Source organism: Gossypium hirsutum, chromosome A11, assembly GCF_007990345.1.
Source record: "Gossypium hirsutum isolate 1008001.06 chromosome A11, Gossypium_hirsutum_v2.1, whole genome shotgun sequence".
Taxonomy (NCBI): domain Eukaryota; kingdom Viridiplantae; phylum Streptophyta; class Magnoliopsida; order Malvales; family Malvaceae; genus Gossypium; species Gossypium hirsutum.
Genome location: NC_053434.1, coordinates 16,173,803 through 16,245,891, shown reverse-complemented (window position 1 = coordinate 16,245,891; position 72,089 = coordinate 16,173,803). Strand labels below are relative to the sequence as shown.

Below are 72,089 nucleotides of genomic sequence, written 5' to 3'. Positions count from 1 at the left end.
GTCTTCCCATATTGGTGGCAAAGTAGATCGCAGAAAGTAGATCTTCTCTTCATGTATTGGTGTGAAGTAGATCGAAGATATAAGATCCTATCTTCCTATATCGGTAGGAAGTGGATCGAAGATGCAGATCTTGTCTTCCCATATTGGTGGCGAAGTAGATCGAAGAAAGCAGATCTTGTCTTCATGTATTGGCGTGAAGTAGATCGAAGATATCAGATCCTATCTTCCTATATTGGTAGGAAGTGGATCGAAGATGCAGATCTTGTCTTCCCATATTGGTGGCAAAGTAGATCGCAGAAAGCAGATCTTATCTTCATGTATTGGCGTGAAGTAGATCGAAGATAGCAGGTCCTGTCTTCCTATATTGGTAGGAAGTGGATCGACGATGCAGATCTTGTCTTCCCATACTGGTGGTGAAGTAGATCGAAGAAAGCCGATCGACGATGGCAGATTTTACCTCCCTGACTACAGTAGAGTACATTGAAGCCAATAACTCTATCTCCCTACATTCAACAGTGGAATAGAGTGAAGAGCACAAATCTTGTCTCCCTAAGCAGTAGGGAGCAGACTAAAAACACAAATCTCATCCCCATGGAGTCGTAGCAGAGTAGATTGAAGCTACAAGGCGTATCTGAAGTTGCCGTGAATTGAATCTAAAGCTACAAGACGCAACGGACTGGAAGAAGATTATCTGAACTAGAAGAGCACCAATGAAGTCAAGACCTAGCAAGGCCAGGCAAAATTGGCCTTTCATTATGTCTTTGCTCCATTCCCGTTACACGACAATGAGCAAAGAGGGGCAGCTGTACAGGCCAATTTTGGGCCATCCCCAAAACCCAATAACTAACCTACCCTAATCCAAAAAAACCCCTAAAGCCCATTAAACAAAACAAGCCCAAACCAATACCAAAACCCTAGCCCGACTATTCCAAAATTTTTTTCAGCCGTCAACCCTCAGCCGCAACTCAGCCCCCAGTGTGCTACCGAACCTCTAGGCCAACCACTGGCCACCTTGTGCACTACCACCATCGCACGCCCCACGCATGCCCCTCTCCTCCACGCGTCTGACACCCCCATCACCAACACCGGCCATACCCTGCAAACACAAACAACAAAAAGGCAGCCACAACAGAGGAATAGGGCATTTTTTATTTGTTATTAGAATCGATTATAAAACGGGGGGGGGGTTTTGAAAAGGGACTTCTTCCTTTTTTTGAAAAAAAGGATTTTGTAACACAGATATTAGAGATCGGAAACAAACATAAACAAAGGGTAGCAAGAAATCAAAAAAGGTTGATTTTCACTTTCGTTCTAAGATCTGAGTTCATTTATTTTTTTATTTTTCTTTTTATATACGAAAATAGACAAAAAGTAAAAGAAAAGAAATAAGTAAACCTCACCTGAAACCACGGACGCGTCGCCGGAGAACCTTCTCCATCGTGGCGATCGGGTTCGAAGGAGAGGGCCACGGGTTTCTCTCTTGGCTCCCAAAGGACGTCGAGGTGCTTGGCCTTCGAAGGGCTCCCAAGCGGGGTTTAAATACCCACGGCCGCGCGTCGTCGGGCACCGAAAATAGCGGCGATACGGTGGGCGGTGAGATAGCCTGATCGGCTGAAGCAAAGAGAGAGAGGGAGAGAAGGCAAAAGGCCTCAGTTTCTTTTAATGAGAAACTTGAAATGAAGAAAAGAAACTAACCTAAGGGCTAGAGGCAAACGGCACCGTTTGGGAGTGGGGGTCCAGATGCCAAAACGACACAGTTTTGGACCTCCCACACGCGACCCGCCCTACGCCCACGGAGGATCCGCGCATTTTGACCGAATGGTCTATTTGCGCATGGGATCCCTCTACTTTCTTGGCGCATTTCAATGTGTCCTCCCTTCCTTTTATTTTGAATTCGCCCCAAATTTGTTTTCCAAAATTCAATATAGTCCTTTTTTAATTAATCAACTTTATTTTTATTATTAATTCTATTATTGCTACTTATTATTATTGCCATTATTCTATTATTTCTTATATTTTATCATTATTGATGTTACTATTTATATCACTGTTTTACATAATAGTTATAATCATTATTATTCTTTATTTGTTATTGTTGTTATTCTATTATTGTCATTGTTGTTGATATTGGAGCTATTTTTGTCCTTATTATTTTATTGATATCATTGTTTTCTATGTCATTATTATTGTGTTATCATTAGTATCACCACTATGTCATCAAATCAATCAATTTTATATTAAATTTGTCATATTATATTATTTTATTTTCTTGTTTCTTATCTACATTATTATTACTATTATTATTGGCATTATTTTGAATATATCACATATTCTAAATCATTACCAATTTTAAAAAAATTTTGCATATACGTTATTTCTTCTGAATCATCATACGTAATATTCATTTTAAATTTTTATATGTATCTTTATACTCTAAATTATTATATATATATATACGTACTTATACATACTTAAATATATTTTTCACATTTCATGATTCTTATATACTTACATATATTTATGCATATTTTACATCATATACATACTTATATATATTCTTTATATTCTTAAAAATGCTTTTTGTATATTTCACATATTTTATGATTCACATACATATACTTTATGTTATCACAATTTGTAAATATATATAAACACATATTCACATTTTTATTTTTATAATACTTACCGATTTTTTTTATATATGTATATGTTTACCTATGTCTTCATATTCTATAATTTATACGCATTTCTTATTTTATGGCTTAAAATTATACATGCATATACATTTATACATAATTGTATTCATTGTCATCATTGTTATTTGGTGTTTGTTTATTTATTCATGTACACTTGTGCTTTTTCTAAAATGTTAGTTCTATTTATTTGTATGCTTTGTTTATGTAATCGTCTCGTCATTCCATTTTGCCTATTGTATTGTTGTTGCTCACTTTACTTTGCTCACCTTGTTGTATTCGTTGTTGTTTTGTCAAGCATTGACACTCAACACCAAAAAGAATTTTTCTAAATAAGGCAATATTTCGCGTTTGGAAACTCGAGAAAACGTGCCCTAACGTGCTGGGTTTCGATTTCTCGTTTGACTAAATAGCCAAATATCCTCTCAAAGCTCCAAAGTAGGGTTTCATTAAACTATAAGGTGATCTTGGTTTCGATGGTTTAGAGTATCGTGTCCTAACGTGCTGGATGTGATATTCCTTCGGAACAAGAGAATCTTATGTTTCAATTCACGATATCAGATTTTCTTTTAAGGATCGTATTTTTTTAAAACTCTTCAAATTTTCAATTTTCGACACTAAGACACTAATTAATCAACTAGGTACCAATTTTGGGCGTGTCGAGGGTGCTAATCCTTCCTCGTGCGTAACCGGCTCCCGAACTCATTTTTCTGAATTTCGTAGACCAAAATCGTTGTTTTAATAAAATTAAATCATTTATTAAAAACAACCACTTTTTGAGGTGACCCGATCACACCTCGTCAAAAAAGGATTGGTGGCGACTCCCGTTTTCATTCTTTTTTAAATCCAAGTCGACCCCCCGTTTCCATCAAAAAAATGGTGTCAACATCTGTAATAGTCGATAAGCACTACGAACAGTGAACTTACCCTAGGGCTCTCCACGCCAATGACCATATCTGCATGCTCGTCTAACCCCAGCGGGATCCGCAGAACTCTATCCGCATCAGTTGCCTCGAAGGTATTACGAATTAGTTCTTCCTTCCATTCCCTACTATTATCAGCAATTAATGTTGCAACAGTAGTAATAGCATCATTAGAAGTAGGATAACGAATTCTGTTGTTAACTGCCCCTGGCAGCCATGCATCCTCATTAATTAAAATACTCGCCCCATTTCCAACTCTCCACCCCAAACCTTCTTTGATAAGCCCTTTTGCTGCCCAAATACTTTTCCACGTATATGAAGGTCTGTGTCCCAGTCCTACTTGTAGGAAACTCGCGTTCAGGTAATACTTCGCTTTTAAAACTTGTGCTACTAATGAATCTGGATACTCAAATAATCGCCAACCCTGCTTAGCAAGTAGAGCCACATTAAACTTTGCCATATCCCGAAAGCCCAACCCACCGTTAGACTTCAGCTTACAGATGGTTTTCCAACTACACCAGTGAATCCCTTTTCGACCTCTATCATTCTACCACCAGTAACTTGCAATAATTGATTCCATTTCCTCGCATAGAGTTTTTGGAAAAAGAAAGCACATCATTGAGTAAGTTGGAATTACTTGCAAAACTGATTTAATAAAAACCTATTTTCCTTACAGTGACAACAACCTAGAACTCCATCTGTCAATTCTCTTCTTTATCTTGTCCTTTATCTTTTGGAAAGAAGTTTTCTTTTTCCTCCTAATCAAATTAGGCAGACCTAGATATGTTTCGATATCTGTTGATCTTCTCATTCCTAATAACCTCGTAACTAGTAACTTATTTTCTTCCGTAGTATTCGTACTGAAAATTATTGTAGACTTTGCAAAATTCACGCACTGACCTAACCAACCTTCATATTCTACCAAAATATCCTTGATCTTTCGACCACATACATCTGTTGCCTCGCCAAAAATGATACAATCATCCGCAAATAGAAGGTGTGAAATCCTAGGTCCTTGTTTACTAGCTTTTAAACCGGTGATTTTCTTACTCATTAGAGTTGAGCATAGGATTGAGGAAAGGCCTTCATTGCAAATGAGAAATAAGTAGGGACTGATGGGGTCCCCTTGACGAAGTCCTCTCATCGGTTTGAAAATTTCTCTCTTTTCCCTATTTATAAGAACTGAGTAGGAAACTGTTGGAATACATTTCATTATAAAAGCCACCCAAGATTGTACAAAACCCATCCTCTCCATCATAATCCTAAGAAATTCTCATTCAACCCTATCATAGGCTTTGCTCATATCCAGTTTAAGATCCATATGTCCTATTTTCCCTCTTCTTTTATTTTTCATCGTATGCAGGATCTCATAGGCCACAAGCATATTATCCGTGATCAATCTGCCTGGAACAAATACACTTTGAGTTTTATCAATACAAACCTCTAAAACACTTTGAAATCTATTAGCCACTACTTTACCTATTATCTTATAAAGGACATTACATAGACTGATAGGTCTGAAATTCCTCATATCTGTGGGCTGTGAGGTTTTAGGAATTAAAACAATATTCGTCCTATTAATACACTCTAACTCCTTCCCCTGATTTAAAATCTCCAAGCAAAAAGAGGTTACTTCCGGCCCAACTATGTGCCAACATTTTTTAAAGAACAATGCTGGAAGTCCATCATCTTCGGGGGCCTTTATAGGACCCATTGCATTTAATGCAACCCATATTTCGTCGGTCGTATATTTTGCAATAAGTTTTGCATTCATATCTTCAATTGTGCATCTCTGTACTCCCTGTAGACTCATCTCCGCATTATTTGTTCCTAACGTCACAAACAGATCCTGGAAATAGTTCTTCGCAATCTTGGCCATCCCATCTTCATCATTCACAAACCGCCCATTATGATTTTGCAAACTGCTTATCTCATTAATTTTATGCCGTTGCATTGCCCATTTGTGAAAAAAATACTGTGTTCGTATCACCTAACCTCAACCAATTAACACGTGCCCGTTGCTCCCAGTAGGCTTTGTAACACCCCTAACCCGTATCCGTCGCCGAAACAAGGTTTCAGAGCATTACTCGGATTTACATATCATTTGGCAAAAATTTCTGTTAAATACTTACCGATTCAATGCATCATATAGATAAATATATTATCATTCAATCAATAGCTTGGCACTTGTCTTAGCATAAATCAACATTGTTAGTATACTTACGCATATTTTATATAAATTCAACATTGATATACTTATTTTCTCAACACGTCACACTTGAGTTTAATAATTGTCTCCACCTACATAATTTCCTCGTATCAATAAATCAAAGATAATCATATATGTGCATGTCATGAAATATATCATTCTCTTACCATTTAAAATCATTTATTTCATTATATTAAAATTTCATGTACCATAATTTCCATATATTTCACGTATATTTATTCCGATAATAATTCATATCAAACTTAACATAAATCAAATTCTATATGCACATACTTTCCACACCATGTGTCCATATAACATGTACAAATCATTATATATATACTTCAAGCATATATGGTAATAATTCATTTCGTATTCATATTGTTTCATATTATACGAATGTACTAATATTTCACATTCAACCCAATATAACATACAATTTAACATATTTTCATGCTCAATTATGATACACAAATTTACCTGACAAAATTGCAAAAATACCCAGTTTTAGGAGCATTTTGGTAATTTTTTATTTTCCCCGATTTTCATCCGATCTTGATCTAAATTGATAATTCCATTCAATTTATTAATTTAGACAATAAGTCAATTCATTTCCTTCAAATTGGTCATTTTTTATATCCTTACAAAATTGCCCCTAAAATTTTACTTTTATTCAATTTAGTCTTTGAGCCTAAAACATACAAATTAGCCATGCTAGCTGAATATTCATACATATTCTCCACCTTCTCCTCTCCATTCCTCATCCTTAATTTATATAACATGCTACAAGTAACATTATCAATACTTTCATTATTCACTTATATGTATATTCAAAACTGTCCATTTGCGTTATAGTCACTAAACTATTTATATCTTGAGCTACAGACCTCAAAATTAAGATCGGATAATTTTCCCTAAAACTAGACTTACATATCTTCTTACCATAAAATTTTCAGAATTTTTGGCTTAGCCAATAAGTACAGTTTATTCTTTAAAGTCATTTCTATTCTGCTGTCTAACAGTTCTGACCCTTCTTTACTGAAAATTAATTATCTCCTAGTACAAAATTCAAATGATGTTATCGTTTGTTTATTTTGAAAATAGACTCATTTATGATTCTAAAAATATAAATTTAAGCCCCTAATTATTTTTCTTCAATTTTTGATGATTTTCTAAAGTTAGAACAGGAGAACCCGAAATCATTCTGACCTTATCTCACAAAATTTATCATATTTCATGATTTACAATTCCATTGCTTACACCGTTTCTTCTATAAAAAACTAGACTTAATAATATTTAATTTCATGTTTATTCAACCTCTAATTCAACTTCCACAATTTTTTGTGATTTTTCAAAGTTAGCCTACTGCTACTGTCCAAAACTATTTTAGTGCAAGATATTATTTACCATGTTTATAACACCCTTATTCCCTTTCTCTACAATATTTTCCATCACTTTCTCCTATTACCCTTCACTAACTATTCAAGATCATAGAACCTCATATAAGAAGACTCTACTATAACATTATTTCCATGTTTTCTCAATAATAACAAACTTAAAAATATATTGAAATATTGATGTACTTACCTTGTTCTATTGATTCCAATCTTTAATTTGATTTTCTCTCTACTCCAGCTTCTATTCCTTGAATCCAATTTGATATTCTAACTCCCATAGTCTCCTTAACATTTTTCTCCCTTGGTAGCTATGGAAATTCTTTTGATTTTTAGGTGAAAATAGTGAATTCTTGGTAGAAGGACTTAATTGTAAAGAATAAAAAGTTTCTTTCTTCTCTTCTCTTCTTCCTAACGTGAATGCATGGAAATGGATGATAATTTCCTCATCTTTCTTTCTTTATATATACTAATAAAATAATAATAAAATAATAAAATATTATATAAAAAAATCAAATTAAAATATTAATAACTAATATTTAATTAATTAATTAATCTAAAATATCTCCAACATCATCAGTACTTTATAGATTTCTCTCTCTTCCAATTGACCATTTTGCCCGTTGTGATCTTTTAAAATTTCATTATTGACTCATCACTTAATTTTGGTAAAATTGAAATTTAGTCCATCATAATTCTTCACCTATTCAATTTGGTCCTAATTCGTCAATTTTTCCTTGGTTTCTAGATCCTTCCACCCTTAAAATATTTTCACTATTATCCCTTCAACTTTTTCATATTTACACTTTAATCCCTCAAATTTTGAGTATTTACTCTTGGGCCACAAAACTTTTCTCACTTCTATAATTTAGTCATTTCTTGAATCAATATGTCAGAATATACTTCCCAGTGACATAACTCAATTTTCATTTTTTTGTCACTTTATTTCCTTATTTTACTATATTAAGAGTAATATCTTACTGTATAAATTTTCGGGGTGTTACAGGCTTCATCTTTGTCGATTTCTAGATTGAGAGAGAGTTTCGTATCAATGAGATTAGTCAAGTTTTCTTCACTTCTATATTCCTCCAACAAATGTTCCAATTGTTTGTTTAGTTTCTGCTTGGTACCCCTTCTTGCATTATTAATTGGGAGTGCCCATTGAAAAATCCTCCCTTTTAATCCCTCCAGCTTATCCGTTAACTTCCCTGTTATATTCTTCCAATATTTCATAATCATCTTCTCAAAAGATTCTTCTAATAGCCATCATGCTTCAAACCGAAATGAAGATCTGTGAGTCAGTTTGTTTTCCAAATCCAAAGATAAAAAGAGAGGGCAATGATCTGAGTGTGAATACGCAAGATGTTGAATATGCACCCGTAGGAAAGTCGAAAACCATTCAGCATTTGCTACCTCTCTTTCGAGCCTTTCCCGTATATTGGTTTCAACAAAGTTGCCTCGCTTCCATGTAAATCATGATCCCGAAAAACCTACATCCATCAATTGACATTTAGCAAGAACACTACGAAAAGCCGCCATTTATTTTTCCTCTCTAGGTGCCCCTCCTCTTTTTTCACAAGAATAAAGAATTTCATTAAAATCTCCGCAAACTATCCAAGGATAAGATCTGATCCTACTCAACTGTCTTACCAAGTTCCAAGTAATATACCTTTCGTTAGGAAAAGGATTCCCATAAAAACCTGTGAAACGCCATTCATTACAACCCTGATTTTCCTTGATCAGCCCATCAATGTGGTTTTTAGAGCTACTAAAAATCGTCACCTGAATATCTTGTTTCCAGGCTAATAATAAACCACCTCTAGTTCCATCTGCTTCCATATCAAACTCATTCATATATCCACATCTCCTTCTTATTTTTTCCATCCGAGTAGCACTCACTTTCGTCTCCATAAGGAAGACCAATTGGAGAGTGTATTGCTTCAGCAAAAACTGAAGCCGTCTAATTGCTATAAGACTCCCCAATCCTCGAGCATTCCAACTTATCGTTTTCATTGGTCCCGGTCAGCTTACCTATTGGCAACTGCCGATCCTAAGTATGGAGACACCATCACCTGATCTCCTATTGTCTCTAGGATAGGAGAATTTTTCTCATTAGACTTCCTTCTAGCCCTTTTGTAACTGCTGACGCCATCATTCCAGATTTCTAAGCTATCGTCACCACTTATATAACTTTTCCGTTTGCAAGGCATACCATCCATCTGTACATCATTACTTTATCCCAATCATCCCTTTCGTGTCCATCTTGCTTTTTGGTGATTCCTTGATTACTATTATCAGCTACAAAGGCTTCCGTGTTAGATTCTCCCCCGACCGCCATTTGATCATCACTTAATGCAATTTTATTTTCTCCGCCTTCAAATTTGCTAGGATCCACCTCCGCATTTACTCTTTCATTGTCAGACTGATTAGACGTTTTTAAAAATCCACCATTTAGCACCCCTTTTCCTGTATTAAGAATATTAACATCTATCATTGTGTCTGTACACTTGCCCCTTTCATCCTCATCCCTAGTATACAAATATTGTGGCATGAATTTTTTCCTTGAATTATCCAATTGCAAACTCTCTCTTCCTACCATATTGGATTCAGCTTTCAACGCTATGGAGTAAGGGAACATATCATCTCCCAAAACTCCCTCTTTCGTAAAAAACTCCGTGCAATCTTTAACATTATGCCCCATTATTCCACACCCAAAACAGAAGTTTGGTAGAGATTCATATTTAAAGGGCAGCCAGACTCGTTTTGAATCCCCAACTGCAACAAAAATTCCTCGTCGAAGAGGTTTCCTAGCACCCACCATTACTTTCATTCTACATATTTCGTTCTGTATTTTCGACCTTAGAATTCCCCCAAAAGTAGAGCCGATTGCATGCATGAGATCCTTCTTCTCACATTCTGGAGGGCATGAACCCACCCTTAGCCGAAACGGAGAGAAGACCAATTTTATCTTACTTCTTTTTACCCCCTCTTTCAGCCTGTCAAATATAATTAATTGTTTTCTAAAATACCACAGCCTGCCGTCTAGGATCATCTCTAAATCGTCTTCGTCTTCAAAATATATCTGAAACAAATTCTGTCCCTCTGCATTAATTCCAAATTTTCTTCTTGTTTTCCATATGCTTCTTAGTTGCGTACACAAACTATCTGAATTATAATTCTTCTTTTTCCACACCGAACATAACAACGAAATTTGGCTCTTTGGTGTTACCAATGAACTCTTAATTGTTAATTGAATTAATTCATCCGCGAGAAGAGAGATCTCTTCTCCTGCCATAGATCACCACCCCACTCCACCCCAACCACAGCTGCACCTATTTTTTCGGAGAACTAAAAGAGAGCACTATTGACCTAATTAATTTATAGGATTGATATTTTTATACTACTTGTCACAGTACATATACTTGCATTTGCAATATTCTACCAACAAAAAATAAGTTAACATATGAGTTAATATTTACATTATAGTATTATATATTATTATTTACAACATTTAATATAAACTTTATGTTTTACTTTTATTTTTTATTGTATGCAGCCTCTTTTTTTTCTTTCATGATATTGTAAAAACATCACTCCGATTATTCTCAATTTTGATATTTAGTAAATTGATTTCTCAAAAAAAAATTAAAACAATTTAATCCCTATTAATTCCAAAAATAGATATCTAAAAGGATTAACCATGATCAATTTTAAATAATTTTAATTAATATAATAATAAATTTATTCCTCAATTATATATAACCAAAGTTATAAAAACCCATACCACCTCCTACCTTAGATACACTTAAAACAGCTCCATAAAGCCCAACTCATATTGCCTCACTCACCCCGCAAAAATCAACTCGTCATCGAATTTAATTCATCACAAAGACATCAAGGTAAGAGGAATACTTGTTAGTAGTTTGCAAAGTTAGTAATTTTAGATTGCAAAGAGATATATAATATAAAAAAAAATTAAATAACAATTTTTTTTATGATTTGTATAATTGAGTTACCGACAATATTATCTCATAACTTCCTTAAAAATTTTCAAATGTAATGATATTATCACGCAACTTTCTTATTTTGTTCAAATGAAGAAACATAATTCCATTTTCTACCTTAGTTTATATCTTATTTCCTTCCATTTTCCTGCCTTAAGGACTTCTTTCCCGTCACGAGAAAGAAGGCTACCTTACCAAAAGTATTAGACTTAAGACCTACCCAGCGGCAACCTCAAGTAGGCATTCATCTGATTATTAAGAGAGCCAATTAAACTCGCCAACTCCTATCGATGGGATAATATATTATTAATTATCAACAGCATACAGAATATAGTTTACCATTAGGTCACCTCTTTCACTTACATTTACTCTGTAAATATGTTGTGGTTTGGTTTTGTACTTGCTTCCACCATGAATGTCTTGATTCTTGGTTGAGAACTTAAGACAAGAGTGGAGGTAGTACCACTTGAAAAGAATCGTTGATATAGGCTCCATTTGTATGTACAATATGGTGATACTCATAACACTGTTCTTTTCCACTTTGCTATACTTCACTAGATTTCCATTCATTATTGCATATTAATGGAAGATTTTACATCTTGTATTTTGCAAATGTTAATAGTTCAAGGTCAAACTCCACTTGTGAATTTAGAAAAAACCCAATTTAACATATTACTAAACTTGGGATGGGCTGCTCTCCTGGCCTGGTTTATTCCCTTTTCCCCTATTTGCAGGTTGACTTTTGGACTTTATTTTTGTGTAAAATTATTAGGGAAAAAAAGAAAATATAAAACAAATGTCAGGCATATGGGCGGAGCAATCATGTAGTAGAAGCAATGAAATATAAATAGTAGACGTGTCTGCATATAAGCCGCTTGGTTACTCAAGTAGCTGGTGCCACTTCGTAGCAATGATATAATAGGAAGAGAGGCCTGGCTTTTAATGTGCTCCATCGACTTACAATAGAGTTGTAAAACATCTGCACATGCCACATTATCCCCATCTGCATATATTATGTTATCTATTGTTATTTCATCCAATTAAAAACCTCAATTATACATGTTTGCAGGCATAATTACAGATCAGCCATGAAACAACCAAGGGCTGTTTAACACATATACCATACAATATATGGAAGAGTTACTAAATTACTAGAACTTAGCTGCTCATCGACAGCCTACCAAAAAAAAATTTAAAATATGCCATGAGTTTTTCCATTTGAATATTTAAGATTTAGTGATTAAATTTTTATTTTCAAGAATTTAATTTTTTATTTTTAAAATTTTGAGATTTAAATTCAGCTGTTAATACTATTTTATTATTAAATTTATTAGTGAGAAATTTTGAAAGAAAAAATAAAAAGATTCACTTGATAGTAGAGTTGATCATGGGCTGGGTTCGGGTCAGGTCAGTGCAAAAATTAATACTGAGTCCGAAAAATTAGCCTAAAGTTTTGCATAAGCCCGGCATGGTCTGCCCGTATTATTTTTTTAGATTATTTTTTATATAAAAATAAATTTTAAAAATATAATACATCAAATAGATTAAAAATATTAATATTTCTTAACAAATTGAAAATACATATAAAAAGAAGTTTTTATACTTAATAATACTAATATAGTTGCAACTTAACAAGTAAATGCCTTTAAAATAGTAACAAAATTAACAATAAAACAGGAGTTATACAATATCCAAATAATAACAACAAAATAATGTCAATATAATAGCGATATGGTAACAAAACAACATAACAACAACAAACAATAGCAAAAAAAATTTTGTTAAATTCGGACCAGGTTGGGCTAGGTTCGGGCTCGAGACTCAACTCGTTTTCTAAATGAGTTTTTTTTTTGTCTAAACCCATTTTCTGGGCATATATTTTTCTCCCAAATCCTCCACTTATAAGGCAGACCTTTAGGCTTAGGCGAGTGGCCTTACCTATAATCAAGTCTACTTAATAGTCATATAATTAATAGAAATAACATTATAATGAACTTTGTTTTTAAAAAAAATTGTATTAATAATTAAACAACTTTAAAAGTTAAAAAATATAGGAATTAAATTTTAAATTTTTTAAAAATATAAAAATTAATGACATATGTGCTACGTAAAAGAAATCATCTAGTATTATAGTCCATAAATGAGAACAATAAAAGAATTTAATTTAAGTACCATTTTGATAGTAAGGGTTATATATATATATATATGATGCAATGCAAGATGAGGTATGACTTGTATTTTGGCCGATCCAAATCTTTTAAGCAGCAAATTAAGCAATCCAAATAATGCAATATTATTCATATGCTTAGATACCTCATTAGACCCTCTGCTAACTACTGGCCTACGTGCTGGGATGAAATGTAATCTGCCAAATACCTTGCATTTGGATAATATTGCAGTATTTTTGTTTGTTTATTTATTTATTTTCTGTATCTTATAATAGAAAGATACCCAACTGTCACACCCTACGGTGTCAGTCCATGCTTTCATTCATATTATTCTTATATTTATATAGTTTAGAGAACATATAATTCTTCTTTTAACTTCACCTCTATCTCTCTTTTTTCTTTTATGAAAATCTATCGAATACAAAATGTCAAAGCTCTTGATTTCTCATTTATCCACCAAAAAAAAATAAAACAAATGGAAAAATTTCAAGACTTAGATTATCAAAGTTTTTTTAACGTTAATCTTATTATAAATTCTTACCATTAGAAGTGTTCATATTTCGGTTAAAATCGAATTAACCGACTGAACTGATCTAATTCGGTTAATCAGTCAATAGTTGAATTTAGTTTGGCCGGAGGTCAATTAATGATCTTTTGAAATTTTAGTTATTGGTTAATTCGGTTTGAAATCAGATAATAATTAACTCAATTAACCAATTAATTAAAATATTTGTTGTTTTCAAGACTTATGTAGTGTTTGGTTGTTAACTTTCAAGACTTATATAGTGTTTCTAATGCCTTATTTGTTGTTTTCACCTCCATTTAAAGTTTTTTGAACTATTAAATAAAAGAAAATGAACATTAGTAATGTATTTTTTATATGTTTTATACTTGTTTTAACCAAAAGATAAAAATATATAACTTTCAGTTAAGCTAGTTAATCGACCGAATTAATCAAAATATTTTGATTCGGTTAATGTATTTAAAAAAAAGTTTCGGTTTGATTAACAATTAAAGATTTTTATATTTCGAGTAATTCAGTTAATAGTAACTTAGTTCAGGTATTAAACAAATTGACCGTTTGAACACCTCTACTTATCATATCTGCTCTTTTTGATATAATGTCTAGAACTGCTAATAGCCCCTACTCAACCCTTAAATAAGAGAATAATACGCTTTGACACACTCGAACTCACGTCCTCCTGTATTGATAACAATATCAGTATTAATCGAAGTAAAACACAATCCACAATGTTAAAATTGTTAAATACGTGTAGACAACTAACATATTTTGTACTAAGAAAAAAAAACCCATAATTAGGGAAAATGATAATTAAGTGTTGTTCTCGAAGTCCAATATCTGTTCATATCTTTCTGCTGAATGTTTTTGTTTCTTCTTTATTTTTTTAAAATCAAGTTTCCCTCATCATGCCTCAATCATGAGTTTTAATTCCCAATTTTCCAGGAAAAAAATGTAAATAAACTTAGCAAATTTATTAATGTGGAAATTTTATTTTCTTTAGCATCAAATTATTGTATGAAGTATATTATATAAAAATATATCCATTGCAGGCTGCAAAAGCTTATTTATTGAATGGAATAATTAACCATGTTAAAAACCAAGTATTGGCTTATTCATTTTTGCATAATTTGAGCTAAAAACAGAAACTATCACATGGGTGGATGCATTACATCTAACTTCTTCTCTGTTTCTTTTTTTCCCCCAGCTTTTTGTTTAAACACATTATTATCATCTTATTATTGAAGGAATGATTGGGTATTTCATCTAGTTGTAATGCCTATGTATTTTTTTCAATAGAAAAAAAAAATTTCCAACTCATATATCAACAATGGAGGGTCTATACTAGACCTGATTATAAGTCGGGTTATCTTTCCATACATAAAGGTTTGTCTGAAAAGTAAGAGGATTTCGAAAAAAATATATATATATAGATCCAAAAAATGGACTTGGACAAAAATAAGGCCTGTTTTCTAAATCGGTCGAGCCTCGAGTAGGATTTTTTGGCCCGGACCCTGGGTCAGCTTGAATAAGCCTAAACTTTTTTCCCTACTATTTTGTTACAATTTTGCTATTATATTGCTACTATTTTGTTGTTATTGTTTGGATATTGTATTACTCTTGTTTTATTGTTAATTTTGCTATTATTTTAGAGATATTTAATTGTTAAGTTGCAACTATCTTAGTGTTATTTAAGTGTAAAAACTTTTTTAAAATATATTTTCAATTTGTTAGAAAATATTTATTTTAATGTTTGTAGTGTATTTAATATATTATATTTTTTAAAATTTGTCTTTATATAAAAAATATTCTAAAATATTTCTCGAGTTTAGAATTTTTAATCTGAGCTGAACTTGGATAGAATTTTAAGCTCATTTTAACCTAAAACATAAACTTAAAATTTTACTTTGACTCGACCCATGATTAGATATAATTTACACCACAAAATTTCACCATCAAATATCCGCCATTGAAATTGGCAAAACATCACCTTCCTCCTTTTTTGGCTATCAACAACTATAATTTTGAAGAAAAAAAAATCTTAAACCCATTTAACATTGCTCCAAATTCAATTTCCAAAAAGATTATGATTGTTGGTAATGAATAATACAATTATCAAACATAATGGTTTTCACCATAGGCTTGATTTCATTGAACAAACAAAACATGGAGAAAGTGGAACCATTTGGTTGGGAGATTATGAACCACTTTGGTAAATCCCTTCCTAATTGCTTCATGAAAACAACATGTCACTTATAAAATATCTTCTTTCCAAATTTAGTTCAACTATTTATTTCCTTCATGTTCAATTCACTTTCTTCCTTACCAAACACATTAACTTATGTTTGTTTATTTAATGTGGTAATGTCAAAAACAAGAGTTGTGAAAGCAACATTTGTTGTGGAGAACAAAACATGTTTTGATAAGTGGGTTTTAAATTCTTTGATATGAAGTGTGAACTTGTTTATTTAAAGGTGTGGCAAAATAAATGAGAGAACATGATGGCATGCTTCCCACCATTTGTTTAAAGAACAAATTAGCAGAAAAAAGTCAAAACAAGGTTAGGCTTCCTTTTATTCAACATTATAATCCATATATAATGAGCACTAACTCAAATAAATAAACCTTTTTTATTCATTCTTGCAACTTCATTTATATCTATATTTTTTTCTACAAATTTATGTATGTTCAATTAAAGCAATAGGTTTCATTTATTAGGCAGGCTTTAATTAGAATATGGGTACAAACTTTTCACTAGCTAAAGTTTTGTAGTAGTCAACATTTGTCACACTTTTTTTTTGTTATTGATTTGGCATAATCGAGATAAATATCAAATTTATATATTGTGATTTGGAGCAGTTAATATTTTGTGAAAATTAAATAAAGTTAAATTTTAATATATAAAATAGCATAAAATCAAAATTTATGTATAATTTTAATATTTATCTCTAAATAATTTAATTGTATGCGAACTGGAACGGTTAACTTTTATTGCTGGCTCTCTAAGGATTAAGATTCAAGCATTTCTAAAATTGTCTAGTAATCATCAAATATATTAAAATAATATGGTAAAAGTTCTAAAAAGGTTTTTTAGTAAAAAATCAAAAAATTAATTGAACCGTTAAAGAAAAAATTGCATCCAAATGAGTTTTTTGATGATAAAAAAAATCAATTAAACTTTTTTATTATCGAAAGTCATTGTTGATTGACTTAAGTGTTAATTAATACTAATGTAACTGGCGAAAGTAATGAAAAGTGACATATTATATAAATAAGCATATTGACTTACTTGATAGAAACTAAAAGTTATAAAATAAAATTACTAAAAAATACACATTACAATTTAAACCAAATCTTTGCTTTTCACATAATTTTTTAATAAATACAATTTTTACATCAATTTTTTCATCTATCATATATAATCTAGTATTTAATATTTAAAAATTTATTTTATGAATTCTCCTTATCACATATCTTATTTAATTATGTACAATTTTAATCATGCAAACCTCTTCCCATGGCTGAAATTATGCAAACATTTTAGCCTATAATTTTGATTCTCATACTGGATATACATATATATATACAATTATAGCTAACCATTCTTTAAAGAGAAATTCATTATTATAGCACATTTGTAAAATTAAAAAATGAGTCCTAACTAATAGTCTATAAATAAAAGTTTAAAATTTTTTATTTGCACCAACTTATTTATTAGTGAATTAGAAACTAAAATTTTAATGATAAATTGAAAACAATTATGATACGTGCATGAAGGGCTGTCCATGCAAGTTCTTGACTGACTCCCACTCACTTTCTGCTTTATCCTAGTTTTTATATACTCCTTTGTACGTTAAATTACTTCTATAATCTTTTGGATAATTAAATATTTTATTTCAAAACCCAAAAAAGAAATAAACGTCTACTACGTAAAATAAGGCTTTTTATACGAATAACCTAAAAAGTTAATTAATTAAGATAATGATTTAGACCAAAATTTATTTAAAAAAATATCTTTATTTTTCGGTGCCATCTGAATAACCGGCAGCACCACTCACTTTCCCCCTCAATCATCAGCTTTTAAAAAAAATTTTAGTGTTGCCATTGTATCAAGTGGCACCCATATATATTTTTCGAAATACTTGTGAAAAAAAAAGAGTAATCATGGTGGAGAAAGAAACGAAAATTTTTAAATATCCATATTTTCAGATGTAGATCGGAAGAGAAAATACAAAAAAAAATATTTTTATGTGTGTCGTTGGTGTATCAAGCTACACCAGTGAGAATTTAAAAAAAAATAAAGTGAGACAGAAAAAACAATTGAAATAGAAAAAAACCGGAAAAAAAAATAAAAGGGGAGCCTGTGACCGATATACTTGCTTTATAGGTTGGTATTGTTTTTTTGGCTTATCATTGACACTATTAGTGGATGAAATATTATTTAAAAAATAATAATCTTAGATGAGAAGAGAGTGGGAAACAAAGATATGAGAGAAAGATAGAAGGAAAACACTCGCCCCCAAAAATATGGCGTTAGGTTTATAAATAAAAATTATTGTGAATATTTTTTTAGAGTTAATTGTATTAAACATTCTCAAACTATGGCCCTAATTTTAAATTAGTCTCTGAGTTTGAAATTATTTTAATAGCATTATCAAACTATCGAGATTATATCAATTAAGTCATTTTGTTACTAAAATCATTAACTTACCTATTAAATAACACGCTGGATCCTATGTGACATAATTTAAAATGAAAATTTTATGAAAAAAGAATATTGTAAAAATAGACGTTTTAAAAACATTAGTTTTGAGGTTTTCAAAGCTTTTACAGAAATTTTTTACCGTTCACTCTTTCTCTTTCTTTTTTCAATTTTACTTTACTTTTAACTTTTTTCTTTTAAAAGTCATGTGACAGCGTTCTATTGTTCTTTAAATTTTTTATTTTAAATTTAGCTGCATAATATTTAACGTGTTATTTAATGGTTAAATTTACAGTTTTAATAACGAAAGGACCTAATTGATATAACATCAATAATTGAGGGTTGTAATAGAATAATTTGAGACAGTCAGTGCTCAATATATACCAAATTTAATAAAATGGCATACATATTTTTGTTATATTTATGTTTATTTCAATTTATAATGACATAGAATTGCATTGTTTCCTTCTTCTTCTTTTTCCCATTAATTTACATGTTTTTTTTATCACCCAAAATTTGCAATATCAATCAGTTTCATTTTCATCCTAAAATAAAATGAAAAGAGTATAATAAATTGGTTTGACTTGATTCATTTTACAAGGCGTGTTGTGAGTTCAATGGCATGTTCTCTTTTCAATTTTACAACTAGGATAACATGTACACTTCTTTACACCATGTGCTATTGTGCTTGTTTTTATTCCTAAGAATTGTGCTTATGTTTTCTAGAAAAAGAAGAGTGCTTCTGTGAAAATCTGAATATTAAAACAATTATTTTTTAAAAAATTTACTTGAAGAGATGCGATCTTGGCATTTTTGGCTCTTTGAGTCTCTTAACCAATAATATATATCCTTATAACATATTTTAATTTTTTTAAATAATAAAAAATTATATATATGTCAGTGTCTCTATTTATTTTTTAAAATTTATCCAAGTATTAAAACAATTCTTTAAATTTAAAACGACTATTATCAATTATTTAAATCTATTAATATGCAAATCAATCAAGTGGTATTTTGTTTTTAAAAATAGAATTTCTTATATCAATTGATCTCATAATTTTGGCTTTTATGGTAGCGTTAAACATTTTGAGTATCTAATCACAGAATTAGATGAGATGGCAATGATCTTTTAACCTTAACCAATAATTGAGGGTTCGATCTTCGGTTTGAGTATGGAGCAACTTTAAAACTCATGACCAGCATCTACTTCTTAATGGGCTTACAAAATGCAGAAGATTAGATAATGGACTAGCTCCAGTAAATACCTTAAGAAATAAAAAAAATAAAAATAAAATAAAAACATCTTGAGCATGCCTTCTGTACCTCAAGTTGCTTGAGATAAAAATATTGCGCTTAATATGTTATGTATTTGAGGGATTTGAAATATTCTGGTCATATTTGTTCTTTTTGACATAATGTCTAAAATTACCCATAGCCCATTTTCAACCTATAAATAGAAGGATACTCAAATTCATGTCCTCCTTCATTGGCAACCATGCTCATGCCAGTCAAGCTAAGACTTAATCAACATACACAATTAATAATTTTATATTTTTTCATAACTCTCTTTTTTAGCAGCAATAACTTTTTTTTAAAAAAAATTAACTCTTTAACTTTTAGAATATTCTTAATTTTTTTTTTGCTTAGCAATTATTTAAGCTTCAGTAAAATTTCTAAAACAATTATCATTGTAATGAAAGCATATTAAATGGAACAAGAATTATATATTTAATAATTTTTACAATACATAATGAAAAAAGGGTTAAAATTAAATTATTTAATTTAGTGCATATAATGTAATAAAATTTGATTGAAATTTACATATAAATGGATGATTTATTTTCATATATTATATTATATTTTAATTTTTATTCACAAACAAAAATCATTAGCGAAATTAATAGTAGCACGTCAACACGGAAAACAATAATAAGGGAAAAAACACCAGGGTTTTGTACGGTAATACAGTCTTTCAATTTAAAGCGTACCCCGTACGGTATTTAAGGAAGGACATCTCTGTCCATTGACGCTTTTCTATTATTCCTACGCTTACCTATTATATTTTAGTTATCCTTCCACGTCGACCATGTGGCCACCTGGCTTCCGCCCTAAAGCGAGTATAATACTCCACCGTCAACTGCGAGTACGTAATGTATCATCCAATGATAATTCAAGAAAATGACGTGGAAAAATTGGACCCTAGGGGGACCAGCTGAAGTGTCAGTGGGTGAAAAGGCAGTGGCACGTGAGCGACCGACACATCGACACGTGGTGGCGTTAAATTTCTTTTCAGTTAGTGGCGGTTAGGGAGGTTAAAAATATTTAAACGTGGTTAATGAATTGAAAAATTTTGGGTTAATTTGACTTAACCAAGATTTAACGGCGTTTTACGAATCAACGTTATTATTATTTTTTCTTTTCGGTCTCTCTCTCTTTCCCTATAAAAGAGATTGCGCCACTCCAGTTTTTTTCAATTGACTCCAAATTTCATTTTCTTTCCTTTTCTGTTTTTCCATTTCTTCCAAACAGAAAATTTTTGAAAACATTCAGTACTGTTTCATAGGGAGGAAGAGAGATTCAGCAATGGAGATTTCTCGGAGATTCTTCTTCTCTTCGTTTACGTTGCTACTTGTTATGTTGTACGTTTGTGTCAATGGCTCAGCAGAGAAAACAGAGCTGAACTCAAGGTACATTTTCCACTTTCTCGGGAAACAATCAGCTAACTTCGAGTTCTCTCTGTTTCCAGTCCAAGGGAAAAGCACTTTCAAATGCAAATTTAGCTAGCCAAGCTATATATACACATACATGGCGCAACTGGTTTTTGAATTTTCATCGTGTTTGTAATTGCAGGCTTGCTGAAGGAAACAAATTGCAGGGCTTGAAAAACTCATCAACGGCAGACGGGTAAGCAAAATTATTTGGGAAGTTTACAAGCCATTGAGATTGGATCTTATAGATCATATCTAGAATCAGATGATCAACCAACTTACATATCTAACCTAAAAATAAAAATAAAAAAAACTAAACAAAACAAAACACCCTTTGAATTAATTGCATTTGCAGTTTTAAACTTTGTTCTATATTTATTTTCAGGTTGGATGATGATAAATGGAAAAATGAGCACGCAGTCGACAATCCTGAAGAAATTGCTTCAATGGTTGATATGTGAGTCTCTTTATCTGATCTACAACAGATTGGATCAGCTCAACTTTGTAACTCAGTACTTCTGCATAATTATCAAATTCAGTCTTTTATAGTTTCAGTTTCACATGATAATTTAATCGATTTCTAAATATAATTAAAAATTTAGGATTTCATTAATGCTTGTCGTTTAATTTCAGTCCCTTAATTGGTTCCCCCCAACCACCACTTGCCAAAACCTGTAGTTTCAGACAAGTCCTTTCACTTGTCTGTCTTCCCCGGCCTTGTTTTTCTTACTTGGCTAGTCAAAAATGTCCTTTCATCTAACATGATCCAGTCAAACAACAAAGGGTCGTTCTTTTTCCTTTTTCAGTTTCTCCCCATGTTCAGTTTACTTAGGAAAACAATTAAATCAGGATTATATGTAGAGTCCAACTTGAACTTACTTTTTGTTCATGCAATCACGTAGTGTTTAATAATTATTCTTCCTATGGAATTGATTCTACTTGGGGAATCCATTGCCATGTTCTTCACTGTTAAAAAATTTACTCTCTGTCACACTGGGCCTACTTTTATTTTGTTTATCTAGTTAGCCAGGTGAAGCACATGCCCATGTCCCGAGATCTGCGCATCTCGTTCTTAATTTATTATTTTGCTGTCATGTTATTCCTTCCTTATCGAAGTATAATTCCAAGAACATCAAGCTTTTATATTAAATTTGCCTACTCACACCAAGTTCGGCCATTGTTCTTTACGACTTTCATATATTGCCTTTATGCCAATATCTTTGTCCTTCATCCCCTATCTCTTTTGAACAATGGCAGACGATTAGATTTAAACTCAGCTGAGTTGAACTATTTGTTCCCCTTTTGCCAGCCTGTCAAAGGAGGCATGGAATGAGATTGATTGAGCCCACAAATCAGAGATCTGCTTCCTGCCCTTCTTATTTCAATGCATGCAGAAGAAAAAAATGGCTAAATTCTTCATTGATCTACCACAGCTATATAGCTGACAAAAAAAACTAGCTGTATTTACTGACACTGTGATCCCTACGTATTCAATGTTTTCATTTGCTTTTGCCCCCTCCCACCGACCCACTCTGGGCTCTAACATTTTTAGTTCCCACCTTATCATTTTACAACTAGGACAATATGGTCCATCAATCCGATATTATACACAGATTTGTTCACTGAAAATATATGTGTCCAGCTTAAATCTTTAGTGTTTCTCTATGTGCAGCGAAAAGTCATATGATCAACTCATTTAATTTTGTCACAATAAATTTCCATCATTAAATGATGATGATAATAATGATGATGATGGTGTTTTTTTTGGGATGTTTTCAGGACCATAAAAAATAGTACAGCAAGGAGAAACTTGGGATATTTCTCGTGTGGAACAGGGAATCCAATCGATGACTGTTGGAGATGTGACCGACGATGGTATCGTAGGAGAAGACGCCTTGCAAGCTGCGGCATTGGGTTTGGACGCAATGCTATTGGTGGTCGTGATGGAAGGTACTATGTTGTGACTGACCCTGGCGATGATAACCCTGTGAACCCCAAACCAGGAACCCTCCGCCATGCTGTTATCCAAGACAGGCCTCTTTGGATCGTGTTCAAGCGTGACATGGTGATCACGTTGAAGCAGGAGCTGATAATGAACAGTTTTAAGACGATTGACGCTCGGGGCGTCAACGTGCATATTGCTTACGGGGCCTGTATCACCATCCAGTATGTCACCAACATTATCATCCATGGACTCCACATTCATGATTGCAAGCCCACAGGCAACGCCATGGTCCGTAGCTCCCCTTCTCATTACGGATGGAGAACCATGGCTGACGGTGATGGCATTTCAATTTTCGGGTCGAGTTACATCTGGATCGACCACAACTCGCTGTCTAATTGTGCCGATGGACTTATCGATGCTGTAATGGGATCCACTGCGATCACAATCTCAAACAACTACTTCACCCATCACAATGAGGTCGGAATTCAGAATAAGATAGATTCCCTCGTACATCTTTAGGGAAATTCATGCTATAGAAAGGACTTAAATTAATTCATTGAATCTAACTTTGATGACAGGTTATGCTGTTGGGACATAGTGACTCTTATGTAAGAGACAAGCAGATGCAAGTCACCATTGCTTATAATCATTTCGGTGAGGGCCTTATCCAGAGAATGCCAAGGTAAAAAACCTTTCATAGTGCTATGTAATTTTAAATATCTTATTTCCATTTCGTAAAATTGACTTGGCTATCTTTACCAAATGTTGCAGGTGTAGACACGGATATTTCCATGTCGTAAACAATGACTACACGCACTGGGAAATGTATGCAATTGGTGGAAGTGCAAATCCCACCATTAACAGCCAAGGCAACCGTTACCTTGCCCCTGTTAATCCCTTTGCTAAGGAGGTGACAAAGAGAGTGGACACATATAGTGATGAATGGAAACATTGGAATTGGAGGTCGGAGGGAGACCTGTTGTTGAATGGAGCTTATTTCACTCCATCAGGTGCTGGAAGAGCTGCCAACTATGCCAGGGCCTCGAGCTTGAGCGCCAAATCGTCTTTCTTGGTCGGCACCCTTACTTCGAATGCAGGTGCCCTTGCCTGCCGCCCAGGCCGCATGTGCTAATGCTCATCAATCCCCAACCAAAAATCCAAGCGAAACAACATGAAAAACAACTCATTTTTCTTCCCACATAAATATAATATTATATATCGTTTAATATAGTACGTAGCATTCCCTGAGTTTTTTCTGCTTAATCAATCCTTTTGACAAGTGTACAAAAAAAGTCCATAGAAATTGTCATGTACCTCTGCCTCATACACAACAATTTCACTTGTCATAAAACGCCATTGATCGACCTCGGCCTCTTTAAGGTGCCGTAGTGTTGTTCATTTCTTTGTTGCTTCTCTTTGTAATTATGTACTTCGCTTTAACAGTTTCCCCCTGCTTTCCCTCTTTGGCCCCTTGTATTCTTGTCTCTTTGATGAATTTAGCCAGCAAGTAAATTGCGTAAGTATAAAGTTTCACATACGTTTCGAATTTGTGATTAAAAGAAGAATCCTCACTAGGCCTTTTAGGTGATCAGTTGTAATGAATTACATAAACCCTAGTAAAATTTTTTGAATTTCCACCCAAGAAAAATATAACCTTTTTCTCAAGAAACATTAAGTCATTAATCAAGCACTACCACTTCTTTCCTACTTGACAAGCAGATATTAATAGCAGTAAGGCAAATGAAAGGTGATAATTTGATGAAAAATAAAAAACTTTGACAAACAAAAGCTCAAAATGGGGTGCCAACTTCGCTCCTTGTTTCTGAAGGGCTATATAAAGCGGATCTGTTCCTTGGTCTATTGTCTTCCAGCTGCTTCACAACTTCATCCATGGTGGGTCTCACTGAAGCTACTGGAGCACAGCATCCCATTGCAAGCTTTAGTGCTTGAACTAACCCGTCTTCCATCGGACTTCGAATACCTTTCAACACTTCTACGTCGAAAACCTCCATTGTTGTCTCTTCCAAAACTGCTGCTTTCACAATCGAAGGCAAATCCCCAACATCGTTGCTTCTTGCATTTTTCCCAGGCTTCTTGCCTATCAAAATCTCTAATAACAATATCCCAAATGCATAAACGTCAGTTCTGGTGTTGCATTTCTTCATGCTTTGAAGTTCCGGTGCCTTGTAACCTTCGGTCTTTGCGAGGGCAACCATTTCATCAGCCACAGCCGGGATCATTAGCTTGTCGAGTCCATATTCGGTGAGCCTGGCTACAAAGAAGTCATCTACAAGCACATTTTTGGACCTAACATTCCCATGGGTGATCGGCATCTCGAGACCTGTATGAAGATGTGCTAATCCTTTGGCTATCCCCAATGCGATTTTGTGCCGTCGAGCCCAATTTAGAACTGGCTTTCCTGCTCTTGATTCTGCATTTAGACACAAACATAAGATAAGAATTCGATGAATTCACAATCAAAGACCACTATACACCAAAGATTCACAAAACAAATTACTTCAACATTTTACAGATAAAGTTTAAATCAATATGAAGTGACATATTACTATTGCTGCAGATTTTGAAAGCTCGAAATATGCATACCATGTAAAAAGTCATGTAGGCTTCTATTTGGAAGATAGTCATAAATTAGAAGCTTTTCCCCTCTTTTCCCCTGATAGAATGCTCTCAGTGGAACCAAATTCTCATGTCTAACCTTCCCCAGCTGCTTTATGACAGGCAGACATGAACTCCCGTCCTTACAACTGCCTTCCCTCAACAACCTCAATGCTATATTTCCACCATCAGCAAGCTTTGCCTTATAAACAGTCCCATAATTTGTCTTCTCCATGACTTGACCAGTTGCATTCAGTACATCCTCTAATGTCAAATGCTCCCCGCCTTGAAACAAAATAAGCTTGCTCTCGCTGACAACTCCCCCGACCCCGTTTTCATCCCCCTCTCCTTCTTCCAGTTCCTCCTCACTATCTCCATTGCTGCTCCTCTTCCTGTTTTGCATATAGCCAACGAACAATGATGCCAAAACTACCACTCCAGTCATTAGACCAATCACAATGCCAGCAATTGCACCTGGACTCAGCTGTGACCTGCCACTACAACTATTCAAAGGCAACCCACATAGCCCTGGATTGTTCCCTTCGAAAGCCTCCGGGCCAAACTTTCTTTCACCAAAAACAGGCAACATTCCAGTGAAGTTATTGTGGGAAAGGTTTAATTTTTCCACGTTTAAAGTGGCCAAACTCTGTGGAATTTGACCTGAAAGCATGTTACTCGAAAGATCAAGCTCTCTAAGAGCTTGAAACCTAGTTACAAACTCTGGGAAATCCCCTAAAAACTTGTTGTTACCTAAATCAAGGGACTGCAAATTCTTACAAGTGGAGTTTGGTAATGCAGGTTCAGGGAGAGACCCAGATAGTGAATTACCATGAAGCTTAAGAGATACAAGTCTCTCACACAAGTTCCAGATGGAAGGAGCTAAAACCCCAGTGAGCAAGTTGTCACTCAAGTCAATATCGGATAGTGAAGAGCTGTAACCAATTTCAAGAGGAATAGTCCCACTCAGTGAGTTAATGTTAAGGTAAAGACTTTGAAGCATAGAGAACTCCCCAAGCTCTCTAGGTAAAGAACCAGTAAGGTTAGCAGAGGGGAGCTGAAGTGAAACAAGGTGTAAAGATGGCTCCTTGGAAAGAGAGACGTTAGTCCATTGTGGTGAAGAAAGGTCAGTGCAAGAAAGAGGAGTCCCATTGGAGAAGACCCATTTAAGTCCTCTCCACTGGCAAAGAGGAACCGAAGAGTTCCATGAAGATAAAAGCAAGTTCTCAGTGTTACCTTGCAATGAAGCTTTAATCTTTCCCAACAGAAGCTCAATATCTGGTGAAGAAGAAGATGAAGATAGGCCTTTGGCCAACACAAAGAAGAAGGAAATGCAAACACAGTAGAGTTTGAACACCTCCATGAAAGTACCAGAGAGGGGGAGAGAGAGAGAGAGAGGAAAAAATAAAAGGAAAAAGAAGGTGCAAGGATCAATGTTGTTTTGTGGAGCTTTTCAATGAGAGAAAGAGAGGTTTTCTTTTTGGGAAAGCTGACAGGGTGTTGAGTATTTTGACTATTAATAAACGGTCATGATTCCACCACCCGAGCTCTATAGAATTTCAAACTCGTATAGTATAGTATAGTCATCACCATTAATCAAAAGATTGATCATAGCATAGTGAAGGAGAGATACACCTGAACTCAGAAACAATACCCATAGTAAAAATCTACATTTGTATATTTGTACTTTAGTTTTTATTAATTCCCAATGTATATACATATTTTAATCTTCATTTTGCATTCTTTAAGAAGGAAGGTTTCTATGCAGAAAACACTGGACACCACCGCCAAGCCATGTCCTTTATTCCATATATAAGTTTCCATGGCAGGTCCAAATTGTTGTTTCTCTTTTCATTAGTCCAAGGACATGGAAAAGAGGCAAATTGTTGAAAGTGCATTGCTATTGATGCAAGTGGAAATGTAGTTTATCTTTTTTTTTTTTGAGCCCAAGATGATTGCTTGTGGGTCACATAGCAAAAGCATGACTAAGTATGAGTTTAATAGTGGTAGTTTTGTTGCATTGGACTCAGGTTTTTTGTCCTAATCCATTAGGATTTACAATGAATCTCCAAAAAAAAAAAGATATATTTAAACAATCTTAGTAATAATGATCGCCATCCATTTTTTAATAATGCAGCTTAAATAAATGCATGCTAACTTTGCAGAATTTTACTCTTTTAAAAAATGACTAAGGTGTAAATGGTAGACATTCTATATATATATATTTATAACGGTGGTGAAAGTATAATTTCAAAAAGTTATAAAATGTTTTTATTTAAGTTATTGAAATATTAAAATTGTGTATTTTATTTATACCGTTGATATTAATAAAAAGTTTTTATTTAAATGTTACGAATATACAAATTAAAATCAGAATAGTTTTTCCTTTGTTCCATGACACTAACTATTGATTAACTTAGATCTAAGATATATTTTTTTATATATCAATAGGTATTATTCTATTATACCGTTTATCAAATTGTTGCTTAAAACTCATCGATCGAACTTTTAATAAAAAAGACTTAACAGTCTAATAACTTAAATAAAAACTTTTAAATAATTCAAAGAAATCTTATGATAGAAATAATGGAAAACAAATATTATTGAAGGTTTTTCTTTTTAGCATTAAATGGGGCCTCCAATTATGTCCTTTTAGAAATAAATTCCTACTATAGAAAAGAAGAAGAAAAAAAGGGTAGGGTTTTTTATGCAAAAAAGAAAAAAAAGGGGGGTTGGTTTATTTGAAAGTTTGAAGAGAAAAAAGAAATAAGGAATTAGCAACATTTCACTATTCAAATTCACGCTGCCCTTTAAACAATCATTGATTTTCATAATCATGAAATTTCATCTACCATCACTCTTTCTTCTATTATTCTTTTTTCTTTCTTTTTATATAAATAATCTTTCACCTTTTTTTTTCACTCTCCATAGCAAAGTATTTTTCTTTTGGCAAAAAAAAAGGGTATTTTTGGAAATTAGTGGCCCTTTGTTTTGTTGAAGTTAGGTTTCTAATTTCTTAAAACATTAGTCAGGTTTTGAGAGAGTGAAGCCAATTGTAAGGAAATTGAAATTTAAGGTTGAAAACACATGACACCTTTGTTGAGCATGATGGAGACATAGTAATGGCCATTTATTCATGCCCAATGACCTTGTCCTCAAAATACCCTTTTTAAGTCGGTTGGTTAAAGCCTTTCAAGGGGGCCATACCAAGTATTATTATTTTAGATTTTCAGTAATATTAGAACACCTCCCTCAAATTTAATTTTGTGTTTTGGAGTACCGTAATTAATATCTTACTTTGCAATCGCATTTTTTAAACATGCGCACTAATGATGTTCTTCACTATTTACGTTAGAGGTGAGGGTTGGATTAGTGGAATCTAATAAAATTATTACGAGTTAAATTAAAAAATTAAATGTTAAATTAAAACATTTTTAAAGTAATAATTAATTTCATATTACAATATATAAATTTGAAATTTATATATTTTTTAAAAAGTTTTCAAAACAAAATAAAAATATTTTAGTATTATAATTTTTTTAAAATTTATAAATTTTGAATTTTCAAAAATTAGTTTAAACTTTTTTTTAGGAAGATTAATTTGTTCATTTTCAAAATTAATAAAGACCAAAAGATTTTTACATTAATTTGTTATTCGAACTTGACTTGATTAAATCGAAATTTAAATTTTTATTTTTATTTTTTCGAATCGAACCAAATTTTACTCCCCTCTAATTTAGGGGTTAGGTTATTGTAAAACTTGGAATCCTCTTTTTAACTCCATCAAATTCAACATTTTAGACATTTGAGCAATTGCCAATATGGTGAAGCACATATTTAGTCCTTGAAATGAACATGTTGGTAACAAGAAAACGAGATTTGCAGTTAAACACATCGTTCATCCAATCAGAATGTTGTCGGGTTTTTACTTTGGTATTCATGTTTCTTCAAAAAAATTTGATTCAACACAGAGATAACTAATTATTTAATGCTACCACTAAAGAAGTTATTAATATATAAATAAAACCACATAAATGGGAATGGAGGAGGGGTGTCACCAGTAGTCCTTGCAAGAACATAAACCATTCTCAAAATGGTGAAAACGCCTCCGATCCCTAACAATTATTTCGCGTTTGTAAATCTTCGAGATTAGTTTTATCCAAAAGTGACAATCCTCGCATACACGGAGGTTCTTCACTATCCGAAGCGGTGTTCCAGGGTTTGTGCTGATTAAGCCAAATGCAATGGCAATCCTTTCACTGTGATAGTATAGTGTGCTTTCTTTTTCTTCCTCATCGTCGATGTTGAGCAAAACTTGCGAGGTATCAGGCTTATATCCTACCAACCTCATTTGCTCGGCAATTTCGAGTAGCATTGAATGAATCTCTTTAGCTCTGGGGTGGGAATCATCTTCCACAAGAAACTGATGAACAATTCCATCTAGCTCAATCCAACTGCATCCAGGGTCTTTCCTTACATTCATCTCATTCATTTTTAACCTCACCCTTGCAACTGATTCCCAATCTCTAGAAGCAGCATATATATTTGACAATGCCACGTAAGCTCCGCTATCACGAGGAGCCATATTCATCAAAATCTGAGCAACACGGTCTCCCATCTCTATATTCCCATGCATCTTACAGGCACCTAACAGGGCCTTCCATGTCACATCATCGGGTTTTATTGGCATGTTCAATATAAACTCTTCAGCTTCTTTAAGTAGCCCAGCACGGCCTAATAGATCGACCATACATCCATAATGTTCAAGCCTAGGTTCAAAGTCAACCTCATTGACAATATGATTGAAACATAAACGCCCCTCTTCTACTAACCCTGCATGGCTACAAGCAGTCAAGATACCTATGTAGACAACACCACTAGGAGTTACCCCCTCACGTTCCATCCTTGAAAAATAATCAAGAGCATCCTTCGCTCTACCATGGATTGCCAGACCCCCGATTATCGCACTCCACGTAATTGTATTCGGTTTACTTATCCTGTTAAAGACCTGAACTGCTTTCTCAATGCTCCCGCACTTGGCATACATATCAATCAATGCAGAGCCAAGCACATCATCGATCACAATGTCATTCCTCTCAGCATACAAATGCACCCATTTCCCCAACTCAAGTGCCCCAATTCTTGAAATTGCAGGAAGAACGCTCACCAAAGTCACGTAATTAGGCCTCACTTTCCCCATTTGCATCAAACGAAACGTCTCAATTGCTTCCATAAAGTATCCATTTTGGGCGTATCCGGAAATCATCACATTCCATGAAATTACACTTCTTTGAGACATTTTATCAAACAATTCCCTAGCAGCCGTTAAATCCCCAATTCTGATATACCCATCGATCATCACATTCCATAAAACAATATTACCCTCTATTCTCCTCTTATCATTTACTAATTTGCCATCATTTTCAAATTCAACCATCATTTTGTTAAGCAGAAACTGAGCTTTCTCCATGGCTCCACACATAACATACATTCTTACAAGATTGCTCGCAACAAACTCATCTTTTTCAAACCCAAATTTCACAGCTAAACCATGAACCTGTTCCCCTTCTAGAAGCTTCCCAGTTCTAGCACAGGCCTTAAAAACCGAAGGAAAAGTAAATCTATTAGGCAAAACGGTCCCGTCGGTGAGCATTTCAGTGAATAAAAGCAATGCTTCTAGCGGTTCATTCGTTTCATCGTTTTCAGCAGATTCCGTTAGAGCTCGGATGACTGTGTTCCAAGAAAAACAGTTAGGTTCGCTCATTTGGCGGAAAACCTTGCAGGCGTAGTCGATGTCACGGTGAGCGGAAAGGGAGCAGAATTTGAGAATTTCGGCTGCGGCTAAAGGGTCGTGGATTTGGCCTGTTTTGAGGAAGAGGGCGTGGACTTGGTGAAGTTCTCTCATGGTTTTGCATCTTGTGATTTGTGGGAAGAGCGATGAAGGGTGGGTAGATGATCCGGCGGTGGCGGCGATTGTTGTTGGGTTCATCCAGGCGGTTCACATGTGGAGGCTTCTGAAGCTGTGGATGGGATTTATTTTGGGTGGTGGAGGAGGGGAGGTTTCTTCCAAGGATATGGCGGGTTTGGGAGAATACAGTTGTAACAGTAACCAAAGGAAGTGTGCCATGTCATTTTTCGTCTTCTACTTATACTAATTTGGCTGTAAAAAATTTAGAACATTATATTTTAACAAATCATATATTATTACCATAAATATAAATATTCTTTATCTTGATATTATTAATTATTTAAATAAAATGTTTAAAATAAATTCCATTTTCCTTAATTACATTCAAAATTAATTAAAATGTTAGAAACATTAAAAGGATGATAGTTGTAAAACTATTTAATAAGATAACTAAACCACAAGATGAGCATGCAAAATTAGGTATATATGTCGGTTTAAAAATAAATTAGTGTTCTTAAGTCGTTTTATTTAAAAATTAGATAAATAGATAATTTTATTTAAAAGTATACTTTTTGGGTCAAGTATAGATAATTTTTAAAATATCGATACCTATTCTAAAATTAATATCAAATTAACATTATGTTTTTAATTTACACAAAAAGTATTGATATCTTTTACCAAGTTTCGATAATTTATCTATGGTATAGTTGTAAACTAATTTCAACATTCACTAAATCAGGCATTAAATGTTAATAGTATCGACTCGTAAAAAAAATATCAATACCTTTTATTGCAGGTGAATTTAATGATCTGGTATTTTCATATCCATCAACTCTATTAACTTTCACAACCACCCCAACGGTTGGAAATGTATTAAAGGGTAAAAATATCATATTCCAAAGGTCCTACAACAATGAGAGAGATCATCAAGCTTAAAGATTAATCAAAACAACCTTAATGCTCAATTCTTTCATATTCTTCTTGTATTCATTTAGCTCAAGTGTTATTCTTTGTATTTGTGTTTCATTGGCAAACACTTCAATCTTGTAAGGATTACTTCTTTGTTTGCTATTTGTTGTTCTCTTTGAGAATGTTGAGTCTTAAGTACAAACCTTAAGGGAGTTGCAATCTTAAGATTTTGGGTAGAAATCTTAAGAGGGATTGTAAGGTTAAACCTTGTCGTTGTTAAATTAGTGAATTTGGGAAAATCCTTAGTTATGGAAAGTTTAGGTAGTGGAGTAGGCAATTGGGGCCAAACCACTATAAATTGTTGTGTTCTTTGTTGCACATTATTTCGTTGCTTTCACAAATTTTCATAAGGCCAATTCACCCCCCTCTTGGTGATTTCGAGTTGATATTTCGAGCTAACATTATCTTTAAAAACCTTTTAGAAAAACACTTCTTGTTAGATTTCTACCCAACGTTTCAAAAAATGTTTCATATTTGGTGGTAAAGTTTCCTATAAAATGAAGATTGATATAGAGAATTTTTCATAATTAAATTTCAAGCTGAAGATTTGCATAAGGACAAGATTGTTGATGTTAAAAATATGAAGTTCAAAAATCAACCCAACAAAGTAAATTAGTTCAAGTAAGTGTGGTTGTTTAAATTTGGTTAATAAGTATTTATTTTTCTGTATAACATTTTAAGCATGTGAAACAGGTGTTTTTGGTGAAGATGGGTAGATGAATTAGAGTCGTTATTTATTACGATAGTCAAATTTGTGACACCAAAATTGGGGTTGTTTTTGTATCAGCCCAATCTACATAATGGGCTTTCAACCGGAGCATCAAATTGAACGAGTTTCTATCAATAATTATAAGGAAAGTCTCGACTTCAAGCTAGAGGAGCGTTTTGAGCTTGAAATATATTTAACGTTAAAAAATTATATATGATATATTTGAGCTTAAATGCGACATGGATGTTGAGTTAATGCTTGATATACATTGCTCTACTGGAAATGTTATACTAGAGTTATATGTCCAGTTTGTCAATGTCGGGGAAGGTGGTTCGAGTTTGACAACAGTTCCAGTTAATTTGCTTCGAGAACAGAAAGTAGAAAGTTCAACGACACAATTGTGTGGTGATTTCATGGCGTTGTTACAAAGCTCATATCAAGGGATTCTAGAATCATCAATGGGAAGGCATTCCTAGATTTAAATTTTGGAGTACAGTTGAGGTTTGTTAGTAACAAGAAGATGGATACCCCGACACAACATTCTATGAGTGTTTTTTTATCTAAACTTTAAAACGTAGATATTTTATGTTAAAAACACTTATGCGAACATCCCATCAAGTTACATAGGTGGGCAATCCATAAGTAATATTGGTTTTAACGTAGGGTTGGCGAGAATGGATGATGTTTTCCCTACAACCTGCACCAGTGAAGGGACATCCAACCCTAGACATGAAATTGCAACTAAGGTTGACAAAGAGGAAGTTGAAACCAATGATGATCTAATATGGTAGCCCGAATTAGATGGTTTAGAAATTGTATTATTTTCTGAACTAGAGGTTATTCATATTAAACCAAAAGGGAGTGATTCTGGCAGTGAAGGTCCAGACAATGCTAAAGGAATCTAACCAGATTTTATGGCATATGTGTAACAGCCCGATTTTTCAGTGGTGTCGGAAACAGTGGTTTCGAGGCCACCAAATTTAGCGAATAAGTGGTAAATATTATTATTTAATATTTATAAGTCAAATATGGTTTTAAAAAGGTTTTTGATTTGGTAATTTATGTTTTATAATGATTTATTAAGTTCAAGTAGTAAGACCCTAAGGTCAAGTGGTTTTAGAAAGTGAGGTATCGGACCTCATTTCTATAAATCGAGCCATAAATATTTTTATAAATATTTAAGGAGTGTCATTAAAGTGGTATTAAAGTTTCGTTGAAAAATTTTAATGTTTCGATAGTTAATTAATTAAAAAGGACTAAATCGTAAAAGATGTAAAATTTAGTCACTATTTGATTTGAGTGATTAAATGGTTTATTGAATAAGGAAAAGGGACTTAAATGGTAATTAGACCATTCAAGGGTTGGTGGACATTAGTGGGCTTTTAAATTGTTAAAGTTTGATTATATTTATAAGGGTAAAATAGTAAATTATTACATATGTATAATATAACAAAAACATGATAAAAATTCATTATCATCTTCTTCATTTTAAAAGCCAATGTCAAAACCTTAAAGGAGAAGAAAACATTCGGCCAACTTTGGTTTGGTAATTTGGTAAGCAAACTTTTCTCGTTTTTAATAATTTTTATGTCTTTGAGATCGTTGCAACTAGGTCTTGTAACACCCCGAACACGAGACCGTCACCGGAGTCGAACACGAGGTGTTAACAGACTTTAAAAATTTTCCAGACACTGCCAATCTGCGTAATAGTCGCTTTAAAAATCATATCTTGAGTTCATAAACTCGGAATCCAGTTCCGTAAATTTTCCCTGAAACTAGACTCATATGCCCATCTACATATTTTTTTCTAGAATTTTTTGTTTGGCCAATTAGTACATTTTATTAGTCAAAGTCTCCCATGTTACAGGGATTGACTACACTGACCTTTGCACATTACGACTTAGATATCTCCCTGTACAGGGCTTCAACACTGATGCCGTTTGTTTCTATAGAAACTAGACTCAAATAGGAATCTATAAATATATGGCTTGACTCATAATTGTTTCTGGTTAATTTGTAATGAATTTCCAAAGTCAGAACAGGAAATCCAGAAACCGTTCTGGCCCTGTCTCACGAGAACCTGAATATCTCTTAACATACTGTCCGTATGATTGTTTCGTTACTTTCATATGAAAATAGATTCATCAAGGTTCGTTTACATAATTTATTCACTATTTAATTCCATTCCTACTATTTTTAGTGATTTTCCAAATCTACATCACTGCTGCTGTCAGCATCTGCCTTTAAGGTAGACTTTACCTATTTCATAGTTTCCATGATTCAACTAGCCCTTTTTGCATAAGTAGCACAATTTATGATAGTGATTAACCATTCCCATGGCCAATCCTTGTCAAGCCTATCCACACCTCTCAATAACCATATCCATACCAAATGATTATAACATTACACTCAAACATATATAAGCCATTTTCGCATGGCTATCCAAAATTATACAAGTCCAAAGGGTCCATGACCCACAACAAACGGGTAGTCCTATACATGCCATTTCGAAGTTCAACCAAAATTGTACCAAAAGGGGGGGGCTTTGATAGTGTGGGCAACTTCGACTTCAAAATCCCGAGTCCGATAGCTGGAGAACCAAAATCTATAAAATAGAGGATCAAAGAAACGGAGTAAGCAATTTATGCTTAGTAAGTTTTGAGCAAGGAATTCCAGCACAACAAAAGTATAGCATTCATGTAGCTAAACGGATAATTTCATATGCACAATTTTTCAATATCATTCTTGCTTCACATTACCAACCCTTATGTACATACACGAAAGATCAACTTAGCCAAAGGCCGGTAGCTCGTTTATCAACTGAGCGAATACTTATTTGTAAGGGCTCAACTAAATTCAAGCACATACGAAACATACCTCAATGTTGGGATGTTTCTAGAGTATTTACTGAAATTTTTACAGCAAGATCATTCATTCCCAAATCACGTACCTTCGGAATTTAACCGGATATAGCTACTCGTTCAAATGCCTTCGGGACATAGCCCGGTTATAGTAACTCGCACAATTGCCTTCGGGACTTAACCCGGATTTAGTAACTCGCACAAATGCCTTCGGGCTTAGCCCGGAATTAGTATCTCGCACAAATGCCTTCGGATCTTAGTCCGGATATGGTCACTTAGCACAAAGCCTTCGGGACTTAGCCCGGACATCATTCAAATAACCATGCACATTTAACAATAAATCATGGCACATTCGTATTTCGTTTTCGTTAGCAAAACTCAAACACAAGACATTTATCATTCTTGCAAATTCGGCTCAATAGCCACACAAAGAGCATGATTTTAATTTGCTTAAAACATGATCTAATCACATCATAATTTAAGCTCTTTTACTCAAGAACTTACCTCGGATGTTGTCGAACGATTCCGATAGCTATTCGACCACTTTTTCCTTCCCTTTATCGGATTTAGTTCCCCTTTGCTCTTGAGCTTAATTAAACAAATAAATTGATTTAATCATTTGAGCATCGAAAAGAGGAACACAAGGCACTTAGCCCATATTTATACATTAGACATTAAAGTCACATATGTACGGAATCATGAATCAAACTCAACATTTTAGCTAATTTTTCCCCCTTGGCCGAATATGCATGTCTATTTTTGGGCCGATTTCAACACTTAATACATTCTACAAGTATGGTCACTTGTATTGACTAAACACCCTTTTGTTTCAAGTTCAAAACTTGGCTAATACACACATATATACACTAGTAAAGCATCCTCTCCCTTTCCATCAATTTAACACATGCATTACTCATTAATATACAAAAATTATATTCGGCCTTAGCACACAACTTGCTAGCCGATTCTTCTCCATCTAGCAACCAATGCACATATGTGCTCACTCAAAAATGCTAAAAAGAAGATTCAAGAATCATCAATCCACCATCACATGCATCATTACAAAGCTTTACACTTAGCATGCAAATGACATCAACACAAATTCACCTTAGCCGAAACTTAACTCATCTTCATGCCTCATCACCACAACATCAAACATCAACCAAGAATGATGCACCCATGGCCGAGTGTCATTTCCATCACATAGCAAGGTTTAGACCATGGGCTAGGTAGAACTCAAGCTAACAACTAAAACATGCATGCATCTCATGGAACATCATCAAACATACCTTAGCCTAGTTACATGCATGGCCGAACCTCTTCAACCTTTCTTCTTCCTTCCTCCTTAAAATTTTTGGCCAAGGATGAACCAAAGGATGAACACCTTTTTTTTTTGTTTTTCTTTCTAGTTTCGGCAAAATGGGGGGGGAGAAACAACCACACACTTTTTTTTTTGTTTTCATCATATTCCCTTTCATTATTTAATTTCCATGCTCATTATTTTATTTTTTTCCACCCATGATGCACCAACCCAACATGTCTATGACATGTCTTGCCCATCACACTTGGTCTACCATGCTTGTCATGGCCGGCCACTACTAATAGGGGGGAAATTGACATGCAAGTCCCCCCTTTTTCAACATGCACTAATAGGCCCTTATGCTTTGACCTATCACATTTCAAAATTTACTCACATAAGTCCTATTGACTAAATTCACATGCAATCGACTAAATCGAAGCTTGAAATTTTCACACATTCATAATTACATATTCTAGACAATAAATATCACATTCAAACATTTCGGTGACTAGGTTTAGCGGTCCCGAAACCACTTCCCGACTAGGGTCAATTTTAGGCTGTCACAACTCTCCCCTACTTAAGAAATTTTCGTCCCCGAAAATCTTACCGGTAAATAGGTTTAGGTATCGTTCTTTCATCGAGCTCTCGGTTTCCCAAGTAGCTTCCTCGATCCCGTGTTTGAGCCATAACACCTTAACTAACGGAACCCTTTTGTTTCGCAACTCTTTCACTTCACGAGCTAGGATACGAATCGGTTCTTCTTTATACTTAAGTCAGATTGAATTTCAACTTCTGAGGGATTAATCACATGTGACGGATCGGATCTATAACGTCGAAGCATCGAAACATGAAAGACATCGTGAATCTTTTCAAGTTCAAGGGGCAAAATCAATCTATACGCAACCGGACCAACTCGTTTGGAGATTTCGTACGGCCCAATGAATCTCGGGCTCAACTTGCCCTTACGGCCAAATCTGAGTACCTTTTTCCAAGGCGAAACTTTAAGAAACACTTTATCTCCCACCTGATATTCAATGTCTTTTCGTTTCAAATCCGCATACTATTTTTGACGATCTGTGGCTGCTTTCAGACTTTCACGGATTACCTTTACTTTCTGTTCGGCATCTTTAATCAAATCAACTCCGAAAATTTTACTTTCACCGAGCTCGGTCCAAAACAATGGTGTACGGCATTTACGACCGTACAAAGCCTCGTAAGGTGTCATCTTAATACTTGATTGAAAACTATTGTTGTAAGCGAATTCAATCAAAGGTAAATACTGTTCCCATGAACTACTGAACTCGAGGACGCAACATCTCAACATATCCTCAAGTATCTGAATTATCCGCTCAGATTGACCATCGGTTTGGGGGTGAAAAGCAGTGCTAAAATGCAGCTTGGTACCCAAAGCTTCTTACAATTTCCTCCAAAATCGCGAGGTGAATCTCGGATCTCTATCCGACACGATAGAATAGGTACCCCGTGTAATCTCACAATCTGAGAAACATACAATTCGGCTAGTTTATCCAATGAAAAATCCGTATGCACGGGGATAAAGTGAGTCGACTTAGTCAGTCTATCAACAACAACCCAAATCGCATCTTTCTTACTTGCTGACAATGGTAGTCCGGACACAAAGTCCATTGTGACTCGATCCCATTTCCACTCGGGTATCATGATCGGCTGAAGTAATCCTGAAGGCACTTGATGTTCTGCTTTCACTTGTTGACATATTAAACATCTCGAAACAAAGTTGGAGATGTCTCGTTTCATACCATGCCACCAAAACTAACGTTTCAAATCGTTGTACATTTTCGTACTCCCCGGGTGAATTGACATTCGGCTACAATGGGCTTCGTTCAGAATCGTCGAAATGAGTTCCGAATTCCTTGGAACACACAAACGACTTCTGAACCTCAAACAATCATCATCATCAATTTGAAACTCCGATTCCTTGTTCGGAGCACACTCAGCCCGTTTTGCAACCAATTCATCATCAACTTTCTGGGCTTCACGAATTTGATGAATCAATAATGGTTTGACTTTTAATTCAGCTACTAACACATTGTCGGGTAGAACAGACAAGTGCACATTCATCGCTCGTAAAGCAAACAATGATTTTCGGCTTAAGGCGTCCGCAACCACATTAGCCTTTCCCGGGTGGTAATCAATGACAAGCTCGTAATCTTTCAACAACTCAAGCCAACGTCTTTGTCGCAGATTTAAGTCTCTTTGAGTCATCAAATATTTGAGCCTTTTGTGATCCGAAAATACATGGCACTTTTCACCAAATAAGTAATGTCGCCATATTTTTAAAGCAAATACGATGGCAGCTAGTTCAAGATCATGGGTCGGATAATTTTTCTCATGTGGCTTTAATTGTCTCGACGCATAGGCCACCACTCGACCTTCTTGTATCAATACGCAACCCAACCCAAGTAGGGATGCGTCACTATAAATGACAAACTCTTTGCCAGATTCGAGTTGCACTAAAATTGGAGCTTCAGTCAAATAAGTTTTTAGTTGATCAAAATTTTTCTGACATTTCTCCGTCCATTCGAACTTAACATTCTTTTGAAGTAGCTTCGTCATTGGTATGGCTATCATCGAGAAACCTTTGACAAATCGTCGGTAATAACCGGCGAGCCCCAGGAAGCTCCGAACTTCAGTAATATTTCTTGGAGGATTCCAGTTAAGTATGGCTGAAATTTTGCTCGGGTCAACTTGAATACCCGATGCGGATACCACATGACCCAAGAAGCTAACCTCTCTTAACCAGAACTCACACTTACTGAACTTAGCATATAACTGCTTATCCCGCAAAATTTGCAACACTAGTCTCAGGTGCTCAGCATGTTCGGTCTCATCTCTTGAATAGACCAAGATGTCATCAATGAACACAACTACGAACCGATCCAAATATGGTCTGAAGATCCGATTCATCAAATCCATAAATACCGCAGGGGCATTAGTGAGCCCAAACGGCATCACTAAGAATTTGTAGTGACCATATCTCGTTCTGAAGGCAGTTTTGGGTATGTCCGAATCTCGAATTCGCAACTGATAATAGCCCGATCTCAAATCTATTTTTGAGAACACTAGGCTCCCTTCAGTTGGTCGAACAAATCATCGATACGCGGTAACGGATATTTGTTCTTTATCGTCACTTTATTCAGTTGATGATAGTCAATGCACAACCTCATGGTTCCGTCCTTCTTTTTCACGAACAATACTGGTGCACCTCAAGGTGAGAAACTTGGTCGAGCGAAACCTCTATCCGTCAATTCTTGCAACTGAGCTTTCAACTCTTTTAACTCGATTGGTGCCATACGATACGGAGCTATCGAAATCGGCGTAGTCCCAGGTACAAGCTCAATACCAAACTCTATCTCCCGAACAGGTGGTAAACCCGGTAATTCTTCAGGAAAAACATCCGGGTATTCACAAACCACCGGCACAGATTCGGGTTTCTTTTCTAATTCTTTGTTATCAAGTACATACGCAAGGTATGCTTCGCACCCTTTTCTTACATATTTCTGGGCCAACATTGAGGATATTACAGCTGGCAACCCCTTTAAGTCCGTAGACTCAACTCGGATTATCTCGTTATTTGCACACCTCAAATCAATAGTCTTGCTTTTGCAATTCACAACCGCATCATGCGCGGTCAACCAATCCAAACCAAGAATAACATCAAATTCATCAAACGGCAAAAGCATCAAGTCCGCCGGAAAACAGGAACCTCGAATTACTAGGGGACATTTCTTGCACACTTTGTCGACAAGCACGTAACGACCCAAGGGATTTGACACCCGAATTACGAACTCAGTAGACTCAATAGGTAAAGTCTTACTGGATGCTAAGGTTTCACATATGTAAGAATGAGTAGAACCGGGGCCAATCAAAGCAATTACATTAGTATCAAAGAGAGTAAAAGTACCGGTAATAACATCAGGCGAAGAAGTATCCTCGCGGGCACGTATAGCATAAGCTCCAGCAGGCGCGCGAGCCTCGGATCTGGTCGTAGCATCTCTAGATCCTCTCTGACCACCGCTAGCATTGCCCGTATTTCTAGATGGTCTACCTCGAGCAGTGGTAGCACCCGGTTTCCCACTCTAATTTACATTCTGTTCAGACAACCTCGGGCAATCTTTAATGAAGTGGTCAACTGATCCGCACTTGTAACAGGAGCGGTCAGGGAATCTACAACTCCCCGAATGCCATTTACCGCAATATCGACATTCCGTTCTATCTCGACGTTCATTCCCAACACTGGCGACCGAAGTGCCTCGTGTACCCACAGGGGGTCGATCACGATCTCGTCTAAAAAGGCCCGAAGTGCCTCTAGACCGGCCCACATCATCTCGAAATTTCTTCAATGCCTGTTGAAGAGACTTTCCCGAGGATCTTTAACGAAACTCTCCAGTTCCCACATCAACTTTTTGTTTTTCTTTTCTAAGCTCTTCGGCTTTACAAGCTCGCTCGACAAGTACTACGAACTCTCGTATTTCAAGAATGCCAACGAACATTTTTATATCTTCATTCAGCCCATCCTCGAAGCGTTTACACATGATAGCCTCGGACGAAACACATCCCCGAGCGTATCTACTAAGTCTAACAAATTTTCGCTTGTAATCAGTTACTGACATGGAACCTTGCTTAAGCTCAAGAAATTCCTTCCGTTTTTGATCAACAAATCTCTGACTGATATACTTTTTTCCAAGACTCAGTTTGGAAAAACTCCCAAGTTACTTGCTCTCGGGGCACAACAGAAGTCAGAGTACTCCACCAATAGTAGGCAGAATCACGTAGCAAGGAGATAGTACACTTTAAGCATTCATCGGGTGTACAAGATAGCTCATCGAGTACCCGGATAGTGTTGTCCAACCAAAATTCAGCTTGCTCGGCATCGTCGCTATCCGTAGCTTTAAATTCAGTAGCCCCATGTTTTCGGATTCTGTCAACTGGGGGCTTATTTGACCTTATTTGGTCAGTTACTGGAGGTATTGTAGGTGCGGGGGTTGTATTAGTCGGGAAGGGAGGTTGTGGAACAGTCGTATTAGTTCGAATGTATTGGTTGAACCAATCATTCATCACGCTATAGAAAGCTTGTCTAGCTTCATCATTCGGGTTACTAGCAATAGGTTGAGAGTCCACCGGCGCTGTCCCTTGTGCGGGAGCAGGCGCTACACTCTCAAGATCATCAGCTACCGCTCGGTCGGGATCGGGATCCATTACTATAAATAAACACATTTGCAAATGTCAGAAATCACCACACTATCAAATAATCACATAAAATGGCATGTATAGCTAGACCCAACGCATTACGGTAGTCCTAGAATCGACTAAACCGTAGCTCTGATACCAATCAAATGTAACACCCCGAACCCGAGACCGTCACCGGAGTCGAACACGAGGTGTTAACAGACTTTAAAAATTTTCCAGACACTTCCAATCTGCGTAATAGTGGCTTTAAAAATCATATCTTGAGTTCAGAAACTCAGAATCCAGTTCCGTAAATTTTCCCTGAAACTAGACTCATATTCCCATCTACATATTTTTTTCTAGAATTTTTGGTTTGGCCAATTAGTACATTTTATTAGTCAAAGTCTCCCATGTTACAGGGATTGACTACACTGACCTTTGCGCATTACGACTTGGATATCTCCCTGTACAGGGCTTCAATACTGATGCCGTTTGTTTCTATAGAAACTAGACTCAAATAGGAATCTATAAATATATGGCTTGACTCCTAATTGTCTCTGGTTAATTTTTAATGAATTTCCAAATTCGGAATAGGAAATCCAGAAACCGTTCTGGCCCTATCTCACGAGAACCTGAATATCTCTTAACATACTGTCCGTATGATTGTTTCGTTACTTTCATATGAAAATAGATTCATCAAGGTTCGTTTACATAATTTATTCACTATTTAATTCCATTCCTACTATTTTTAGTGATTTTCCAAATTTACATCACTGCTGCTGTCAGCATCTGCCTTTAAGGTAGACTTTACCTATTTCATAGTTTCCATGATTCAACTAGCCCTTTTTGCATAAGTAGCACAATTTATGATAGTGATTAACCATTCCCATGGCCAATCCTTGTCAAGCCTATCCACACCTCTCAATAACCATATCCATACCAAATGATTATAACATTACACTCAAACATATATAAGCCATTTTCGCATGGCTATCCAAAATTATACAAGTCCAAAGGGTCCATGACCCACAACAAACTTGTAGTCCTATACATGCCATTTCGAAGTTCAACCAAAATTGTACCAAAAGGGGGGGGCTTTGATAGTGTGGGTGACTTCGACTTCAAAATCCCGAGTCCGATAGCTGGAGAACCAAAATCTATAAAATAGAGGATCAAAGAAACGGAGTAAGCAATTTATGCTTAGTAAGTTTTGAGTAAGGAATTCCAGCACAACAAAAGTATAGCATTCATGTAGCTAAACGGATAATTTCATATGCACAATTTTTCAATATCATACTTGCTTCACATTACCAACCCTTATGTACATACACGAAAGATCAACTTAGCCAAAGGCCGGTAGCTCGTTTATCAACTGAGCGAATACTTATTTGTAAGGGCTCAACTAAATTCAAGCACATACGAAACATACCTCAATGTTGGGATGTTTCTAGAGTATTTACTGAAATTTTTACAGCAAGATCATTCATTCCCAAATCACGTACCTTCGGAATTTAACCGGATATTGCTACTCGTTCAAATGCCTTCGGGACATAGCCCGGTTATAGTAACTCGCACAATTGCCGTCGGGACTTAACCCGGATTTAGTAACTCGCACAAATGCCTTCGGGCTTAGCCTGGAATTAGTATCTCGCACAAATGCCTTCGGATCTTAGTCCGGATATGGTCACTTAGCACAAAGCCTTCGGGACTTAGCCCGGACATCATTCAAATAACCATGCACATTTAACAATAAATCATGGCACATTCGTATTTCGTTTTCGTTAGCAAAACTCAAACACAAGACATTTATCATTCTTGCAAATTCGGCTCAATAGCCACACAAAGAGCATGATTTTAATTTGCTTAAAACATGATCTAATCTCATCATAATTTAAGCTCTTTTACTCAAGAACTTACCTCGGATGTTGTCGAACAATTCCGATAGCTATTCGACCACTTTTTCCTTCCCTTTATCGGATTTAGTTCCCCTTTGCTCTTGAGCTTAATTAAACAAATAAATTGATTTAATCATTTGAGCATCGAAAAGAGGAACACAAGGCACTTAGCCCATATTTATACATTAGACATTAAAGTCACATATGTACGGAATCATGAATCAAACTCAACATTTTAGCTAATTTTTCCCCCTTGGCCGAATATGCATGTCTATTTTGGGGCCGATTTCAACACTTAATACATTCTACAAGTATGGTCACTTGTATTGACTAAACACCCTTTTGTTTCAAGTTCAAAACTTGGCTAATACACACATATATACACTAGTAAAGCATCCTCTCCCTTTCCATCAATTTAACACATGCATTACTCATTAATATACAAAAATTATATTCGGCCTTAGCACACAACTTGCTAGCCGATTCTTCTCCATCTAGCAACCAATGCACATATGTGCTCACTCAAAAATGCTAAAAAGAAGATTCAAGAATCATCAATCCACCATCACATGCATCATTACAAAGCTTTACACTTAGCATGCAAATGACATCAACACAAATTCACCTTAGCCGAAACTTAACTCATCTTCATGCCTCATCACCACAACATCAAACATCAACCAAGAATGATGCATCCATGGCCGAGTGTCATTTCCATCACATAGCAAGATTTAGACCATGGGCTAGGTAGAACTCAAGCTAACAACTAAAACATGCATGCATCTCATGGAACATCATCAAACATACTTTAGCCTAGTTACATGCATGGCCGAACCTCTTCAACCTTTCTTCTTCCTTCCTCCTTAAAATTTTTGGCCAAGGATGAACCAAAGGATGAACACCTTTTTTTTTGTTTGTTTTTCTTTCTAGTTTCGGCAAAATGGGGGGGGGGAGAAACAACCACACACTTTTTTTTTTGTTTTCATCATATTCCCTTTCATTATTTAATTTCCATGCTCATTATTTTATTTTTTTCCACCCATGATGCACCAACCCAACATGTCTATGACATGTCTTGCCCATCACACTTGGTCTACCATGCTTGTCATGGCCGGCCACTACTAATAGGGGGGAAATTGACATGCAAGTCCCCCCTTTTTCAACATGCACTAATAGGCCCTTATGCTTTGACCTATCACATTTCAAAATTTTCTCACATAAGTCCTATTGACTAAATTCACATGCAATCGACTAAACCGAAGCTTGAAATTTTCACACATTCATAATTACATATTCTAGACAATAAATATCACATTCAAACATTTCGGTGACTCGGTTTAGCGGTCCCGAAACCACTTCCCGACTAGGGTCAATTTTAGGCTGTCACAGGTCTAGTTAACCCGTACCTTTGTTTCTGATTCTGTTAAAAATTTTGGAAGTTTCCATTGATAAATATTAGATGTTTTGATGAATAACATGGATTTGGAGTTTTTTGTATAATGATTTTGAGAAGTGATTTTTGTTAAATATTGATTTTAGGATTAAATTGTAAAAATGTCAAAATATTAGGGTTTGATAGTGAATTTTAGGTTGATTAGGGGCTGTATGAGGACTTAGAATATTTGGATAGATTATTGATTTGAGAAAATTAGTTAAATTGATAGATTAATTAATTAAGGGATTAAATTGTAAAAGTTTCGGGTAAGTCTGTAAATTTTAAAAATAAAAGGGTATTAATTGTAAAATGGATTGGAAATGAAATATATGCTAATAAATAAGTAATTTTATATTTTAGATCAAGATCCCGTAGATACTCTTGAAAAAGGAAAACTACTGAAATAGTCCATGAACTTCTGCAATTACTACAATTCACTCCAGGTAAGTTTGTACGGTTAAAATTTAATATTTGTATAAATTGATGATTGGTATTATGTATATATTCTATTGTTGGAAATGAATTATTGTTTGAATTATAATATTAATTGGATAATCGATCTGAATTAAACGCGGGATTTAAGTACATTCGTGATTTGGTGTATGATGGGGGTTCTGAGTGGAGATGGCATTGGAGGGAGATATCGGCATTTTATCCAAGTAAACTGGGGCTTAGCATTTTTTGCGAATTCTCGTGTTTTACTTTCTGTTTGGCGTGATTGGGTGGATCTGCTCTTACGAGCTTCTGTTTAGCTTTTGAGCTTCTGTTGGCGTATTCAGGAGGTCCAACTCTTATGAGCTTCTGTTGACGATGTACTCTTATTCGTAAGTCGTTCTTCGAGTGGAAAAATCTCAATAAGGTAATTTATTTAATGAATTTGAAACATTGTTATTTATTTTTGTATTGATTTGAATACGGATGTATTTATTGATTGAAGTTGTGAATGAAAGGGAGTTATCATGGATTAGTTTTATTATTATTTGATTTATTATAGTTAATTCGGTATCTTTTTGTTTATCTCGTCAAACTTACTAAGCTTCATTAAGTTTACTTGTGTTGTTTAATGTCATTGTAGATTTTGGGAAGGTTGGATAATCGGACTGGTACTCAAGTCACACTATTCAGTTTATCTCGGTAGTTTTTGAAACGTTAAATTCGGATTATACAGGATGTATAAGCTATTGTGTTGTTTTGGTTCATGTTTGGTTTATGTAAATGTTATGAATGATATTTTGTGCAAATAACCAATTTGCAAAGGGTATGAGATTGAGGTATAGTTGTTATGCTAGTATGTGTGACTTACATATATTTGATTTGTTGTGGTTGTGGTAACTTTGTTAGGTATTTTGATTTGCTATTGCTTGAATGAGTTGATGAATTGAATTAATGTGTATTTTGAGATTAAATTGTATATGATTGTGGTGCCAATTAGAGTACATTGGTTAGACACATATTAGGTTGGTTTTTATGTGTTTTTGACTCGATTAATGTCATTTTGATTTTGTATTTTGGTTAGTATTTGAGTTTCTTAAGGTCCAAGCAATTTGATTATGTTTGTATTAATGTATGATTTGAATGATTTACTATTCTGTTGTCTTGTAATACTTCGTAACCCTGTTCTAGCGACGGATACGGGTTAGGGGTATTACAATATGAGCCTCCACACCACATGCTTAATGTCAACATTGATGTTGAAGATAGGTTAGAATTTCCAGAACTTACTCATAGAAGATCAGGTTATGCGAGTTCTTCTACAATTGTCGACGATTTACAAGTTGGAATGGAATTTTCCTCCAAAGATGTTGTTGAAGTGAAGTGGTATAGCACAAAGTATGGGGTCAACTTCCATGTTACAAAATCGTGAGCCAAAAAATTTGAGGCGAGTGCAATGCTTGACGGTAGATATCCATGGACAATCATGGCATCTGTGAGAAATAAGACGGGGTTCATTGTCTTATATATGGTGAAATATTTGTGTTGTTGCAACTATGTCCCATGATTATCCGAAATTGGATTCTAACATTATCTCTAACATTATATTACTTATGGTGAAAGCAAATCTTAGAATTTTCGTGTCGATTTTGATTACTAATATTCGTAGTGAGTACGATTACACCATGTCGTACTACAAGGCATAGGTTGCAAAACAGAGAGAAATGGAAAAGATGACTAACGAGTGGGAAAAATCATATAATGATTTGTGACAATGGTTGAAGGTACTAAATTAGTATGTCCCAAGCACTATCATCAATCTGCAAACAGAATCTGCGTATTATGAAAATCGGATGGTCTAAGGGAAAAGAATTTTCCATTGTCTTTATAACACCCCAACCCGTATCCTTCACCGGAACCGAGTTACAAAGCATTACTGAAGTTTACAGATCAAACAGACATAAATTTCAAACATTGTGTATCATATAATATTTAGTCAGAACTAATTAAACTCATACATACTGTCCTTTATTCGAGCCTTCGAGACCCAAAATACGCGTTAGAAACAAGTCGGAACTAATTCAGATACTCAGAGAATTTTTCGAGAATATTAAAAATTTTCAAAGCTGTTGGGTTCACACGACTATATGGCCAAAATGTACCTTAAATAACAAGTTTACCATTCCTTGCAAGCTTAGATATTAACAATTAAAAAATCATTCGTTTAACCAGTTCAAAACACAATCAAACACATTCAAAACATATCAAAATAATCATCCTAGGTGCCTAACTAATGTACCCTCATTGGTACCACATTTATATCATCAACTTATATTAGCAAAACATTATTCAAATTCAAATTATAAACATACCATATTTAATCCATTTTACCTAGTTTATGAATATTTAAACATCAATTTAGCATGCCATAATAAAACTTCAAAAACAAACACATGTTTATATGTATATACCAAACCAATATTAAATTTATAACCTAATTTACATTTAATCCACAAAAGAACTATTATTTAGACACCTTAGGTACATGCCGACACAAAAGGATAAACATCATCACATTTGAGATTGGGATCGTTATTGGATGCTGAATTAGCGATCAAAAGTTAAGTACTTAACCTGTGTACGGAAAACAAAACCGTACGCCAAGTAAAACTCAGTGGTATTTCCATAATTTGAATAATTAGAGACAATAGATTACAAATGTATAATTGAAATATGGACACATATTAATATTTAAAAATCATCACAACTACCATGTGACAACTCTTTGAATTCATACATGATAGCATATCATAATTCATATGTTTCACAATATCCCAATTCTCATACTTGCTATATAAATAGTTTTTCACAATTTGATTCACATTTCATTTAAACAATGGCATTATACATTCCATATTCAATTCATGAGTATATAACTCATATATTCCATGTATTTACAACATATTTCACATTCTATTTTCAATTTACTATATCACTTCCATTTCTCATATCATGTCATTTCAATATCAATTATAGAACTTTATTATTTACTTACCCCTATTAACACAACTCGGAATCGGACGGATACACGGATCCAATCAAACACAGCAGTTTGGCACTCAATGCCTCATCGGATAATTCAAAGTAGTAAATTGACACCTAGTGTCTCATCGGTTAAACCGAAGTGAATTGGCACCCAGTGCCTCGTCGAATAAATCCGAATTGATAAATTGACACCCAATGTTTCATCGACTCAAAATCGAAGAAGTCTCTGAACTCTTCCAATCCTATGACATGCTATCTATATTCGACTCATCTCGATACAATTAATAATGTTTAATTTCACTTTTCAAATACAACCAAAATTCAATTATCATATTTGCACACATAGATATATTCATTTCAATTCAATAATCAATACATTCATAATATATATATATATATATCAATTCAATCTTTTCAATCAACTTTAATTAAATTCAATGTCAAAGTGTCAAATACTCACCTCAAAACTTACAATATGCATTAAATCAAAAAATACAACAATTAATAACTAGTTTTGGATTATAGAAATATAAATCAGAAATTTCGAGCTATTCGACGTCAACTTTATCTTTTTCCTTTTTTGTCAAGGATTCTAGTACGACATTAGCTATAGAATTTAAACAATTAAAATTCACCAATACAACACAATTCAAATTCATATTGAATATTTTAATTTTTACTTAATATTTGCCTAATTCTCAATTTAGTCCCTGAACCGAGACTAAATTTATTTCTTTACATTTAATTCTATATTTTCATTCAATTTTCAATTTAAACTAAAATTAACTCCATATTTTCACTTAAATCCCTAAATTTTAAATTTTCACAATTTAGTCCCTATTACTCAAAATTTACAATTTATTTTACAATTCAATTCTTATTCATTTCTAACTTAAAAATCTATCAATTTAATCCCTAATACTAAAATTATTCAACATAGACAACACTTAAAAACTCAATAATTTCTAAAATTTTGACATGGGTCGGGTGGTATTTAACATCAAGATTCCAAAAACATAAAAATTATAAAAAAAGGACTAAATTAACTAACCGATTGAACTTGAAAATTTTGAAGTCCTAGAGCCCTTCGTCTCCTTCTTTCTCCCTTTTCTTTCTTTTTTTCTTCCTTTTTTCTTTCTGTTTCGTTTTGGTTTTCTATCCCTTTTTCTTTTATTTATTTGTTTTATTATAATAATATCATATATATACTTAAATATTAAATAACATATTATAATATATATTTTAACTTAAAATATTATAATAATTTCACCCTTATGCCGCCTCATTTATAAACTATGGCAAAATTACTTCTTTAGTCCTTTTATTTTTTCTTTAATCTATAATTCAACTTTCATTCTATATGCAATTTAGTCCTTATACCTAATTACTCTTAATTTATACAAATTCACTTAACCAAAACCTAATTAACTACACAACTAGCTTTGTAAATATTTATTATAAATATTTACGAGTCCGATTTATGGTAATTGAGTCTTGAAAATGTATTTTCTGACACTCGCGACTATCGGGCCGTTATAATTTTTTTTAGACATTCAAGTCCTGCATTGAAGCATTCCGATATTGTAAGTCATCAATCCAAATTGACGGCACATTTATGTACGGGAGATATGAACATAACTTGTTGTTGGCTATTGCACTGGATGATAATCGAAAAATCTTATTAATAGCTTTTGCAATTGTTGAACAAGAAATCGTTGATGCTTGGGACTTTTGCTTAACTAACTTGAGAAGACATGTTGTGCAGCAATTTGATATATGCATCATTTCTGATAAGGCACTTGGAATACAGGATGCGATTAATCGACATTGAAGCCTATGAGACTGTGCACAACATAGGTATTGTATATGTCATATCAGGCCAAATTACATGAGTTGATTTTACAAGGATAATGATCGATGATATGTTATTAAAATGGGCAAGTAGTAAATATTAGTTTATATATAATACGTATAATTTTAAAAAATAAATATATTTTTAAATTTTTTTAACAAAAATTATATATATATGATATTTTTACATTTTTAATCAATATAATATATAAAATATTAAAAATAAAAAGGACACATAGTTTGTTCTAATAGTACCACATTACTAGTCAACGGTCGAGCGATGCCTATCAGCTATCAGTCAAAATCAAAAATATTTTTTAATATTTAAATATTTAATATTATATTTTTTATTTTTTAAAATTCAAATTTATTGTTTTTGTTTTAACTAAACCTAATTGCCACGGGACATTTTTTTTCATTAGCCAAAACATACCTCATGATGCTTTTTCATTGGCCAAAGTTGTTTAACAAATTTTTTTAACGATCGTTACAAAATGAACCAAAAATAGAGGAAATTGATATTTAAACATCAAATTGGGACAAATATATTTAGGTACCAAAATGAGAAAATGGGTATATTTTAAGGGTAAAATCATAAATTAAGCCTATTATCTATCTTTCTCATAATGAACCAAAAAGGATAAATTTTGCTATTAGTCTCTATATTTTGTTAAAGTTGTGGATTTAATCCATATATTTTAATTCAATTAATTTTTGTTTTTATACTTTTGAATTGATAAATTTTAATCCTTATGCTTTACGAATTTTGAAATTTTAGTTCTGACCCAAACTATCACATTTAAATTAATTTGATTAATTTCAATTACTAGTCTTGTATTATGCGTACAGTTATAGGTTTAGTCCATATTTTCTAATTGGGTCATTCTAAGTCCCTATACTATTCAAATTCCGAAATCTCAGTCTTAATACAAATGTCAATCATTAGTCCATTAACTGAATTTTTAGTGAGTAATATGTGGAAATAATAAGTTGACATGACATTACGCATATATAGTGAGTAATATGTTTGTTGCATAAGATTTGGGAAATAGCAGAACTTAACTTTATGGATTTAGTAGTTATCATATAGAGAGGACTGAAATTTTAAAATTTGAAAAGTTCAAGGACTAAAAATATCAAATTAAAGTAAAATGACTAAATCCATAACTTTCATAAAGTACAAGAACTAATAGCACAATTTAACCAAGAGAACTAAAACGCGCGCGTGAATTCATGAAATATGAAAATATAAAATAAAACAAGGATATGAATAAAAATCCCATAATAAAATATAAAGCCCAAGCCCCAAGAACATTCTCGATATTCTCGAATCTTCTGGCATCACTTCAACACCCCCTCGTATTTATCAACTTATAGCCCCCTTGCCTGCCCTCCATTCTGTACGCATTCAACGTCAATAGATAATTGAGAGCTGAGAGACACGCCATGGCAGATGGTATATTGGGTCACCCATTCAGGCGCCTCTTTTGGAGCCCTCCAATCTTCCGTGAATGGTCTGGATCACCCGCTCTCATGGATTGGCTCGAATCCCCCAGTGCCCACATCTTCAAGTTTAACGTCCCAGGTTTAACTTCCACCCCACACTCTTCCTTTTTTTTTTTCCTTCATTCTTTTAGCAATATCCTCCACCAAAATCAAAGTCTAAGCTGAGATTTGTTGTTTGGGTTGGTGAATTTGTATATATAGGATACAATAAGGAGGATATAAAAGTGCAGATACAAGATGGGAATATTATGCATATAAAAGGAGAGGGTATTAAAGAGGAGAGTCACACGAAAGATACTGTTTGGCATGTTGCGGAGAGAGGGTCAGGGAAAGCTGAATTTTCTCGGGAAATTGAATTGCCAGAAAATGTGAAGATTGAGCAGATTAAGGCCCAAGTAGAAAACGGTGTGCTCACAATTGTTGCTCCAAAAGATTCAACTCCAAAGCCTTCTAAAGTGCGAAATGTTAACATCACTAGCAAACTCTGAGCAAATGGAACAAGCTTTAAGCTTTGAATAAATGTTGTACTTAATTTATTATGAAAATAAAAAAGCTGTACCCATTTTTTACATGTATCATAAATAAACAAATCCAATTCATATACATTTCTTCTGTCTATATGATTAGACATTTCTGTTTATACTCAATTTTTTAAATTATTAAAATTACAAATCCTAAAATTGTATCAAAATGGACTTTGGATAAAACCTTGCCTTTTTTTAATTAAAAATAAATAAAATTTGAATAAACTAATTTATTTTAATTATATAATATTTTTTATAATTTTTTAATCAAATTGATGATCTGTTTGACTCATAATATTAATTAAGTAATAATGTATGTATATTAAAATAAAATGTATAAAAATTAATTGGGTAAATTAAAAATTTTATTAATATAATCGATTTTAATTCTAATCACAATATATGTATATTTTTATTGATTTAAATAAAAAAATTGTTTTAATTATGAAAGAACACATTCGTAAATTTTCTAACCGAAAATATAAAGTGTAATTAAATATTTATTAAATTAAAACACTTATTATATAATAAAAATAAAAAAACATAAAAATATAATTTGACAGATATGACTATTTCACCCAAATGACCTAAAAACATAATTATTTACGTAAATAGCACTAGTTCAAAGATAATTACCTAAATAACCTAAAATAAACAGTAAATTTTGGGTTATAGGGATCGGCACTAATATTTTTTCTGACAAAATCATTGGTTGATGATTGTGTTAGGGGTTAAAAAATAATTTTTGGTGTTTTTGTATACTAAATGATCGACATCCATATATTTTTTTAAATATTATCATACTAGTATATATTTATACCAGTATTTTTTAAAAAAATTTGGGGTGCTGGCACACTAATAGTCAATACCCCTTTATCTGATTAAAAATAATTTTTAGGTCAAGTGCCGGCCAACAAAGGCCCACGCTGACCTAACAAAAGGGGACGGGAATATTGCAACATAACCCCTCCTCTTTTTTCCATCTTTTTTATTTCTCAAGTTTGATTAAAAATTTTATATTTTAAAATAATATTGGGCTACTTATCATATTGTTAATTATTATTATATCATTCACATTATTATTAAATTTAAAAATTAATTTAGATTTAATATGCACAATTAAATTAGATTTTTTTTTCATAACAGCTAGAACCTACTTTAATAATTTTTATCTTTTATAATAATTCAAATAAACGTTGATAAATTATAATCTATAATTTAAAGTTACAAAATCATAATCTATAAGGTAAGTTTTATCAAGAAAATAAACAATATTTTCTAAATATATAAGATAAATTTATTTATAAATTAAATTTTAAAATATAAAGATAACGTAAATATTTTCAATTATAAATTAATTTCATCTATAAGATAAGTTTCTTTTATAAATATATTTATACGTTATTTTTAAATTTAAAAATTTTAAATTAATTTTAAATTAATTTTTTAAATACTATTTAATTGTTTCTAAAATTATAAATATATTACATATTATTTTTAAAAAATAAAAGAAACAATAATTTAGCAATGTTTATTTAAATTATTATAAAAGATGAAAATTATTAAAGCAGGTTCTAATTTTATGAAAAAAAATTTAATTTAATTGTGTATATTAATTTAAATTTAATAATAATGAATATTAATTTAATATTATTTTAAAATATAAAATTTATAATCAAACTTGGGAAATAAAAAAGATAGGGAAACGAGGAGGAGTTAATATTGCAATATTCTCATCCTCTTTTGTTGGTTCAATGTGTCAGCGTGAACCTTTGTCAGTCGGTGCCTGACATGCTAGCAAGCTAGTACTGTTTTGGGCCTTTGTTGGCCAGTACTTGACTCAAAATATTTTTTTAATCAGATAAAGTGGTGCTAGCCATCAGTGTGCCAGTACCCTAAAAAATTATTTTTTATCTAATAAAGGGGTGCCGACCATCAGTGTGTCAGCAACCCAAATTTTTTTTAAAATACTGGTATAAATATAGATCAATATGATATAGTTTGAAAAAAAATACATGGGTGCCAGCCATCTAATGTCCAAAACCACAAAAAAAAATTTAACCCTTGACACAACCATCAGCCAATGGTTGTGTTAGAAAAAAATAGTGGTGCCGACCATTTGGCCCCCATAGTCCAATTTTACTATTCATTTCAAGTCATTTAGGAGATTGTTTTTTAATCAGGGTCATTTACGTAAATATCTTTTTTGGATCATTTGGGTAGAATAACCGACATATGTAATTGTCATTACAATTGTATAGCTTTAATAGATTTGTTAGTAGAAAGGCTTAATATATGATTTCGTATTTAAGTTTGACATTTTTTTAATGCAGTACATGTGTTATTTTTTTGTCTAATTTGATACTTATATTTGATAAAAGTTATATTTTTTGATACTCAAAGGTAATGATATTAACTTTTTAGTGTTTAAATTCGAATTTTAATATTGGTTTGATGAAAGTTAATTGCTAATATTGTTAGGTTTGAAGCTTTCATGATTTTGTCAATAGAACAAATTTAATATTAATTGTAAATTTATTTATTTATCAAATATCGTTTGATAGGTGTGGTTTAATTTGCGTTTTAGAACTGATTTGGTGAAGGTCAATTGCCAATATTACTAGCTAATTATGAATTCTATCAAATCAGCTCTAAAACCCGAATTAGACACTAAAAAATTAATAGTGTTACCTTTAAGTACCAAAATATATAACTTTTGTCAAATATATGTACCAGGTTGAATAAAAAAACAACACAAATACTACATTAAAAAAAAGTGTCAAACTGATGCTAAATAATATATTAAACCTGAAATTGAACAAATCTAAGTACATCCTCAACCTAGTAATAGCTATGCAAAAGCTAGAACAGTTACTGAATTTATATTTATAATATATATATATATATATTGTTATAATTGTTGATGCAAAATTTGATGATAAAGGTTGATGACGGTTTATCGAGAGGTATCTAATATTGTTTTAATGTTTTGATAGAAGAATAGGTGGTTTATCATTGAGTTTACAAAGTTTGTTTGGAACTGATTTACAATTATCTGGTCCGTGAAAATGATTTGTATGATTTAACCTGAGTTTTTACATAGTTTATTGCTAAGTGAAATTGGTGGTTGAATATAATTATAGACTTCATTGTCTTACTATGAGATCCCATTTGAGTTCACTTTAGTGTCGGAGTCAAGGAGCCGGAAAATTTTCTATTTAGAACTTTTATATTTTTATTAAATTTTAAATTAATAATGGTAAAATTGTATTTTTACCTTCAAATATAATAAAAATGTGAATAAATTTTTTAAAAGTTATAAAGATAATAACGAAATTATATTTTTATTATTATAAAATAAACAATATAATTTTAGCCCAAAATAGCAATCTCTTCGAATGAAATAACTCTTTGATTACAAGTAATATGACTTTTCTGTTTATTTCTGTAAAAAAGAAAGTTTTTTTTAAATAATTGATTTAAACGAGATAATATATATAAATAATTAAGTTTGATAAAAATATTTGCCTTCTTAAATATTGATGTGAAATTTAATAGATGGTTTAAAATTATATGAGCCGATTTTATCAGATTCCGATTACATAATAGATAATTCAAATTTTATTTTATGATCTTAAAACATTTTTTTGTTTGGTTGATTACTCAGCTGAATAAATTATAGTTGTATTTTTAAAAAATGCAATTCAACATGGTTTGAATAACTATTTATTTAATAAAAATATTTTATAAATTTAATTACACAAAATATTGTTTAAATGTTAAAACAGAATTTGGAATAATGATTTAAATATTTTTGAATTAACAAACAATAAAACGACTTTTTTACTCTAATAATATAAAAAAATAAATTAATTACGAAAATAGACATTTGCTACAGTATTATGACGGTGTTGTCTAACATATTGACGGCACCAGATTAAAATGTGATGACCTAAAATATTCAGGGACCTAATATACAAATTTATCATTTTGATCGTCAATTGAAGAAATGATTTAAGGGCAGCCTGATATGGGGCACCAAACTTTAAACAGAGTAAATTACTTCATAAACTCCTTTGTTTATTATTATTTTTATTTTCACTTAACACCAAAAATAAAGAAGCCTCTTACCAATTGGTCCAAAGAAAAGATTTCTATCAAAAAATACTTTTGTAAAAAAGTCGATTCCAACTGGAAATAAATTTTATTTATTTTTTGAAAAAATAACTTTTTGTTCAAATTATGTCTAATATAGCAGTTAACGGTATTCATAGTAGTTTTCTTTAGCTTACATTATATCTGAAAACTATAAATTTAACTAATAATTATAATTTATACATAATAATATTTTTCTAAAACTTTTATAATTATAATTTTATACCGTGTTCACAAATAAAATTGATAATAAAATTATAATTATTTCTCAAAAAATAAATAAAATTTATTTTCAGTTGGAATAAGCTTTTTTATAAAAATAATTTTTGGTAGAAATTTTTTTTTGACTAATTGGTAAGAGCTCTCTATTTTTGGTGTTAAAGTGAAATGAAAATAATAATAAATAACGGGGGTTATAAAATAATTTACCCTATTTAAAGTTTGGTGCTGCACTTATATCTTCTTCTTTTTTTTTGCCAATCAAAACAGAAAATTTACAGATCAAGTCCCTGAATATTTTAAGTCATTACATTTCAGTCTAGCCCAATAAAACAGGTCTAGCCCACTAAACGTTGGAAAATATTGGTCTGATCACATTGGGCCAAGCCCATCCAAGTTCAACTATCATCCGAAAATCCCTTTTCTGTCCTCTTAAAAGTAAACTTGAAAATCATAAAAATCCCAAATCCCTAATTCTGGAATTAGACAGAGAGAACAATGGTGTGCATACGCAAGGCGACCATGGACGACCTACTGGCTATGCAAGCTTGCAACTTGCTTTGCCTTCCCGAGAATTACCAGATGAAATACTATTTCTACCACATCCTCTCTTGGCCTCAGCTTCTTTACGTCGCCGAGGACTACAACGGCCGCATCGTCGGTTACGTCCTCGCTAAGATGGAGGACGAAAGCAACGAGTGCCACGGCCACATTACCTCTCTCGCCGTCCTCCGCACTCACCGCAAGCTTGGCCTCGCCACTAAGCTCATGAACGCCGCCCAAGCCGCCATGGAGCAGGTCTCTTACCTTATTTATTTATTCATATTTCCTTTTTTTTTGTGATAATGTAACGGACCATGAAGCTTTGGAAGTTTGATTTCTCCTCATATTGCCTATGTTATTGCTAATTAGAAACATATTTACTTGCAAATTCGAGAGTTGCTTTGTTATATTTTGAAAGCAAAAAGCAGACGATGATTGTAGGCGAAGTAAAACTTAATAATCTAATATTTGTATGAAGAAATACTGAATGGTTTTGCTTTTTATATAGAATGCTTATGTGAGAATTACTGTTCCATTTAGGGTTTGTTTTTAGCAGTTCTTGAATAAATTGAATGCAAAATTAATCAGAAAGGAAGAAGAAAACTTTTGCATTCTTCATTACCAATGGACAAATTGATGCAGGTGTTTGGAGCAGAGTATGTGTCGCTGCATGTGAGGAAGAGTAACAGGGCAGCGTTTAATTTGTATACCCAGACGTTGGGATATAAGATTCATGATGTGGAGGCCAAGTATTATGCAGATGGGGAGGATGCATATGACATGAGGAAGCAGTTGAAAGGAAAGACGAACCATCATCATGGTCATCATCATCACCACCACCACCACCACCATCATGGTGGTGGATGTTGTTCAGGTGATGCAAGAAGTGGAGAAGCAGCTCATACACGAGGAGACTCGAAATCAGAGTCAAAAGCTAGCACAAAATCTGATTCCAAAACTGGATGATTACTGGAGGTAAACACAAGTATATGGAGAACTATGCGTGGTATTTGTGGCTCATGGTATTTTTAGTTTGTTTATTGAAGTAATAATCTGACTGGAGATTTCAAAACTATTTGGCTTGCTACATGGGATTTAGTATGAACACTGCTGATGCAATGGTGTCTGTACTGTCTGTGTTTTACAATGCTTTTTTGTCCGGATTCTGGTCAGATGTTTTCTTGTTCCACCTTGCGTTTTAAACAATAGAAATAGCTCTTTGCATTTCACTTTATGCATTCATGGTTATGGCTTGTTGACATCTCTGCTCCCTTTGTATTCAATGCTTGTTGATGGTCCTTTTTCAAGCACTTTCCCTTCATGTTTTCCTTTACTTATGCAAGATACGAAGTGTTGCTCCTTGTGAACCGAATCAAATGTTAGTTGAGAAATTACAAGGATGCATTATGATATTGATATATTTATATATATAGAGAGAGAGAGAGAGGTCTAATTAATATTTTCAGATAAAAGTGGATTATGTGGCTGTCTGCAACTAGAGTGGCTAGTTGTTGGTAGTCTATTCTTTGGGAGCATATTGATATTAAGTAGTTGGCTATCTGCCAATCCTGGTGATGGCATGGGAGGCTCTTGTACTTGAATCTTAAAGTTGGAGTTTGTGTTCCAGTGGCCCGTAACAATCAATACTTGAACCTTTGTTTCACGGCATTCTCTATGATGGTGGATGTCTTTTGAACATTCTCGAGATATGGCTATGGAGAGGGTTTAGAATTATTTGACAGTGGAGTTTTGTGGAAATGGATATGATTGTAAGACGTTGTTTCCCATGTACCAAAAAGAAAAAAAGAAAAAAAAAACAGAAGAAAACCAGTTAAAAGGTATGAATCTCGAGAAGGGGTGTCTTGTTCAGTGTTCACGTCATCTGTCATCAATGGTCTTAAGCACAAATGAGACAGGCACTTGAATTCTGCCTCAGCCCAGTGCAAATCCAAAGATAGTTCAATGGACATTTTTCCATTGGTATCTTCTCCTGCTGTGGATGGATGTTTTCAAATCTATCGTCACTTCGCTATCGGGATGTTCTGTTTCAACATATGCCTCACTCTATTATAGATGAGTAATTTTGAAAATTATTGTTATCTCCGTAGAAGTTGGATATATCCATCTTTGTCTATTTTTGTATTAATTCGATTTTTGTTAGTTATTTTTAATATTTGTCTTTTCAACATAATTCTTTAAGAATATTTAAAAATTGATAACTTTAGGACAAAATTCCCAACCAAAAATAGAAGGATTTATGTTGGAAAGCAGAAATCAAATAAATGTTTGAATATTAGTTTGAGAAAAATGGATGGCATGAAGCAGTGTACAAGGAATTAGGGTTTTAATATGCATATACATAACAAAAAATCCAGGATAGTTTTCTCTCCTAATTGTTTGTCCAGTATGAGGGGTCGGGTTTCTAACATGATCTAGGGAAATACTTGGGTTTCCCTTTACATGTCGAAAGGGTAACTCGTAGAGATTATTATTACATTATCAAGAAAGTTAAGTTAAAAGGCTTGGAAAGCAAATCTCCTCTCCCCTGCGGAGAGACACCTATTTATCCAATCTACGATCGCCATCATTCCAAATTATTTTATGCAGTTTCGCCTACTTTTGTTCTTAACCAACTTGATCGTTAAATCGAGATTTTCTCTAGAGTGGAAGACAGGGAACAAAGAAATTACATTTGGTTAATTGAGATTCGGTGGCATGATGGAAGGATCATGGAGGATAAGGCCTCCAAATAGCTAAATTTAAAAATCAAGCTCACTTGGTGAAATTGGGATGGCGACTCATTAAAGAGAAGGATACGCTTCGGGCAAAGACTCTTTTAACAAAATACGTGCAGGACTCTAGGCACCTTCTATCTTTGCGTAATACATGTAGGACTTGGAAGTCACTTAGGAACATAAGTCATATCTTTGCATTTGGTCTTTAGATGGGGTGATAGGGATGACCGTTTAGTGAATTTCTGGCATGATAACTAGTTTAAATTAGATGCCTTTAGAGATATTTTATAGGGACCTCTACTACAAGATGAAGGTATTAGGACCTTCCACCACCTTAGTGATAGTTGGGTTGCGTAAGGGCTCTCAATTATTTCGGTCCAATTACCTCAAGAATTCTCGAAGGCTTTTGTTTTTTTTAAGGACGCCTGTCCTTAATTCCTCTAACGATAGTGGTACTTTATGTTGGGTTCCTCGAGTAATGGCTGCTTTAATCTTTCAAGTGCAGATTCCCTCATTACAAGCAGGAATTTCGCTGTAGCCCTCAAAAGAAACTAATCTCTGAAAATCTATCTGGAAAGTTAGAATTCCCCCCAAAATAAAAATTTTCTTGTAGAGTGGTCATAAGGCTTTTCTCTGCTCAAAGAATCTAAATGCAAAGGCACTTTGCCCCCTTTGCTGTAGCTCCCAAGAAGACATCGGTCATCTCTTTAGAGAATGCTCCATCAAAGAAGGTCTATGGAAAAATCTCTACAACTGTATTCAATTCATACCTCCTGCCTCTCACTGTTGGGAAGATTGGATTTCTACGAATCTTTTGTCTAAAACTTGAATAAACAAACTAAAGGTACTCTGAAATACCTTATTTGTATTTGCTCTATGAAAAATTTGGTTGTTTAGGAATGCCTGTATTTTTGGGAATTCTCGTCCCTTTGAGAGTTTTGTATCTAGAGTCTTTTCAACAAGAAGGAAATTTGTGGCCATCTTCCCATTTGCTAGAAGAGTGTCCCCTTTCATCTTTCATTCTACTGATGTGGAAACTACTTCCAAGGGGTTGGTACAAACTCAACACAGATGAATCATCCTTAGGTAACCTTGGGAAAGAGAGGGCGGGAGCACTAATTCGAGACCATGAGGGGAATTGGATTATTGGAGCTTATTGACATATCCCAATATCAACTAGGGTAGAAGCAGAATTGTGGGCCCTAAGGGATGGCTACAGTTAGCAATTAGTCAGAATAACGAAAACATCGAGATTGAACTTGATACTACCACTGACATTCATTTTATAAAATTTTGAATTAAACTCTAATATGTTTTTTGTCACCTTTGATTAATGAGTTCAAGATGCTCCTTCAGTCTTTGACCACTAACACTTAGAAGCGAGTATTTTGAGAAGGGAATAAATGTGCGGATGCATTAGCTCAATTAAAGAGTAATCTCAGTTTACCTCTCTCTTGGGCAATTTAAATTTCTAAAATTTACTTTGTATTTGCAACCTTCTCCCTAGTTGGTTTAACTCTTACCATTAGCTGATAAGCAGAGGTGTATTATGTATCAAATGACTTTGTAGTTAAGTTTTAATAAATTATAGTTCTCTTTTCGACAATATATATATAATTTTACCTGATGAGTAGGGTGAATAAAGTAATTGTGATAATTTAATATGGTAAGCAGGGTGAGTAAAATAATTACTAAAATTGTTGAATAAAAACAATCTGCCCCTCTCGTTTGAAGTGAAATCATTCGAAATTTATAGTTATACCATCTATAATAATAATAATAATAATATGAGTAACCCTGGCAGGGCAGCCATAACAGTTGGACATTATATAACACCCGAAACAAAAGGCTCAAACTTGGCACATATTCAGTGCGGTTAAATTCTATAATTAATCCTAATAATTTACACAACTTGTTTAGATTTAGCAAATTTATAAATTTCAAATCCAATGCGATGGCATGAAATAAACGGTAAATAAAAGCAAACGCTACATCAAAGCACTGTATTAATGCTAAATCATAAGAAAAAGATCTAATATAAAATATATATATATCTGAATTATAAAGAATTCATCAAAGAAATTATATACGTTTTTATATAATTAAAAAAAGAAACTCTAAATGAATTCAGAATTTGTTTCTGAAATTATATTTTTCTCAGATATTACAAAAATAAAATTACTAAAAATTAAAAAATATATACATTATTTTATATAACTTTAGAAAAATATTATTTATATAAATTGAAAACTATTAAAAATATACAATTTTTTTTTCAAAAATTAAAACTTTAAAATACTTTTTGATTAAATTAAATATTTTTAATTAAAAATTGACTAATAATTACAAACTCATGAAGCATAGAGACTAACTTTATAAACTTAAAGTAAAAGCACTGATAATTCAGCAAATTCAGTACACTGACTAATTATAGAATTTCAACTTTTTTCTTAATACAACAATACATTTTCCTGAACCAAGCAACTTGGGTTTAGATCTCTTAATTGAATCAGAAACAACTTGGGAGAGAAGGGGTGGGGTTGTCAGCAAAATCAGAGTCATCCCACCAACCACAATATGACTTTATTATTCTTATTTTTTTAAGGTTAAAATATATCATAGTTTTATATACACTTCACAAATGGAGAATTTAATGCATATACTTTAAATTTTAAAAAGTAAAAACACAATGATTAAATTCTAAATTTACGAAGAGGACAATTACTTATAACATATTTTAATTTCTTTTTAAAAATGTCCAAACCTCAACAAATAGGAAACAAACTATAAAGAGGAATATGGGAAAACTGAGGGGGAACTATTTCCATAGCAACATAATAATTACATGTTAGCTGCGTTGTAATAATGAATTGCCTAGTTGAAACCCAAAATAGTTTATCTCAGACAAACTACAGAACTTTAAGAAAGAAAGAGGAATCCTTTCTGGACTCTGGAGTGAGCCACGCAGAATTTTCAACCTGTACAATTCACACCAACTTCAATCTTTTATTTGCAATTCAAATGCTTTTTATGTTTTATAGATATGATTTGAATGGGTATGGCATGTGCTCTGTCTTATCATTTCGCATATGCATATCAACAACTTGTGATGATATGGAACTAGAAACTAATGGACCTACCTGTTGGGTGATTCTCAACTTTCTCAGCTCCCCTTCTGCTACTTGGCTGGGCCATTGCTTGACCCTGTCAAAGGTGAAACTCGTAATTAGTATGTCTCAATGTGATTGAGGTGGTGTTTTGTCAGAATCAGACATCTTAGGAAGAAAATTTTCTTTAAGATATTGTCATGAGTGAATCAAATCAAGCCTAGAAATAGACATGAATGCCCTGATTTGGAGGCAAGATGGCATGCATTACCTGTGGATGGGGTATTTGCATAGTTTGGTGAAGACCAATATACTGCTGGGCCTGGTTTAGGTTTTGCATGAAAAGCGGGTTTGGGATGGGGTCAGATTGATTGCTTGGTTGGAATCTTGATGGGTCAGGAGCTGGAATTGATGGTGGCATATGAAAGGCTGGCATAGGAATCCTTGGACCCAAATGAGCTGCAGCTGCCAATGTTGGTAACGCTGAACCAGCCACAACGTTGGGAAATGACATCATTGGCCTAATTATTCCCATATCCATGCCCATACTCATCCCAATTCCCATTGGGGATATATACTGCTGAACACCTGGAAACATTGGGACCATGCCACAACCCATAGACATCATCTGCGGAAAGATTGTTATGCACATTATTGATTTTTGGTAAAATGAATTCCATAAATCTTGAAGCTTATGTTAGTCCAATTTAGTTTTCAGCCATTTTTGTCTCTTTCTCACAACTCATTTGAGTTATTTATTAAGCATGCTAACGAATCAAAGGACACTTAATGCAATTATGCCAGAAAATTTTCTGGTGTTGATTGTTGATCGAGGGCTTTTTAGTGTTGTAGCATTAAGTCATGATTGATGACCCACACGACTGAAAAGAAAAGACACAAGTTAATATTGTTGGCATTTTACACCTATAAATAGAGTTGAAAGAAGAAAACTTTTTGGCACATCTTTCATTAACCATAACCAAATAATACATACCTGAATTTGCATCTGAAGTGATTTCAAGTAAGCAATTGCATCATCCAGCATTGAAGCTTTATCTGACTGAGATTCACAAATATGGAATATGTCAATATTGGCAAAGAGAGAAATGTACAAATGGTCAATGACAAACAAACCTTGTTGCAACGAGGTATAAGTTCTTGCAAAGCCCTCATCTTTTCATTTATACGATCCCTGCGTCTCTGCACGTAAACGCCATGTAATTAACCAGAAGAAGAAGAAGAACAAATTCAATAACACTACTCTAATTAATGTCAATATATAAGATACTGACCCTCTCGGAGAGGTTATGGACCTCTGCAGCACGAGACCTTTTTGCAGATGTGGATCCACGCGTTTGTTTCTTCGTGTCAGCCGATTCAAACTCAGCATTCTTTGGCAACATTAATAAAAGCTATCAGTAAAAAGAAAATTGAATTTTGATATAAAGAAAAAGATAAGTAACATTTGGGTGATCTATACTAATGAAAACCAGGTTAAGGCTGAATATTCTTTCAGAATTCCCATGCATCCAAGCAACGTAAACACTAGACTAAAGAATCTCTTAATAAAAAATAAAAATAAAAAAAAGAAGAAGAAGTTTTAAGCCAATTAAATACATTAAAAAATTATAAACTTTTTTTTACTCTAAAAAAATTTACTAAATGATATCTTAAAAGGATGCCCAAAAAGAAAAAGAAAATCCAAGAACCCACTGACAAACAACCATTGGGTGTAAGTGTAAGTGTAACGCTCCCTCCATCACTCTAAAAATATAATAAATTCCAAATCTTTTCACTCCCACTTGATACTGCAAACCTCTTTCCTCCTCCAATCATCCAAGTCATGTCCACCTTTCAATTATATCGTACACGTGGCGTTTCTACAGTCCCCAAATAATGCACCAAGTGTCCAGTGGTGGCAGTGAGCCGGTAGTGAGAAAGAGAAGGGTGCTCATGTTAAAAGACGTTACCCACGGCGCACGTTAGCCGAGACAACAGATAACTTTTTACATTTTTAAGCTCCAATAAAACTAACCTCGCTGTGACATTCGGCTTCGTCCAGTTCTCTGCCTTTACGCTTCCGGTCTTCAGCCGAGGCCGCCTTTTGAGCCGTAGGTTCAGCGCTAGCACTGGAGCCTCCAGGTGATGATGTCACGGTGACCTCGCACGTGGCTAAAATGCCTTTGTTGGCACCCAGTCTGACGTCAGCTGATTGCAAATAGGGTACTCCGGCGGCGCTCATGTTGGCGTTGGCATTGTTGTTGTTGTTGTTGTTCCCGCCAGATGCCGCCTCAGTGTTGCTTGGCATAGCCTGAGCGGCTCTCAATTCAGGAGCTGCCGCCGGAGTATTGCTCGAATCAACGACCGTCGATTCCCCCATTACACTCTTCGAATTCGAGAGTTCAGATTGCTCCGCCCTCGCCGTTATATGCCTCGAGAAGTGAGAGAAGTTGTGGATCCTTGCCGGCTCCAACTCATTCCTCCTAGCCGGCGGTACCGGGGGCCTAGGAACTGATTCGTTAGCTGAAGCAGAAACCGAAACTTGAGAAACTCTTTTAAGTATAGGAGGAGTGGAAGTTGCCACAGTGGAGCTCACGCAAGGTGCGACGGCAGCGGTGGGGGAGGAGGAGGGTGGATAGAGGAGATCACTGCAGAAATCGTGGTCGAAGTTTGTGTCGCTGATAGGATAGTGAAGCCACGAAGCCATTTCATCTTCTTGCATGAAGAGATGATCGGTAACCAATTGCTGTTGCTCTTGATGATGATGACGACGATGCTTGTGAGATGGTGATGATGACCGGATCTCCCTGGGAGCCGAATTATCGGCGTCGAGAAGTTTGAACGACGGCAATTTCTTCATAGATCGTTGATTTTGGCTCTGCATAACAACTTGTCCGTTTTGCCACAACAGCTCCATGATTTCATCCTCTGGTCTGTTTTTGTATTTTATCAGTTCACAATTTTCATAGTACATGAGATTAAAAAGAAAAAAACAGAGGAAAAAAAATGAAGATTACCTGGGCGGAGGCTTTTCAACTCGAGTTAAACTAGGAGGTGAAAGGATTGCATAATCGTCTTCCATTTCGAAATCTGGAACGCAGTGATTCATCCTATATATATATATATGGAAAATTAAAAATAAAAAAGGAAAAGGTCACCTAATTGAACTAATTAAGCTAAGAAAATCGAAGAATTGTTTCTCTGGAAATTATTTTGAAAAGAAAAAACGGAAAAAGGGAGTGTTATCTTGGTTGAAGTATGCGCTATACATGTTTTAGCTGTTGGCAATGAAATTGATGGTGAAGAAAAAACTAGACACAAAAAGGAAAACAGAACTGAAAATCTGAATCCATGTGTCGCCTACTGCTGCTGTCTTATATCTATCTCTCTTAGCAGCGTTAAAATAAACATAATTTTTCTTCTTTAGTTTTTCCTAAGATTTTTCTGTCGGCTGTAGGTTTTTTTTTTTAAAAATAAAAAAGATAAAAGTGTTCTCTCACTTCCCTCTTTGCATTTCGACCATAAGTATGATTAAAAACTATTTAAATATATAATAGTAATTTTATCAACATTAAATTATTGTGCCAATAATGCCTTGATTGTGTTGGTAAATTTAAAGTTTTACTATTTTCATAAATAAAATTTAAATTTTATTGTATGTAAATATTATATGTAAGTTTTTTTTAAAATTGATTCGGTTATATTTCAAGTTTAAATTTTGTTATTTTGATAGTCTAAATTTGAATATCATCATGTGCAAATGTTATATGTACATTTTTTTAAAATTATTTTGTGTTTTTGTCTCACCATGTGTGACCCTATCCAAATATATTACGACTTTTAATTCGTTGTGCTTTTGTATTGAGTTTATTCTAATTATAATTGATTAGATATATTTTGATTTTTAGTTTGTTGTGCTTTTATTGAATTGATTTTGATTCTAATTAATTAAAAAAAATATTTTTTATTGTACTTGTACTTATACTTTTTTTTGAAAATTATTTATAAAACTTAGAAAAGTATTATATATTGTTTTATGTTTAATACTCAATTTTTTTCTTTTTTTAATTGTGAAAAAAAAATATTGAGTAATACGCATATTTAAAGCTATATTCCTCTCAAAGAGGAAAAATGTTTTCTTAAATATATTTTAAAGAAAACAATTTTGTAGTGCATAATACCTCAAGGACCTTACATTTATTTTTTTGAAAATAATCAATTTAGTTTTATTAATAGGGGATTGGGATCGAGTGTCCATTAAATCAAGAAATAAAATTAATTCTTAAAAGGAACTAAAAGGAAAAAACTAAAATTTTTCTAAAAAATCCTTCAAGTTACCAGAATTAAAATTCATTAATGGAGAGTAAGTTAGGAGCGGAGATTAAAGTTATCTTTAAATAAATAAATAAAATTCTTAATCCAAATAATAGGACTGGAATACGTAGAAACTCATGGTAACCCTATAAAAAAGTGGTCTGATGTTACCTACTCAGGGACCTTAAAATTGAATACATATTACATACTACACTCAAAATTTATCCATAATTACCCCTACCCCTAGTTATAATAATATTTGTCTATAATTTCACAATTAATCATACTTAATTTTTTATAATTGTTTTATAAGGATTGAAATAGTTGGCAAGTTAAGGGTCTCCTTCTCTTTCCTGCAGCATGGTTTAACTTTTATGCCAATCAAGTTTTTCAATAATTTAAAATTTATGATCAATTCTTTTAATCTTTAGTCAATAAAAAAAATGCAAAAATATAATACATTTGTGATGACTGATGATAAAGACAGCATAGATAATCAAAATTAATAAAAATGTGTTTTACTTAAAGAATAATATTTTATATGTTATTAATACAGTTTTTAAACCCAGGGTCAATGATTGATAATTATTTTATAGGAATATAGTAAAATAGATTAGTATTTGGTACATTAGTAGTGTGCTATTTTTATTTAAAAAATAGCCTTAAAATTTTGTTATATGTCTCTTTTTAAAAAAAATTAAATTTGGGTGCAATGGGAGTATATTTTACTCCCAAGAAGAGCACGTAAGTTTAAACCTTAGAAACAATATTGTTTAGAGAAACAGCCAAGAACTCCAAACATGTACCGTAAAACGAATGTGCATGATATCAAAAATATTTATCAACACTTGACCCTTGTGAGATTTAAAAGTTCCACCGATAATATACCAAATATAATAAAATAAAACTGTAATTTATCATATATTAAATATTAATCCTTTATTTAATGTAAAACCTTTTCCTATTTTTTAATTGACATTTGTTGTAGGCACTCTAAAGACACGTGAGCCTTAAATATGATTTTTGAATAAGTGCCAAGCACTTCAACAAGTAGTTAAAATTTTGTGTTAACACTTTAAAGTTTAGGGTTTGAGTCATCACCATACATTCCCTCCTTTAATTGTTAAGCTAATTATAACGTAATAGAAAAAAAGAATTAATATATTATTTAATATTCAAGTTTGATTTTTAATATTTTTTTGATACACAATTTAAATGACATCACGTGGTCTAATAAATGATTAACATATGTTTTAGTAAAAAAAAGCATACTTACTTAATTTGACATATAAAAAATTCAATTATCAAATTGAGTATGAAAGATAAATTCAGAAATTTAATTAAAGATAAAAAATTTAAATACTAAAATAAACACTCTAATTAAATTTAGATACCAAATTTTAAAAACCTCAAAAATTAAATTAAATATTTAAAATAAACTGAAATACAAAACAATATATATATTAAAAAATATGAATAAGGTGTAATAATGATCGTATTTTTTGTAAAGTCGTGTTTGACCAATATTATAGACCTCAAAATTGATGTTGATGTGATGGTTTGACTTGCTAGTGATATATAAATAAAATATATCAAATGTAATAATTATACGTCCAACGTGGCTCATCTTTTGTATTCTTAATTTTGGGGTCAAACTCCTAAAGATATATATTTTTTTAGAGTTTGACTATTAAATACATATTTAAACAATTATAATATAACAATATTATTAAAAAATGAACTAAATATATTTATAATATTAAGACATTTTTTTAGCAAGACTTAATATTCATTTATTCTCATCGATTTTGATTTTTGTGAGTCAGGATGATTTGCTTGGTGGTTGATAAATTCAATCCCAACGGCTAACTAAAATGAGAAATTTAACTCTTTAAAATTTATAAAGTTTTAAATTAATATATAATAAAATTATATTTAAACTTTTAAAAATATAAAAATAAAAATAATTTTATTGTTTAAAAATTTATAATAATATAAATTATTAAAATAAAAAAAGTAAATTTTAATTCTCATAAAATTATATAATTTAATTTTGACTTCACACATGCTAATAAACTACTATTTTTGTCATAAAAGTTTCAAAATAGACCCTTGATTTAATATGTAATTGTATATATGAATTTTAATTCGGTGCAATTATACACGTGAAATTTTAATTGTGGTTCGAATGTATACTTGAAACTTTAATTTTAATTTAATCATACACATTTAAAGAAATAAATACATCAATTTATTTTTATATTGGATAAATATAATTATTTATGTATGCAATATATAAACATAAAATGATGTTATATCAATAATTGTGTTAACTAAAATTTCATGTATACAATTACACATTAAACCATAGTTCATATATAGTTTTAGTATTTATCCCATTCAACTTAGGGTAAACTACAAAATAGTCACTTTTGTTTGTCTCATATTACTCACTTATGTTTGAAATGTTACATTTTAGTCACTTAGGTTATTGATTTGTTATGAAGTGGTCACTCTACCATTAAACTCTTTTACCTCTCTGAAGGCAGTCCTACATGACAGTCTAAATGGGTTTAAATGCCAATTTGGATGTCACACATGTCAGTCCAAAGTAAATTTATTTAATTAAAAACTTATTTTCATCCCAATAATTGGAAATCCAAGTTGGCATTTAAAACTCATTGCGACTACCACGTCGAACTGTCGTTAAGGAGGTAACAATAAAGTGACCAATTCATAATAAAACGATAACGTAAATGACTAAAATATAATTTGAATCAAATAAAAGTGACTATTTTTATAATTGACTCTTCAACTTATTGTATTAAGTTTATATTATAAGTATATTCAAAATTTAATATATATTAAATTTCACAGTTTAATTATTAAAATTTAATATAGTATGCAAATTATGATGTTTAAATTATTTTATTCAAAAAATGTAATCAGACTAGTTAGATAGAACTAAAATTAACGATATTTCATTATTTTTTTAATTTTCCTTTTGATAACCACAAATTAAATTGCATTTCATTAGTTAAATAGTTAAAATGAAGATGCAAAAAAAATTTGAAATATTTTATTTTTACCCAAATAATATATTTTGTTTTTTAGATAATCATAAATTATTTTAGAATTACAATTTTATCTAAATATTTCTATAATTAAATTTAAAGCTTATTTATTTTGGAATTCAAGTCGGCTGGCCAACTGGGCCGAAAGGTCCCAACCTTTGGAATGGGTTTATTTTGATTGTCTTACAGTTGCATCAAATAATGTCACTTTAAAACATAGCAAGTTCTTTCGACATTCTACCTTATTTATGTTTACAATTTTATGGTTTAGTAATTCTTTGAATTGAGTGATTGAGAAATTAACTCATAACATTAATTTAATTAAAAATTTAGTATTGATATAAATATTATTAAGTTTATTAACCACAATTAAGTGATTATTTCAATAAAAATTTTAAAACCATTGAAAAACAATATCATATT

General features: G+C 33.1%; 6 protein-coding genes across 7 annotated transcripts; 3 read left to right on the top strand and 3 right to left on the bottom strand.

The window, feature by feature from the left end:
* Positions 1-21,076: 21,076 nt before the first annotated feature.
* Positions 21,077-24,786, top strand: LOC107924356 (probable pectate lyase 8). Its single transcript, XM_016854756.2, has 6 exons — positions 21,077-21,300; positions 21,464-21,517; positions 21,707-21,778; positions 23,101-23,743; positions 23,845-23,948; positions 24,038-24,786. The coding sequence occupies exons 1-6, from the start codon at positions 21,197-21,199 to the stop codon at positions 24,396-24,398; spliced, it is 1,338 nt and encodes a 445-aa protein (XP_016710245.1). The 5' UTR covers positions 21,077-21,196; the 3' UTR covers positions 24,399-24,786.
* An 82-nt stretch (positions 24,787-24,868) lies between these two features.
* Positions 24,869-27,659, bottom strand: LOC107924355 (putative kinase-like protein TMKL1). Its single transcript, XM_016854755.2, has 2 exons — positions 25,871-27,659; positions 24,869-25,697 (listed from the first exon to the last, which is right to left on the bottom strand). The coding sequence occupies exons 1-2, from the start codon at positions 27,240-27,242 to the stop codon at positions 25,057-25,059; spliced, it is 2,013 nt and encodes a 670-aa protein (XP_016710244.1). The 5' UTR covers positions 27,243-27,659; the 3' UTR covers positions 24,869-25,056.
* A 2,219-nt stretch (positions 27,660-29,878) lies between these two features.
* Positions 29,879-32,002, bottom strand: LOC107922892 (pentatricopeptide repeat-containing protein At5g48910). Its single transcript, XM_016853097.2, has one exon. The coding sequence runs from the start codon at positions 31,866-31,868 to the stop codon at positions 29,934-29,936; it is 1,935 nt and encodes a 644-aa protein (XP_016708586.1). The 5' UTR covers positions 31,869-32,002; the 3' UTR covers positions 29,879-29,933.
* A 20,704-nt stretch (positions 32,003-52,706) lies between these two features.
* LOC107923615 (15.7 kDa heat shock protein, peroxisomal) lies at positions 52,707-53,598 on the top strand. Its single transcript, XM_016853801.2, has 2 exons — positions 52,707-53,074; positions 53,197-53,598. Exons 1-2 carry the CDS (start codon positions 52,936-52,938, stop codon positions 53,481-53,483), a joined length of 426 nt encoding a protein of 141 aa, XP_016709290.2. The 5' UTR covers positions 52,707-52,935; the 3' UTR covers positions 53,484-53,598.
* A 4,723-nt stretch (positions 53,599-58,321) lies between these two features.
* Positions 58,322-59,665, top strand: LOC107924513 (N-terminal acetyltransferase A complex catalytic subunit NAA10). Its single transcript, XM_016855000.2, has 2 exons — positions 58,322-58,691; positions 59,079-59,665. The coding sequence occupies exons 1-2, from the start codon at positions 58,392-58,394 to the stop codon at positions 59,400-59,402; spliced, it is 624 nt and encodes a 207-aa protein (XP_016710489.1). The 5' UTR covers positions 58,322-58,391; the 3' UTR covers positions 59,403-59,665.
* Positions 59,666-63,892: 4,227 nt separating this feature from the next.
* On the bottom strand, positions 63,893-67,718 carry LOC107924576 (transcription factor PIF1). Of its 2 annotated transcripts, XM_016855092.2 has the most exons (9): positions 67,548-67,717; positions 67,296-67,388; positions 66,314-67,211; positions 65,571-65,669; positions 65,413-65,478; positions 65,273-65,338; positions 64,550-64,906; positions 64,312-64,375; positions 63,893-64,149 (listed from the first exon to the last, which is right to left on the bottom strand). In XM_016855092.2, coding segments are annotated over exons 1-9 (1,650 nt in total). In that variant the 5' UTR covers positions 67,550-67,717; the 3' UTR covers positions 63,893-64,144. The 2 variants fall into 2 exon arrangements, with proteins under 2 accessions (XP_016710581.1, XP_016710580.1); XM_016855091.2 differs by having other exon boundaries at positions 63,893-64,375; positions 67,548-67,718.
* Positions 67,719-72,089: the final 4,371 nt, after the last annotated feature.

Coding starts and splice junctions, on each gene's coding strand:
- LOC107924576 (XM_016855091.2), bottom strand. Junction 65,479..65,570: donor TCCATAACCTCTCCGAGAGG/GTCAGTATCTTA, acceptor GTTTACGTGCAG/AGACGCAGGGATCGTATAAA. Junction 65,339..65,412: donor TTATACCTCGTTGCAACAAG/GTTTGTTTGTCA, acceptor TGTGAATCTCAG/TCAGATAAAGCTTCAATGCT.
- LOC107923615 (XM_016853801.2), top strand. CDS start 52,936: ATGGCAGATGGTATATTGGGTCACCCATTCAGGCGCCTCTTTTGGAGC. Junction 53,075..53,196: donor CTTCAAGTTTAACGTCCCAG/GTTTAACTTCCA, acceptor TTGTATATATAG/GATACAATAAGGAGGATATA.
- LOC107924356 (XM_016854756.2), top strand. CDS start 21,197: ATGGAGATTTCTCGGAGATTCTTCTTCTCTTCGTTTACGTTGCTACTT. Junction 21,779..23,100: donor ATTGCTTCAATGGTTGATAT/GTGAGTCTCTTT, acceptor GGATGTTTTCAG/GACCATAAAAAATAGTACAG. Junction 23,949..24,037: donor CTTATCCAGAGAATGCCAAG/GTAAAAAACCTT, acceptor CAAATGTTGCAG/GTGTAGACACGGATATTTCC.
- LOC107924513 (XM_016855000.2), top strand. CDS start 58,392: ATGGTGTGCATACGCAAGGCGACCATGGACGACCTACTGGCTATGCAA. Junction 58,692..59,078: donor CCCAAGCCGCCATGGAGCAG/GTCTCTTACCTT, acceptor AAATTGATGCAG/GTGTTTGGAGCAGAGTATGT.
- LOC107922892 (XM_016853097.2), bottom strand. CDS start 31,868: ATGAACCCAACAACAATCGCCGCCACCGCCGGATCATCTACCCACCCT.
- LOC107924355 (XM_016854755.2), bottom strand. CDS start 27,242: ATGGAGGTGTTCAAACTCTACTGTGTTTGCATTTCCTTCTTCTTTGTG. Junction 25,698..25,870: donor CCTACATGACTTTTTACATG/GTATGCATATTT, acceptor GTCTAAATGCAG/AATCAAGAGCAGGAAAGCCA.